Source organism: Pavona decussata, unplaced genomic scaffold (genome assembly GCF_977016875.1).
Source record: "Pavona decussata unplaced genomic scaffold, jaPavDecu1.1 SCAFFOLD_386, whole genome shotgun sequence".
Lineage (NCBI taxonomy): Eukaryota > Metazoa > Cnidaria > Anthozoa > Scleractinia > Agariciidae > Pavona > Pavona decussata.
This window is the reverse complement of record NW_028145758.1, coordinates 3,486,123-3,544,130: the sequence shown is the minus strand read 5'-3', so window position 1 is coordinate 3,544,130 and position 58,008 is coordinate 3,486,123. Positions and strand designations below refer to the sequence as shown.

General features: G+C 38.9%; 5 protein-coding genes across 5 annotated transcripts; 2 read left to right on the top strand and 3 right to left on the bottom strand.

Moving 5' to 3' along the window:
• The first annotated feature begins 7,538 nt into the window (after positions 1-7,538).
• On the top strand, positions 7,539-9,850 carry LOC146451725 (uncharacterized). The gene is made up of 2 exons (XM_085098945.1): positions 7,539-7,808; positions 8,322-9,850. Exons 1-2 carry the CDS (start codon positions 7,680-7,682, stop codon positions 8,748-8,750), a joined length of 558 nt encoding a protein of 185 aa, XP_084955071.1. The 5' UTR covers positions 7,539-7,679; the 3' UTR covers positions 8,751-9,850.
• Positions 9,851-17,434: 7,584 nt separating this feature from the next.
• Positions 17,435-19,265, top strand: LOC146451724 (uncharacterized). The gene is made up of 2 exons (XM_085098908.1): positions 17,435-17,751; positions 18,362-19,265. The coding sequence occupies exons 1-2, from the start codon at positions 17,728-17,730 to the stop codon at positions 18,773-18,775; spliced, it is 438 nt and encodes a 145-aa protein (XP_084955034.1). The 5' UTR covers positions 17,435-17,727; the 3' UTR covers positions 18,776-19,265.
• Positions 19,266-24,694: 5,429 nt separating this feature from the next.
• On the bottom strand, positions 24,695-25,873 carry LOC146451723 (uncharacterized). Its single transcript, XM_085098771.1, has one exon. The coding sequence runs from the start codon at positions 25,871-25,873 to the stop codon at positions 24,695-24,697; it is 1,179 nt and encodes a 392-aa protein (XP_084954897.1).
• Positions 25,874-33,520: 7,647 nt separating this feature from the next.
• Positions 33,521-39,139, bottom strand: LOC146451722 (uncharacterized). The gene is made up of 2 exons (XM_085098992.1): positions 39,011-39,139; positions 33,521-34,906 (listed from the first exon to the last, which is right to left on the bottom strand). The coding sequence occupies exon 2, from the start codon at positions 34,871-34,873 to the stop codon at positions 33,719-33,721; it is 1,155 nt and encodes a 384-aa protein (XP_084955118.1). The 5' UTR covers positions 34,874-34,906; positions 39,011-39,139; the 3' UTR covers positions 33,521-33,718.
• Positions 39,140-44,047: 4,908 nt separating this feature from the next.
• On the bottom strand, positions 44,048-49,665 carry LOC146451721 (uncharacterized). The gene is made up of 2 exons (XM_085098885.1): positions 49,579-49,665; positions 44,048-46,702 (listed from the first exon to the last, which is right to left on the bottom strand). The coding sequence occupies exon 2, from the start codon at positions 46,669-46,671 to the stop codon at positions 45,202-45,204; it is 1,470 nt and encodes a 489-aa protein (XP_084955011.1). The 5' UTR covers positions 46,672-46,702; positions 49,579-49,665; the 3' UTR covers positions 44,048-45,201.
• Positions 49,666-58,008: the final 8,343 nt, after the last annotated feature.

Sequence of the window (58,008 nt, the reverse complement as noted above, 5' to 3'; positions counted from 1 at the left end):
TTTGCCAGGAAAGTTCTGCTTGTCGGTATTTTCAAAACGAAAAATAAAAGCAGAAGAAGCTGAAAATGATGACAAAACAGGACAAAGGACAGTGGCAACGGAAATCGAACAAAATTGTGCTGTGAAATATCAAGAATAAAAACGAATCTTTTCTGAAAAGCAATTGCTGAAATGTGCTTTATTTCACGCAGAAGGAAAGAGCGGCCAGACTTTTTGTTCCGTAAGAATTACTAACTTAAGGAAGTGTTTCTTTTTTTTTCTGTTCTACAACTTTACTCTTGTTCTTTTCTTTTCAATGATACTGGTGAGATTGTTCAGCTTTTTCTTGAAGCGCTGCTTTCTTTTGGTGTAAAATTTGAGAAACTCGGCTTTACTTCAGTGGCTAAACTGCACTGAACCTATATCGAAACTTTGCCACAGTTGACATTTAAAGCAAACTGCACTCGAGGGACCCGCTGAATGTGATATGAAACCAGTAAACCTTAACGTTCAAGAATATCACGGGAAGGCTGAGCGGTTTGCTAATAGTGTTTACAAAGCGTGGAGGAGCCAATCAGCTTGGATGAATCCTAATTATAAATATGAAGGGTGATTTACATCAATCACTTAAAAAAGATACAATAAAATATTTAATTTGTCTCCACTTCACTACAAAAGTAAACACACAAAGCAAATGGACAAATAAGTTTATTTAGGGAGGGCCTGGCATTGAAGCACCACCCGGAACTACATTACATGATTAAGTCTATACAGTGACTGAATACATTTTTCCTGCTATAAATGCAAACAGTTAGATCCCACACCTATGACTGTGTCGTGATAACTGAATGTGCTATTTCTGAATCAGTTAACATACGTAATTAATCGCGAAAGCACGCAAGCTTTACGCCGACTGGGCTGGAGAGCAAACAGGTACCAACATACTACATGCCACTTAGGATAAAGACCAGTAGTAATCATGGCTAGCTTATTGAGTGTGTTCGAGTTTAGCAGTATGCGATATAGTTTGTTTTGGTTGAACTAGCAAACTAAGCAAATTTTCTGTAAGACTGCCAGCGCCGAGGCTAGGGAGTCCGCTTTGGACCAAAATCCCCCGAGTAAAAACAGATCATATGCTCGTCAGTTACTAGGCAATAAACTTACAAACCAAACAAACTTAGCGTCAAAATGCAAGTAATGTTGGGGAGCCCACATTGGACAAAAATCCCCAAGTACAAACGGATTACTAAAGCTTGCCAGGAAAAGTTTTCAAGACAGACAAACCGACTTAATGTCAAACTGCCGGCTGGGCTGGGAAGTCCCCGTTGGTCAAAAATTCTCAAGTACACAACACATCAGACAAACATATAGTTTAGCTGCAAATAAGGCTACAGAACAAAAGGTCACTAAGGCGATAGGAAGTCCTATATCCCAGCGGGATACTGCATAACTTGGGAAAGCATAACAATAGAAAACCCATTACCAAATATCCCCTTAACTGAGGAATGCAGATGCATAACCTTGAGCGATATAGGAGAACAGTAACTATGACCGAGCTGAGAAACCGCTCATAATGGCGGTGTGATTGAAACGAATGGCAGAAAATATCTGAAATAAACAAACAAAAAAACTAAACAAATAAAAAACCTCGTGGGGACAAAAGACATGGCAGGGTCTAGTTGGGGCCATGGCTCATGCTAGCCCATCCTCCGAAGGCTTTACAAATTAAGCAAAACTGGAGCCGATTGTAATATGAATATGATTTGACAAAACTAAAAGTAAAAAGAAAACGGATCACATGGTGAACTCTTTTTTTACTTATATACCCATAGCTTTCTGCCCAAAAATGCACCACCCTGAAACCCAGGCCGTGTTGTATCTCGTGCCAAACAAATATCTATTTCTACCTTCTTCACAAGCTTCATTCGTCAGAAAAAACATTTTGATTGTCTTTGCTGTAGTTCGTGTCTTTTCGACGGCCACTTTGAATAATTTGGGCTCGGTTCTCTGTCTGGAGGGATGAAATCAAGTTGTAAGTTCGGAAATCCTCGAAAATCTCAGACCACGCTCCGAGCATAATAAAACGCCGACGGAGCAGATTTTCGTCGTCATCAGACCACGGAAGGAGATTGATAACGTTAACCGGAAGTCATAGCACAGGTAAGTATTTTCCGTAGAGTATGATAATCAACTGTGGATACAACCAAGGTAACCGAGGTACTGTAGATATAACCAGTTATCATTTCACGCCACCTACAAGCAAAATAAAAATAAGATCTCGCTGACAGCCTCAAGGTTTAGTCTGACTCATCTTCTGACTCGATTTCACTCAATGGACGAAATTTGAAATCACTCTTTCATCAGTCCTTCAGTCATCCCGGGACCAGCTGCTGTTCCGATGGATCATACATTACTTGCTCGCAAAGCTGAACCGCCTAGTTTTGAGTCCTTTACGAAACCAAATAATTTTCTAAATACGAGCCTATACTTGTAGCCTCGTAAAGGTCACATATTCCGGGATTTCTCTAGCACGAAGCGACAAATTAATATAGCAAATTAAAAAGTCGCCTACGTGGACTCATTTTTTTTTTAGATTCTTCTTGATTAATTAGGAAGAGATTAAGATTGCGTCTAATCTCAAAAGTTACCCACATTTTCCGAGCATTTTGTAAGGTTGGCTTATTTACAAGAATCAACCAATGGATATGGTCAACCGTTTCTCCGTTAACTGACAGGAGGCGAACCAACCCATTACCATCAGATTAGTATACGAGCGCGGCTTGCATAAGAGAAGAAGTGTTCCTAAAAACTTTTTGCGGATTAAAGCTCAGAACCTTTTTCTTTAATTAAATATAAATTTAGTCGCCTCCTTCTAAGACGCCATCCGGCAACAATTCAGTATACGCCGAACTTCCGTCTCAATAAAGACCCATCTTTAATTAAAAGGCAATCCGCAGATCTTTAATTAGCAAGAGCTACAGAAGTCCAAAAAGAAAATTGGGGATAACCAGGCATTTTTAGAGATAATTAAACAACAATAATTTAAAAACTTTAAATTCAAAACATTGTATGGATTTTTTTTCCAAACACGATTGAAGCTTACTATCTCTGAAAAATGCGTAGTTACCTTCAATTTTCCTTCAGGATTCTTTTCCATTTTCTCCGTTCTTTCCTTTTCCTCCATAGTCACACATTCTGCAAAAACCCTTTGAATTAGTAATCAGCGTCCAAGAGAAACCCAAGTTTCTCAGACCATCCGAAGATGCGCAGGACGTATGCGCAGTAGCAAAAGAAGGCACGACGACACAAGACGGCCGAGGCAGGAATTCGAAAATCCATCGCGCTTTGTTTCAGATCACGTGTACGAACTACCGTTCCGTTTTGCTGGCCATTGCGCCCCTACATTACAACGTTTCTGTGCGAGCAACCGTTTTGGTTGAGTGGCTAACAAAAGTTTCCAATTTTCAGCTCAGACGTTATACAAGATTCGCGCCGGATAAGCTAGCGTGGTTTGCAGTTCAGAGGAAGTTACTGCATCTAAATTTGGCGTCATCGTGACAGTACTAACGCAATCTAGTCAGTAATGTTTTAGAAATGTTCGTTTCTCAGTTTAGAACTGACATGTAGTATTGCCTCTTTTAAAACATAAATTCTTCCTCTACTAGTCTTGAAGGAAGATTCAGCTCCAGAAAGGAGTGGGAGCGGACGTTTGTTGGATATCAGACCGATTAAGATGTATTGTTTTTCGCAACCTTTTTCAGACCTAGAATCCAGGTTCTATTTCCTAATCATGGTCGCTCAACCCTCATCGATCAGTAACTTAAATTTCAAACAGCTTAATCTACTCTACACTAATTTTAGACTTGTAGATGCAAAACCAGCAGATTCCAAAATCCTGGAGTCCTAATCCTCTCTTGATCCTTTTACTTAACAAACCGCCCGCTTCCTCCTTTCTTATCAAAAACAAACTTATCGAAATTCCTCGTTCAGATGTCGAGTAATCAGTTTAAAGGGGAAGTCTCGTCGGGTTTTTGGCTAAAAATGATGAAATAAGACGTTAATAGCTACAAAACAATTTTAGAACAACGAGAGGAAAGAGATTAACTCAATTCTTGAAAGGAACAAAATCAAACTGTTCTGGTGCATTTTGAAAACAAAAATGCGAGAACTTGAAAAACATTAGCCTAACATTTTTCGAGTTTCAATCCATTCCGACCTACTCTGTCGTCTGGCCAGAGGCACTAATGTCACTAATCGACAGTTTTATTGCACTGGGGTGATAATTTATAACAAAACTAGACAATTATTTTATGTTTCTGTTGATAAACAAACATTTTTGGGTTTTGAAATGACGTCAAATTCGCGTGATACTTCTCCTTTAAGTTCCAATGCTCGATTTAACTCAACGGTTCTCAAATAAGCACACCACTTTTTAATAACCTCAAAATCAACACCAATGAAAGGAAGTGCGTACGTTAAAGTTGCTTGGATTTGGCTTACAGCGTTTGTTGTAGCCTGCAAGAAGAGTGCCCTTCAATCTTCCTTGAATTTTTCTGGGAAGATTAAAGGGAACTCTACTCGAAGGGCACGTTTGCTACTAAGAAGGATAAATTTTCTAATATTAAACCAGATCATTATATTGACGTTGGAAAAGCAGAAATACGCAGAATTAAAGATAAGTATCCCGGGCGCTTCAAGGAAGCATGGTATTTCCAACCACTTCCGCCATTCCTCAATTTCAGACCAAACTTGAACAACTCAAAAACTACACAACTTTTGGAGGTATTCATATAACCTCTACAGTCTAGAGGACCTCTCAAACTCAAAAACTACACAACTTTTGGAGGCATTCATATAACCTCTACAGTCTAGAGGACCTCTCTTCTCAGGAATTTAGTCAACATTAAAATTTTACCAACCCGTAGAAATATTCTACTGCCTAAAGACTTATTTCGTGTTAGCGTTGTTTTCCGCTTGGAATAAATTTTACGAAAATGTTATTTTAAGTGACGGAAGATTTGTTTTCAAAGAAAACCTGATTGGATTTCCGAACCGCAAATCCTGTACAGTGTACAGTCATTTTGTTGTCCGACCGGTAATTAAAAGGTTTATGTTGCTGTGCACGGAAAAGGAGTGTAAACTTCCGGCTTTGCTATCCTTCGAAAATAAACAAGCTAGAAAAAGCAAAACCACAATGCATTTACATTCGATGATTGATCTTAAACATTACAAACGTAGCAGCTCTGTACTTGACCGTCGACCTACCTCAGCAGGAACAATTTGGCTTTTCTTCGCCACAATATTTTGAATAAATTCTATACATAAATAATAATAAACAGTCTTGTCAGATAGAGTAACCTGTTCAGATAGCTCCAATCCCAATCTTTAACCCACATGAATCTAGATTTCCCGAACTTTGTCTCGTAAGGAGTACTCAGTGGATCTTAGACTTTCAAAAAAGTCCTTCGTCCGACTTTCGTGACTTCGTCGCTCGCGGTCTAAAAAAGCTCCAGCTCATAAAAAGCTCGCTCCGCTCGCCGAACTCGCGAGTTCGACTTGTAACAAGTCTAAGTGGATCTGTATTTGTTGTCGGTTGTTACAGATGCTACTTAATAAATACGAAACACTGAAAGCCGGCAATACGATATTACTAACAAAAGCCATAGACAGTTAGATTCCCAGTGTGAAGAAAATGAGACTTTAATGTCTGTTGGACATGTTCTCGCGGCAGTCATTACCAATAAAACAAGTTCATTAATCAATAATTAATAAATCATTCACTTTGAGCCCGGCAGCAGTTCGTTCATTTTACATCAAGATAACATTTTTTGGGTTCTTTTACACATTTTGCAGTCTCAATTTCAACTCTGATAGAAGTCATAAGAAAATCAGGATCTTGACTCACACGGCGGAAGTTTAATCTTATATGAGCCTCTTTTCACCAGTTAGCTTGGAAAGGCGTGGAAGAAAACACCATTCCTTCAATTCTGCGCAATATAATGCTTAAAACGTAAGTCATATTTAAGCGTGAAATCGTTTTACGATGATCTTTTGGAGTTGCTATTTTTTGCAAGTACGTTTTCTCTCATATCCAGTCCCTCGCGTACCCATCAAAGCCCAGGCTCCCAAGTTAGCAAACTGACATCATGTTTAGCACAACGTGTAAAATAAACTGCGTCCTGAAGTAAACACTCTCGGTTGAGTATAAATTTAGTTTTAATTACGAAAGAGCGTTATAATGCGGTAAAGCAGGCAAAACTAGAGTGTGTTTGTTGATATTGATTTCGGGAGTACTTCAAATGGTGTGTCACAGCTTCGAGAGACATCCCAGCTTTAATTTATTACTTGTCAGAATCTCGACCAACAAGTCAGTGAAAAATAGCAACTGCACGGAGTTGTTAAATATCTTTTTGTTTGTTGTTGTTCTTAAGGTCTCTGTATGTTAATAACAGCTTAACGCTCAGGTTGTGCTAAATATTTATCCTGTTTAAAAATTATGTATCTACAACAAGAAACTGAAGAGTAAATAACATTTTCGGCACTTGTTAATTTGCGCAAATGTTAATATTGGGTACGTAACTATACAGAGTGTAATAAGCATGGCATCTGGGTACCTGGATGATTTACAGAGGCTATCAGTAAACCTAGTCAATAAGAAATTGAAATTACTGTCTTAGTTTTAAAAATATATATGCCGTAGAAGAACTATGAGAATATTTTCCCATTATTTTTAAATTTTTTACAACATTTCCCTTCAGGTGGTCTTGATATTGCATCAGTTCGACATACAGAAAATATTAAAAAGTGTTTTGAGTTTAAGTCTTCCTGTTGTTTCAAATATCTCCAGTCGGCTTTGAACAAAAGAGTTAGGAACTTGCCGAGCCACTTATTTGTTTTGCAAAGTCATTGAACACTTTGGCGTGAAAACGGCAATCACAAATACTATTGTTAAGAATGTTTAATCAGTTACAACAGTGTGCATCGTATGTCTGCAAATTAGCATTTATCATTGCTAAATTTAGCTACATTTCTTAAAGTAAATTCAGCTCCTCCCAAATTCAAACAACTTGCTAAAAATGATGAACAATGATAGGACGGAATAAAAAACTGCGAACAAAAGTGGGCTAAAAGTTGAACTTTTTAGCTCTAAGCGCGTTGTTTACGCACGAGGCTCGCTTTTCCACGCACCAATTCAGAGGCAATTGAGCAAATCCAACGGCAATTAGGTGCTCTAGGATGGAATTAACATTCACTCTTGACGCGAGTTCCCGCCACGCTTGACCGCAAAACCTCCGCAGTCATTCACGTGGCACGCATCCAACACGCGTCTCAATTCGGTGGGAAGCCGGTTCGTAAACTTTCGGAGACTTACGACGCGATTTCGTTGTAACGAGGTTTCAAAATCATCGCTTAAAATAAACCTGTCGTCAACTGCTGCAAGTGGATGAAAGCAAGCGGAAAAATAGGGCCAAGCCCAAACACGCGGGATTCCCCGAACAATGATTAATTGTAGCTATTTATTGTTTCCTTCAAACGTTTGCTACACACGGCGGGGCGGTTGTTATTTTAAGTGTAAGAAATTTTCCTCGTTGGAAATTAAATTCGCCAGAGAGCTTCTCCGATCTGACGTAACGCGACTGACAGAGGAAAATGGGACCAAGCTGGAGTATATATAGCAGGCCTGAGGCACAGAGTGCAGTATGCATTTTGCTGACTTCAGAGAGAGCAGACCTTTTAGCGGTGAAGCAAGAAGATCAAGAAGATTTACGTGGGTTATTCAAGTGGAAATCGGGGATCCTACTTCTAAAATGAAGATTTCAATTACCCATGTAAGTATATCTTATCTATTTATCCCATTTAAAAACGTTTTGGCAACCTGAACCCTTCCATCACGAGACGTTTTAGTGTCATTCGATTCTAAATTGTTATTTTAAATCACTAATTGATAACTCAGTAAGGAGTTTCAGATTTTTACTTAGATCTCGTCCCTTCAAGTTTTTCCCTTTCGAATCAAGTTTTTGACCGGTTTGTAAATTAGCGACAATTATTTTGTTACGCTTGAATAGAGCTCATTGTGTGCACAATCTTAAGGAAAGAGATTTGCATTTTATTTTTGACATGTGTTGAATGCGTTTCACGTTCTTTCGGAAGAGGTAACCTAAAATTTTCCTCTGTCAATTGATCAGGATAAAAGCGTTGCAGCAGATACTAGATGCGTTTTCCATCGAAACTTGATATATCTATTATTAAATTCTCGGTAATTGGCTTTTTTAGTAAGGTCTTGAGTCAGCATAATTCCATTGAGACTTGCAGCGTTAACACTTTTTTTTTCTATATCTTAGATTTGGTGGAAAGTTCTCGTTATTTTACACGTGATTCTGATGAGCCAATCAGCGCCCTGTGGGAGATCGTTAGTAACTCCCCGAGAAGTAGTGGAAAAAGTTTCAAGATCCGGCTGGATGCTTGTAAAGCAAAATACCTGGGAAAGATTGCAAGTGCATTCGGCAGATCGTCAAAGGAGAAGTGTGAGCCAGTATGGATCGCACCACTGCAACTGGACTATCGAGATCGACGACAACGTAGAACGAAACCCAAGATTTTTATCCAAGGCAGTTTGCAAAGATTGTCCATGGTACTGCAAGCCAGTGTATTTTCAACATCGCGTTCTGATGAGGGATTGCAATGCTGATATGAGAACTAAAAAAGAGGAAATCAACGTTTGGAAATGGCAAACCGTTACACTAAAAGTGGCGTTTGTCTACAGACCTTGATCCACGCTGGCACGTTCGTCAAGTTCAAGAAGAAAAACAGGAGAAGAATATTGAAGAACGACTGACTGAATATTGAACTATAATTAATAGCGTGACTGCAGGAGGAAAATACGAAAATAGAATTATAAATAATTGATAAGAAATTTCCATGAAGTCAGTATTCTAAGGCAATATAGAATAGGTTTTTAATAATTCATAAATTAGTCAGCGTCGCAGGGCCGTACCTAGGATTTTTTGTTTGAGGGGGCAAACTCCGCACACGCCCCTCACATGGGTCTCCCGTATACAGACAAGGTTTATAGTTGGACGGTTTTGTTTTCACCCCTACACAGAAAGTTGCCTTTAAGACCTTTAAAGCAAACAAAACACACTGATGCTTTTTGTCTGAAATTGCCATGATTTATTACGGCATAAACACCTTGTTTTGCTTGAAATTGCCCCCCGAGGTCTCTGCTACACAATAATGATTTATATACCATCTTAAATTCAAGTTATAAGTACTGTGAACAGAAGTTTAATACTTTGTATGGAAGGTTTTAAAAATGCGTTGAAAGCCTTCGTCAGTTTCAACTGAGACAGCGGCTTGACGTAACTGGAGCTAAAATTCCATGTTTCGGTATCAGAATACCAAGTCTCAAAAACGAGCCTATAAGGCTGTTCTATATTCTTCTCCAATTTGACTCCATGTCATAGTTCTGTGTTGGAGTGGGAGTGCAAACCGTTCCGCGATGAATTAATAGCATAGCAAGGCCACTTAATCGATCTTCTGTCATTGATGACAGAGTCCACAGGAAGCCAAAATTGCAAAATCATTATTTTCACAGGAAAACTCATACTGGCGTTTGCCTCGGAAGATTTTTCAAAATGATTATCGAATATAGCTACAAGAAATAGCTCAGCAAACCCAAATACTATGTACGCTATGTACGGCCCTGCGTCGACTTAGATTGAAATTTCAAAAGCTATTTATTACTATTTATGAACCAGGCATTAAAAATGCTAGAAATTCTTTCATATATTTAAAACCTTATATATGAGTTAGGTAGACATATTTTGTATTGACCGTTCAGTGTTAACTGAAAACCCAGGTATCCTTATTTTAATTTTACAAAAGTAAAATTTAGGAAATTCTGAGAACTTTTGTGCTGGGCACAGTAGAAACGTTAACTCAAAGAGTTAGAAGAATAAGTTGTCTCCAAGGGAAAACACGTTACTTTGTAGAATGTTAATTTGTATTACTCCCATTGTATGCTGTGTAAAATATCGAGGTTACACTAGTTAAAGTAGGTAGGAAATAAATGATAATAAAAAAAATGTTAAAATGGTTTTTTAACTACTAACTCTGACTGTTGGCTTTTCATGTCGGCATGCCGTCAATTAATAACCTTTTTCCAAACTATATGCAAAGCATTTTCTTCCTCCTTTCACCTGTCTTCCTTCCTCCTTTTCAAAACTGGCTCATTGCAAATTCCAACACATACAGTTGAGAGCAGTTTCGCTAGTGCCCCCAACTCGACTCGCCCAACTTCTTCCCAGGGTCTTTCCGGTGGTAAAATCCAAAATGGCGGCACGGCTTCTTTTGGCGCCGAAAGAGCGAGCGGCGTGGGACGAAATCGCGACACAACAGTGGACATCTTATGGCACCGAACTGAGAGAGAAGTCTGATCCGCTTTAGCTTAGGAGACGGCGGTCCGAATACGCGTGAGGCAGCTAAGGAGCAGTTCCGGCGATAATTTTGCAAGCAAAACACAGACGGTTATGTAATCCAACTTTTAATTAAAGCCAAAACTTGAAGCCTTTTCTAGAAACTTGAGCTTTCTACGTCGTGTGTTCGTTCAAAAGGGTAATTGTCAACAACCAGCAGTTTTCACAGCACGAGCTAAATTCTCTTTGTCGTGCGGTGAGTCCGTTTTAAACCGTCCGTTTCATGTTGTGATATTTACGTTTGTAAATTTGTACCGATACAAGCGCTGTATTGTGAATAAATATTTAGCTAAGTAAGTTATATTAGCAATAGGCCTCATCACGGTTTTGAAATAGCAGTGTTTGTATGGAAATCCGATGTCAAATAATTTTCATAAAACATCGCTTCTGAAAAATTCATGAAAACTTTAGGCACTATGCAAAGGATTTTACAGAACTTGAAATAACTGAGGAATGTAGCTGTGCTAGGAAGCATCAAGTTGCGTTTTGACATTTCCATACATTTATCTGTATAGCGAACCAGCCGTGAACTGCTACTAACAATGGTTCGCTTGACAGGGGAATATATGGAAAGTTCAAAACACGACTGGGCGCTTTTTTGCACAGCTACATCCCTTTAAATCCTTTTCCGAGTGCCAAAACATTTCAATTCATGACTTTTTCATAAGTGATGCTTTATGAAAATTGTTTGACATCGGATTTCCATACAAACAATCACTGTTGTTTCAAGACGAGTTTGCCTACTCGCCAAAATGGCATCGAAAACCGTGATAAGGCCTATTCTTAAATATTACGTTATTTTCACTTATATTACTGACTTAAGAATTTATTTATATTTTTATTGCATTGTAAATTAGTATTTTGGTTTGTAACATTAGTGCTCTAATAAATGTATGTTTTTCTCTATGTAACAGCGCTAAAAACCGGAACTAGCTGTTTTTCTCATTTTCATTTTTGCGTTTTTCTGCCGTGAACGTCTTACGATTCACCACAAGATGATCTTCATTGGTTTTCTCTTAGCTGCTTCCTGGTTCCAGCCTGTTCGCAACGAAAGGAAATAGGAAAAGTCTGCGCGCAAGGAAATATGGCGACCAGACGACGAGTGACGTCTGCACGCCGCACGCTGTGTAGTTCCGGACTTCCGGATGCTTTTGAGAAGAAACTGCTCAACAGAAGCTGTTTTCAATGGGCCTTATCACGGTTTTCGACGCCATATTGACGAGTAGGCAAACAGGCTTGAAATAACAGTGTTTTTATGGAAATCCGATGTCAAATAATTTTCATAAAACATCGCTTCTGAAAAATTTATGTATTGGAAACTTTTGGCACTACGAAAAGGATTTTAAGAAAAAGAAATTGAAGGGATGTAGCTGTGCTAGAAAGCGTTTTGTCGTGTTTTGAACTTTCCAAACATTTGTCTGTATAGCGAACCAGTCGTGGACTGCTACTAAAAATAGTTCGCGGGAAAAAAATACAGGGAAATGTATGGAAAGTTCAAAACACGACTGGACGGTTTCTAGCACAGTTACATCCCTCCAATTTTTTTTCTTAAAATCCTTTTCCTAGTGCCAAAAGTTTCCAATTCATGAATTTTGCAGAAGCGATGTTTTATGAAAATTATTTGACATCAGATTTCCATACAAACACGGTTATTTCAAGCCTGTTTGCCTACTCGTCAAAATGGAGTCGAAAACCGTGATAAGGCCTATTTCGACCACTCTAAAGCTATTTTTCTCTTACAATAGCAGGGAATGGGAATTTCATGTATATTGCAAGTAAAGCGCTGTTTACTTTCAATCCCACTGCATTTGAGTAACATTGACCTCACATTAGCCTGTTTGCAGACGTTTCCTATTTTTCTTCATTTGCTTCACGCGGAAAATGTCACGTATATATGCGGAACACTCTCAGTATCCTGCTGTTTCTGTGCGGGGGCCGCGCTTTAATTGGTTCCTTGGAAGCAGACATCTTTAGAATCAACTCTGATTGACTTTAATCGAGAAAATTGTGCTAGCATCATTTTTGACATAGTTGGAGCAAACGAAAGCAAACGAGAATAATTTTAAAAAGAGCACTGCTCGAGCATAATTGCAAGATTTTCGCACATTTTTTAAGTATTAAAGGCAATAACAGTTTCACTGTTCTTGTTTTTTTAGTGCTTTTGCTTGACGGAATTAGAATAATTCAAAACAATTTGTGTTTACTTTTTCAGTGGTTCTGGGAATTACCGGAAGTATTTTGACTTGCTCACTTTACTAGCCCTCTTTCTCTTCAGCAGCATGAGTCGGATTTAGAAGAAGTGTCGGTCTGTTGTCTTGATGCTTAGAGTGTCACAGTCTGCTATCTATACCGCTTATTTAGTACTCAATTCTTGTTGACTTTATACAAGTTACTACAAAAGTGTGATTTAAGAAGCCTTTTAGAGGACTTCATGCCTAGAGCCTTTTAAGAGTAGCTATTATGATTGCTGAATAGGCCAACCTGACTGTTGTAAATCAATTAAAATTAAAAAAAAAAAAATACTATATTCGAAAAACGTAACTTTGTAATTATTTACTTGTGAATTATATTTTCCGTGCTATATACACAAAAACGTCGTCATTTTTGTGGGCATAATTTTGCAATGTAGGAGTATAGTTTGTGATCCTTGTCATAATTTTTGGCATAATTCGGCGACAAACTGGGAGCAGTACTAGCATGAAGTATACATATGCCACTTTTAGGATCACAATATGCCAAGGGCGGCAACGAAAGCGCTATTTGAAGGGAGGAGGGTATTTATTTTTTCCCATATCATGGCCAGACTGCCATTCGCAATTGCAATGTTTATAAACATTTTCGTGTAAGTAACAATACGCATTAATGTACAAACGGCTTTTAACACATTTCTAATACAGTTGCATGGACACTTCGTACGTGCAAATGGACCTGGAAATTGTAAGATGCGCCTTGGAGTGGAATTAAAGCCGGAACTGGTTTGCTACTGATGCAGTCAGAACCAATTCAACTTTATATCTGAGTTACGGATGATTGTACAAAATGAAGAGTGAAGAACACGACTTACTCAGCCTTTGTTCAGACTCAGCACTCACCCGAAATAGAAACAGACGGGGAAGCTAGGGCGGAGCTGACACGAGGGGAACCCGCTTATTTGAAATTTAGGCCGAGGCAGGGGGTACTTATTCAAGGATTTACGGTACTGTAAACCGAGCCTTGAAGGGCTACTGAAGGGACAAGGACTGAATTATAACTTGTTAAAAACAATGCTAAAACCACCGCCCTAGACAGAGCCGATTTCGTGCTGGCAGCCGACAAGGCAAAACAAGCTAAAAAAGCTGGAAAGTTTGGTTTTAAAATGGAGGACTCTACAGATTTCTTTATTTTGCTTTACAAAATTATGGCTCAAACCGACTGAGCATGTCTCACGGGTTTTACAACTGCCAACGCGTTTCCCAACAGGAAGCAACTTCCCGTTGTTTGACGCGCAAAATGAACAAGATGTATATTTCTCTTACTAGATTTTTCACTTTGCATCGAATATGGCTAAGAGAAAATAGACATATATCGGTTTAAAACTATGAAGTTGGGTTTTCAAAAGAGAAAATGATAATCGTGATCTTTTAGTTTTTCAAAAGACAGAAAAGGAGACTGAGCTTTTCAGACCTTGATCAAGCGAATTATTCATAAAACTCCTTCGAAGTCATGACCTGCGTGTCTGGAATTCCAAACAAGTTTTTTCTCAGTTCTATTCCTGAGCGGTAGCCTCGCACGTAGTCGATTTTAGCGGCGCCGTATTGCCTTCCTTCCTCAGGCAGAAGGAGTGTAAAGCCTCGTCAGTAATTGCGTCTAAGAAACGTTAATTAAAGGTGCACTGCTGCCAGTGATTCAAAAACTTTTCAAGGGAAATCGAAAGTTTTCTTCATGTCAATCAAAAATCGTGACTGTATCCGGTTTTCTTCAGCATTGCGGCCAGTACACAGAATCATGTATTTCCCTGTCTTCTCTTGCCTGGGTGAAGTAAAGATATCATTTTTCTTTAATGGAAGGATTTGGCTCCAATAAATCCTTTATGGCATCGGGAAGATTCACACCCATCATCACTTTAACTCGTGACCTATCTTGGTGCGAGTGATTCAGGTTTTACTGCCAAATACTCAAGAAAATGTTTCAATATAACGGTTAACGAGACAGACGTTGTGAGCCACGGTCGGCAACCGGAAGTTGAATGTTTCCTTTTTTAGCGTGGTTTTGCTCCTTACCACGGACAGGAAAAAGTCCTGTTGATGACTGTGGCTTGACGTTACAAACGCGATGGCATAAAAACGCTCCTAAATAAAAAGAGACCCTGAATTCAATTTCCGTTAGCCGTCCGTGGATCAAAAACGTCTGTGCTTAAGTTCCCTAAAGAGTGTTCACTTTCTCATTCTCTCTCAGACTAACCAACCTGTGGCCCATGGATTCCGCATCGAATCGGAATTCGGAAATGCTTTATTTCTTTCTGTCACTGTTTATAGTTAATTTTCCTTGCTATCAGGAAGAGCTGCTGGCAAAGCAGTCTAAAAAGAGCAGCTGAAGGATTAACTTTTCAGCTTAATACTGATATCCGCCCGCTGAATTTTCCAGTTTAAAGTGTTCGTGGAAAACACTAATAGTGCTGATACCAATTCAACTGACTTAGTCGTCTCTCCGGTTTAACGCGAAATCTCTCTTGCTTCGTGTCACACGCAAAATTCTGTGTTATTATGCATCCGTTTTACTCTAGAGTCAACAGTCTCCGCATGATAGTGGACACCCTCATCATTTGGTGTCTGTAAAGTAATAGCGAGAGTTCCAGCAGCGGGGTACGATGAAATCGACCCGATTTAAAATGTTACTATGATGTTATAAGCCAAAGAAGGAGGAATATCAACAACAGAGTCTACACGAAGGCGCAGGTCAAGTTAAAATGACAAAACCAACTAAAATACCACGAAGGCTGTAAATACAGTCGAAAGTACTTTGAAGATTTGAACGGACACCTTCCAAGTAGACGCCGTTGAATATTCTTCTGTTGGTCATCATTTCTGTCGACAAACATATATGACAAACAGAAGAACATAAATATGGCTTACCATTCACCGGCTGATACGACCAAGGTGTCCTTTGAAACAAGGGTAAAACAATAACGTTAGTTTGGGACCGCATGAAGTGTCCGCAATTCCGTAATAACGAGAGTTATTTCCATTCATTTCTTAGTGTTGTAGTTTCGACCGAGGAATTAGCTCCTGTCCTTATTAAACCCTTTCTGAATCACTAATTCCACGATAAAGCAGCCAGATATGAAGGACGTATGAGCATTACTGATCTTCGTAAACTCGAGAAGGTCTTGATCAAGGTACGAAAAGCTGAATTGGGATCAGTTCAACTGAACTTCAAAAACAGAGAAATCTGACAAAGAACACAGTCCTCCCTTTTACTTCTAAGCAAACCATCAGGAATCGCTCTTCACTCAACCTCACCGCAGATCAAATGTGAAGCTCTCAAATTTGGTTTGACATATCGATTCGATCTACCCACCGACCATATTAACACACTGAGTGAGACTGATATCTTTGCTTGCTTCAGACCGGAGTGATCAGCCACACCATGAAAAGGCATCTTATTGACAGCTCGAACACCTTTATTGGATAGCCTGTTAATGCTTATTCTGTTTTGCTGATTTTTATCTTTTTTTATTACCTAATTAAGTATATTTGCACTCGTGATATTTTGTAATATAACACAGAGGCAAGGGAACCCTTGTCATTCAGCATAATTCAGTTTCGATACATGATTTTAGCGTGACATTATCTAATATTTTTCTTGCGGAACTTTCAATTAGCAAAAAAAGAAATAATTCGCTTTAACCAGGAAGAAATGTTATAGAGAATCATTCCAGTTTCACTGATTAGTCTTAGCTTCTAGGAGAACGTGTAAATTCGGGCCTAAAATGTTTCAGCGTCACGTCACTTCTTCTCTTGATGTAACGCAATAAGCGATGTATTTCCACTTCCTTGTTTTCTTTCCACGGAAGTGTTTATGCTTCAGTGATCGAACTGTTAATTTCAGTGAGTTGGCTGTGAAAACAAGGCAAATAACTTCGTCACCAATCGATTTTTGTTGTTTGTTCTTAATTTAAGAAACAAAAGTTTCCAAAGCAGGATCGAGAAGGAGGTTGCTTTATCTTAACATACAAAAATAAATCAGTTTTCGTTCCAAAAGCAGCAAAGTTGCTTAAATGACGATAGCGGGAAAACCCCAATGCTACGGGTCATGCTCATTCCAAAAGCTTTTACATGTTAAACGTAGCAGAGCTTGCCAAAATACCGGTTATTTGAGAAGCTAGGAATCGGATCTATCCCTGTATAGCAGAAAATGGTTATTTGGCTTGGACGCTGAGGCGACTAACATCTATTGCCATCGCTGTATTTCCATCGCTCTTCGCTGGAGGGAGAAGACATATAAAGAAACCTATCTCATGTTTACTGTTTGGGAATTTACCTGAAGAAAATTTACATAAGTGCGGTGAGTTAAGTTTTGCTTGGCGAGCTCGAATTTTGCAAGTATAATGCACACGGTTGAGTCCAACTGCAAGTACATCGACCTGAAACAAAGTTTAATTGAATGGTGTAGAATCCTAATACACGGCAAATCTGAAAGAAATCTGAATGTATCTGACGCGGAACACGAATTGAGGGCACTTTCGAAACTACATTAATTGATTTTCCCTTGTAAAATCGCTAAAGTGACTGTGCAGTTTTGCGTAACAATAATTTATGTAAACTTTTCAAAATTGAACAATGGCGTTTCATCCTCAAACAAAAGCGCTAAAACAGTGCTTAGACGAGACAAGTAATTCGCTGAGTATACTCTTAGGCGTACCACTAAAAAACATTTTAATAATGGTGAATCAAGCCGTAGAAGCAGAAAACACACAAATGGTATGAGTTTAAAACTTTTAGCCGTGTTCTAAGAATTAAAATAATAAGCCTTCAACTCCGGAAGCGGAAAAAATTGCTACTCCAAGCTTCCTCAGTCTCTCTCTATCTTTCACCACTCCATCACATGACTCCTTATTTTAGAAGTTTTGATCAACACGGGATTTCCCTGTAATGGGCACACCTTATCTTTTTAAAGAATTTATTTACTATAAATATGGAACGGTAAGTGAGACGATCAGTCAGTTATCATCAGACGACATTTGCTGTGGATTTCAAGAGCAGAATCAATCTCTCAGTCTTACCTGCCGAGTGACATGAACCTTAAAAAGCTATCCACGGTAGGTCCACAACGGTTTTTTTTCTTGTAAAGTTACAGGTTGACATTTACGTTATCAATTAAGTTAAGGAACACTCGTTTTTAAAAAGACGGCATCGGGAAAATCACAAAAGTTAACGATAAATTATCGTTTTGAAGAAAAGTCTGTTTATGCTTGCTGTCCGAACGAGGAAAAGGTAGAAAATATTGACTCGTTTATTGGCGTTTATGTTAAATTTTTACGTAAAACTGTTGTTTGAGGAGTTTTAGGGAACTTTTTTCCTTTGATCGACTGTGTCAGCATTTCACGGAGCCGAAAAGGCGAGGTGCCTAAGCCGTCTGACTGAGTAAGAACTGCTCACCGGAACGGTTCTTGTTCAGGATTTATGGAGAGCGCAAATTAAGCTGATCGATGAAAGAAAACATTGCAATTAGTGTCTAATAGTGCCCAGATTAGCGGCTAAAATCTATCATAATTACGGCTAGAGTTGTACAAAACGGAACTTAGTTAACCTAGTTATCGATGCAAAGTGTACTTATGCGTGAAATTCCTTCCTCATGATTAATTATCTCTAAAATTTAAATGGAAAGTCCCTTATACAGAATCATTCTCACATGTTTGTTTTCTACAGGTTTATATTTGGCTTGCTTCCTTCGTTGCCACAATCTTGGCATCACCAATTCAGCATCTATGCAAAACTCATATACAACCACAAAAAGCTCTGCAGCGTATAACGACAAAATTCATGATCGTGGACAACACTTTAGTTGAACAAATGAAGCCACGAAAACGACGCGGTGTATCTTCCAGTTCTGCGATACAAGGATCTTCCACATGCCCGTGGAAATGGAAGTTGTCTAAGTTTCGGCCACACGAAGTTCCCACGACGTTCTCACGGGCCGTTTGTCCAGGGTGCGGTCATTTCTGTCATCCTGTAAAGTACACGTTCAGGGTTCTGGTAAATGGTGGCTGCGATCCTAAAAGTGGAGTGAGTGTGTGGCGATGGAAACAACGGACAGTAACCGTCGCCTATGTTTACCGATGAATATCTTTGGAGGTGTGATCAAATGGATGAAGCCGTACTTCTTCAGCGAAGCCCAAGCTCAAAAAACCTCTCTTGCTCTGGCGAGCGCGAAACAATCTCGTTCCCTGGGCCACCTCTGTTTTTAAAATAAGTCGAATGCCGAGAGGACACTGGGGACAAGGCTGATATTTGGAAACGGATAACATTGAACGCGTAAGACTGGGTTTGTTTATTACACCTCGCACCTACTCAATCAGACTAAATTCAGATGTCATGTATAAAAATAAATAACGTATAAGGGTGTTAGTCTAAAGAAACTGTGGTGCTGCGTGAGTCCAGAGTGGAAACGAATGTTTGGTTTATCAACAGAGTTGGTAAAGTAATTTGGTCTCCCTAAAGAGATTCGAGTGCTGACGTTTCGAGCGTTGGCCCTTCGTCAAAGCGAATCAAGGAACAGTGGGTTGTATGTGGTTGTATGTAGCTACTCTATTGGAAAATCCTTAAATAACAAGGACTGGAACCAGGTTTGTGAGCCCGCGAGAATGGGCACCCCCACCAAACCTACGTTTTCGCGAAAACCGCTGAGGAAAAAAATCTTATTGTTCCAGTCCACTGGGCTCTGAAATCTGGTTTATGTCCTTCTTTTCTAAGGTCTTCCACTCTATTGGTGGCAGCATGGTAACATGGAGTTCGTAGCGTAGCTCCGCTGTTCACTATATAAACCATATAAAACCCAAGAATCCTTGATTCGAAGAACAAACGCTAGAAACCTCAGCGCTTGAATCTCTTTACGGTGGCTAAATTACCTCGTCAATTGTGTCGATAAAACCAAACATTCCTTGTTAATCAAAGGTCTGTTATATTCATTGTAACTAAACAGAGTGACTTAAAAAAGCAAACCTCGTGGACGTACCTGCGATTCTCTTGTAAAGCCAAGGATTAGCTTTATTATGTTAGGAACAGTTTTTTAAAAGGTTAGTGTGGCCAGCCATCTTGTGGTCCATCATATTTGATGGTTCCTCACTCGACCTGATGGACCACATCATGACCGCCTACATCGAGTACTTACCACTTTTCGTCGCTGATCTCGAAAAAGATCGTAACATTTAACTATAACTATTTATCACTTATATTTTAAAAAAAATTTAACTATAACTATTTATCACTTATATTTTTAAAAAAATATATATACATATCGATAGCGGCAGTACCAATTATTTATTACAAATTCAAATAGGTAATGGTAAATTTTCAGAGCGTATTTCTTGAAACGCAACAGATTGCGTGTAAATACTCTTAGTTTTTATAGGTAGTCACAATGTGACGTCAAAATAACGTAAGGATTATTCCTTTTTAAACATAATTTATTAGTGAAATCTATATCATAATAATAACGTTGTATTTTTCAAACATGCAGAATCATTACTATATTTAAGTATCTGAATCAGTGCCTGCTGGAATATCATCTATCAAACGGAGTTAAATTTTAGGTCATTCAGGCTCAGCAATGCGTTAAAATTTAGGCCATTTTATCAGATATAATTTTATTTTATGGGCTCCTATTTTCAGCTTTCAGAAAATTTTTTTTGGCCAGTCAAAGTTATAAGTAAAGCTCCATCGATCCAGATCCTTATATATGAATATTGTTAAGTGACGCGGGGTTGCGGGTGTTTTCCCGCGGTTTCCCGCGCGTGTTTTCCCACGGTTTGTTGACTGGTTACCGTATTTGGTCTCCAGTCACTGGGCATGGTCTGACGTTTGGCCAGGTGTAAGAGAAAATAATGGCGGGCGGGTCCCGTTACTTTATCTAGCATGGTGTCAATTTTTAATGCAAAATAATCTAAGAAAGAAAAATCAAAGAAATGCACCATATTTTATGAAAGTGGAATTTTTATAGTCTATATATGTTACAAATGTGGACATGATGAGTTATTTGTGTGTAAAATTATATTATTCATTCAATTATAGATTATTTCGAAGTTTATTATGCATAATAAAATTTATCAAAAAACGTTTGAATGCAGAACATACAACGCACACTCCCCTTGAATAGCCTGTTCTGAATGACTTTTCAGTTCTGGTGCAGGCTGTAGAGATGCGCGTACCGGACATCATTTGGATTGGATGGATTCTAAATAAACATCAAAAGGTGTCAGTGATGGTTGAAAAAACACAGATGTTTCGGGTATATAACCCTTCTTCAGTGTGGAAGAAAACCGTCACAAACATCACTTTACCGGCATGCAAATGTACCCAACTATTGCAAGGCTGAAACAACCGCAGAAGGACAATTTTAATTTACCAATATTTCAACTGGTACTGGGTTAGTCTTCCGGCCATTTACAGTTCCTTTCAGTGGTCAGCTAGTATACAGTTCACTAGTTGGGTTTACCCCCTACACCCTACTTCCTTACAGGAAAATATACGAATGGCCCCTAGGCCGACGCGTCCTCTGCAGCTACAACAATTTGCATCCTGAGAAGAAGGATCGATCAGAGAGGCCATCGAGATACAGTGCCAGGGCCCGATCTCAATCCAGGCTGCCTGCTCTCAATCGAAACAGCGGTTACGAACTACCAGCGGTCTTTTTCAACATTTTGTCACGTGACTCACATCACCTCAAGTCACGTGACAACAAATTAACATCTCACTACATGACAAAGGTTCCGCAAAGGAGTCGGAAGCCCGGGGGGGGGGGAGGGGGGTACTCAATAGATGGTTGGGTAGTGAGGTGCGGCCCGGGAGTTCAAACCCTGACCCTGTTTAAGACACAATTCTCTGATTTCCCTGTCCCGTTTAAGACAGACTTCAAAATTTTCAGACCCTATCTAAGACATTTAAACCCAAAACCATACCCTGTTTAAGACTAGAATGAAATGAGAATACACTAGTTTCTTACTGTATTTTAATGCATTGGCAATCACAATCTACTTGAAATCATTGAAATATGCTTCGTTCTTCAAAAGACCAACAAACAGACATCTAAGCTTATCCTGTTTAAGCCATTAGGTCATGTAGCGATACCTTGTTTAAGACAGAAATAGGTACCCCGTTCAAAACAAAACACCCTGAAAACCATACCCTTTCGGGCCGCACGTCCCCGTTAAGGTCACATAAGGGAGTACCCCCCCCCCCCCCCACCCAGGGTCGGAAGCTTGTACGCTTAAATTTATTTTTGAATCCTTAAAGCTAATTTTGTTTTTCTAAACTTCAAATGACAGGATGAGGATCGGAAGCAATTTATTTTCTCAAACTTATCCGAACTTAGAGAAAGAGGAAATACACACACCCCCATTTTCGAAATGAAATGTTCCTAGTTAAATCATTAATAAATAACTGGAACGCGAGAAGACGACGTTACCCATGATATAGGAGTCCATGTAGTTTCCGGCGAGCTTTGTACTCGTGTTTGAAATCCCCTGAAGAAACCGTCTTCGCGCTGGTGCATATTCTTATGCAGCGCCTTAAGGTGGCAGCACATAAAAGGTAAGTCAAATTTAATCATTATATTATTATTATACACTGGTCTACAGAACACGCACCTATTGTTCAGGGTTTGATTTTTTTATGTCATTCACTACCAATTTCCAGCCATGTGCAAATAAGCGGGAGAGTACTCAGCAAGCGCTAACAACGCCAAGCCTGACCACTTTGTGTTTAAATGTTCATTTTGGATTAGAAAAAGAAGAAGGGGAATTTATTAGTAATATATATAAGAGGCTAAAAGACACACTAACCTGAGAAGTGCCCGATCCGCAGGTTACCGGCTTGCAATCCAAGATGGCGGCCAAACACACATCCAAACCAAAATCTCATTAATGAAATTTTTGTTGTATTGTTCACTCTTTGGGGTCCTCTTTAGTAACCTTAATTATCAGGAGGAGCATTAATTTCCGCGACGTTAATTTCTATCATGTGATTTATACTCTATTAATTGAGTACAACCTCATCTCCGTCATAATTTTACCATACAATGTTTACGAAATCTCGATTTCATTCTCGCTTGCTGAAGTGCGTTTTAAACGTACACAACGTACAGTTCAGAGTGCAGTCGAACTTCCCTGTGCGACCTGCGACCACCTCTTAAGCGACCACTTTACCAAAATACGAAAATTTTTCCCGGTCAAATCACTATAGTTGGAACCTTGAGCGACCAACCTCGCGGCTGACAGTTTGCGGAAATTTTCTATCGTTTTTAACCTGCGCGGTAGGTGACAACTTGACACATGATCCGATCTCACGACGAGCGCCAAATGGCGCCGTACAATTGACCACAATTGGCCTGCAGAAAAGGCGTTATCGTTATTATTATTATTATTATTATTATTATTATTATTATTATTATTATTATGCGTTTTTCAGGTTAGCGGAGGCAAGCGCGAGTCACGTGCGTCCCTCCCGTCGTGCATGACTCGCGCTCCGCGTTCGCCTCGCGCTTGCCTCCGCTTGCCTGAAAAACGCAAAAAGAAAAATAAATGAAAATAATAATAATTACTTATAATAAATATATAAATAAATAACGCCTGTTCTGCTGGCTTCCGTACAACCTAATTTGTATAACTAAATATTTATAAATGCGCGCAATAATCATAACGTAAATGACATCTGCGGTGCCCTTATCTAGTGCACTGGACTGTCGAGTTCGGTTATGATCCCTGTGAGACTAAAATTCATATAGTAAACTCTTCTTCTTTAATGCAAACATCTCAATGACATAGTGTCAAGTTAGTGTCCGTATTAAAGAGGTTCGCCCTGTTTCATGAAACCTATCTTATACGCCATATTTATAGGTAAAATAAGGGAACTGTTTTCCTTTCGGCAAACATACTGGAAATTGTTTGGCTTAGCTGGCTAATGTTGGGATTTTTAAAATGTTTTTGGGACAGTTAAAATGATACTCTACTGAAGTCTGGGTTATTCCCAACATTATTCATGTATTTTGCCCCCTGAAACTGCCACAGGCTAATGAGTAAAAAAATAAAACCCCCTATGGTCTGACTTCTCGTAAGCGACCTTCTCTCCTCAGCAGAAGCTTCTTCATAAAAAAGGAGCGAAATGGAGAAAAGGGGGCACAGGGAACGACGGGAAGAGTGAGGAAAGCGGAGCTGAGGCCTCCTTTCTATCTTTTCCCTCCACATCGTCCCCAGCGCTCCTCTCTCCAGTCCCTTATTTGTCTCCGCTCGAGAACGAAAGAGGCCTTTGCGAAGGAGAGAACAAGCGACCACTTAGACTTGACATTTTGGGTGGTAGCTTACGGGAGTTTCAACTGTATTTGGAACTTGAATCATCAACGTTCTTTTTCAATAAAATCCCGGCGCTGTACCCCGTGCGATGCAAATGCCGGCGGTGAAATCGAAAGACGCAAAACACGCTTCAATTTTATTTTTTCGTAATTATTATAGAACTGACCTTTTATAATGTTCTAATATCCTTATAATGCTTAAAATAAATTTCACACTAAATAAGCTAGTGAATAACACGCCAAAGTGTTTGTAGGTTCATTGTCCAACAATTAGATTAGTGGTCCCGATCGAAAATGGCACTCTCCAAGATAATGCATCGAAACTATTTAACAATCTACCAGAATCTATTAGAAACTGTAAAGATTGCAGAACTTTTTTAAGACTCTCAAGGAATTTTTTAAGAAACAGAGTACAAAGCCATTAGTTAGTTTTTTACTGTAATTGTTTTCCGTCAATCCTGTTTCTGCTTTATAATTTGTAAATAACTTAATTTAATTTAATTTGATTTATTTTGTAATTGTAATTATTGTATTTTAACAGGGAAGAGCCACCCAGTAGATCTGTTAATAAACAATTATTATTATGTTATTATTATTATTATTATTATTATTATTCTTTCTATCTGTTCAAATGTTGCGCTATATAAGTATTAAATCTATTATTATTATTATTATTATTATTATTATTATTATTATTTCTACGCTTGATCAAGATTTCGTATTTCTTTTAGCGCGCTTCGTAGTGAGTTAAGACATGTCAAAAGTTCTCCTCTTCCTTTTGCTTTCAAAGTCAGACGCATTATACCGCGCAATGCGTGAATGAAGCGAGTTTTCAATAAAATATTGTTAGCCTGACTACTGGGTTCATTGTCTCTTCCCATACTGCTGTTCAGCCTTAACATTACCACTCGCGATGCTTCCTGGGAATCCTCTGCTGGCGAAGTTATACAAGTTGCGCAGGCGGACTCTGGAAGCTCCTTATTTTCCTCTACCCGCTCGTTTACTGCGCTTTCGACATGTAACGCAGGATAGAGAGATGAAAATTCCTTGAGGCCTTGGGTACTTTGAACTGCATTTTCTTGAAGGGTTTCCTGTGCTGCGAGAAGTGAAGTGGTCGTTTCCCGAGTGGCTGTTGTTAAGGAGCCGCCGTGTGATGTAGAAATAGGTTCCTTTTTAGCATGGACCAGTGTATCAGTTGCTTTTGTGAGTTTCTGACATCCGTGCTCTTTCAAAGTAGGGCGTGGTAACTTTACCAAGGAGGTTACTTTAGCTCTAGAAGGGCAGAGGGTTCTCGTTCTTTTCAATGCTCTCGGAAGATAACTGTCAGCACTGAGTTGAATAAATGGTGTTGATGATTCTTGAGCTGAAGCCGTCTGGTTTGACGCCAATCCCCTTTCTCGGCCCACAGGAACAGAACAATCAATCACAATTTTCTTCCTCTGTGTAGTTTTAGAAGGCGATGCGGAGAAGGGCATCCCCGTCCTAATACTGCTGATCTCGCTGTCTACAGCGAGGGTGTGACTCTCCTGCGATTTAGTTGTGGCAGCATCTGTTGCTTTACTCTGATCAACTTGCGATTCTAGGAACGTTTTTAGTTTTGTTTCCATGCAAAAAGGTACGCAACAGAAGTTATCCACACAAGATTCGGTATGCTTTGGAATCAGGCACGTGATCTGCTGGCAAAAGGAGCAATCTGTCTTGGAGCAGCGCTGTGTGTGTTTGAACATAAGCTTTGTGTTCACGCAGAGAGGAAGCAAGCAGTTCGGTTCTTGACAGTGCAAACCATGCAACAGGAACTGTTCGATATCTCTTATTTGTCTTTCCCGTGCTGTTGGAGGCATCTTTTCTTTTTCAGCAATTATTTCTTGATCTGTCATTGTCAGTCGGTGGATTGATTTAAATGTTACGATCCAAAAGCTAAGGAAAGTAAAATATAGGCGATTTATGTCATTAATCTCTACTCTGCAAAAGGCCCTTGGAAGAAAAATTGAAAGAACAATGAAAAAGGAGGAAGAAAAAGTAGGGAAAGCGTACAACAGAGGCTGGGTTAGCTGTGGTCCTTCTGCCTTCCCGGCGTTCCCCGCACTATTTGAGAATAATCAAAGATGGCTCGGAAAAGTTGCTCAAACAAGGGACGATTATCTAGAGTCCTCTCTTTTGAGTTTTCGCGGCTGTTATCCTATGGAATCGAGCTGAATCGCTTTGGTTGTTGGATCTTAAACTGAGAAGCAAATCAAATCTGTACTAACCAGTATATAAAACGGTGTATCAATGTGAAAGAACGAAAACTGCTGAGGTGTTTGCGATCATGGTTTGGTTACTTTAGAGAAAAAAAATGCAAATTGTAAAGGGTCTAACTTTTTGTTCACAACCAAAAGAAGAAAGGGAAGCGGAAAAACTTTCCAAATGTGACTAGTTTTGCTTCCTGGTGAATATAATTCAATACAGTCGAACCCGACCACCTCTCGTAAGCGACCACCTCTCATTAGCGACCACTTTTCCAAAATACCAAAAGTTTTCAAGGCAAATCACTATAGAATGAACCTCTCGTAGGCGACCACCTCTCGTAAGCGACCACGTTTAGAGATCATTGTTTAAATTTTTCAATCGTTTTTATTAACCTCCCGTAGGCGACCACTTGACACACAATCTGCTATTTCTCCCATGGGTGGAAATTGCAAAATGTGTCGCTGTAACATATTGGCCCGCATCATTACAGCGGACGCCGTATTAAAATCTCACAGCCGGAGCTACCGGAAGTGTCTCCCGAAATAGTCTAGTACTGTATTGGAACAATTGATAGCATACACATGCACTATAGTGTACACTGAAATAAACTTTAATCAGGTTGAATCCCTTGTAGGAAAGAAACTCTCTTATCTTGTAAATAGCATGCATGCATGTACATGATTGACCGGTGATGACTCTCTCAACCTTGTCTTATTCAACAGAAAAATTGTGGCGATAAAGAACGTCAATTGGATTGTGTAACAAACAAACAAACAAACAAACAACCACGAAAGTTGTAGATGTTTTACGCTTTAAATGTAACATTGCATAAATGCCGTTTACTGTTTGCTCCTAAATCAGGCAGTCTAAAGAAAAGTTATTACTTTGGGTTTCGATAAGCACTGACAAAAGGGTTAGGTCTCCGCAATTACCATATGTAAATTGCCCTAAATTTAGACCCCGGTGGTCTGGCCTCTGGTAAGCGACCACCTCCCGTAAGCGACCACATATCCTTGACATTATGGGTGGCCGCTTACGGGAGGTTCGACGGTAGTCAATTTCCAGCTGTCTGAAAAGCTGTGGGTTGCTTTGGTTGAAACAGGCCGGACGGAGCGGGGTTTCAAATCCATAGTTATTTTAATAGTTCCCTCCGAATATTCCCGTCAACTGTCCTCTGTTGCTTCCTTGATCATGCTCCTCTACCCAGCCACAGCTAATTCCGTTCCCAGAGGAATTATCAGGGGCACCCAACGAGAATATTAAAGCAAAATAGTTTTACTACATTCCTTCATCATTTTATGGCTTTTTGAAAGAAAAATTTGTGTAAGGTAACACGGCTTTATTTGTTCGGATTCTTTAGCTGAAAATTGGATATTGCCGACAATTCTAGGGAATACACTGCTATTCCTTGAATTTACGAGGTGCTGTTGGCTTATAGGTTTTCAGAGTTGCGAAAGTTTCAGGTGGTCTTTCACTAAAGTTAACGTAACGCTAGTTTTTCTTCATAATTTAACCCAAATTTCTGAGCCAGTTTATGTTTTTTACGATCAGATACGATATTCCACCGAAACGAATTCGTTGGGTGTCCTGAATTATAAAACGTTTATCGATCGGTTAGTTGCGCACATTACTTGGCGTTTCTGTTATTTGTAAACGCTTATAGGGCGATCTAATCCACCTCACTCCTGCAGAATTCATTGTTGACCAAGAGGAAAAAAATTAAGGAGGACATTATTTGGTACGGGGGAAATGTTAACTTGGTTAAATTTTCCGATTTTGTAGTACGATGCCTTTGATCTCAGCACTTAAAAGAAATATAAGAATCGAACTGTTTTTTGGTGGTGTGCCTAGAAATGCAAATATCAATTCATATGTTTTGCTTCTTAAAAAGAGCCGTAACGAAACTAGACATCAGTAGTATGTTAGTCAATAATAACAACTGTTAAGACCTTTACCATCTACCTGTCTCAAAAGTATGAAGTTTTATATCTGATCTATTCACTTTAATACCCTGTACATAGTCTTCTGATTTAGTATTTTTTAATTGCGAGTTTAAGACTCAGTGTCCTCAATGACCTTGTCCCTTGCTAAATACACTCGACACTAAACAAATATTAAATAGTATTTATTCTTAACTTTGTTCTATTATCTTCGTATTAACAGATGTATCAAGTGTACTGACATTCAAATCACACTGGTATTGAATGAAATCTTGTTTATCGTAATGCCAAGCCTAATTTTTCGATTTCAAAATCTCTAGAATTGAAATGGAAATATTTTTAAAGAAAATGTTCATTGTGTTCGAGGATTTTTTTACATGTTAATTTTATGGTGTATTTTTATAAGTTATAGCCGTTTGTTGTAAGAAAATATCTTTTGCACCGAACATGCGTCGTTATTTAGATACCTCCAAGTTAAAAAAGTTATGAGAACTTTTGCACAAGAAGCTTTTCTTACCTGTAAAATCCACTTGGTTACAACTTTCAGGCGCTCAAAAAATCCACTTTGGTTTGCTAGCTCAACTGGCTTTAATGTCTTCCAAGGCTCTTTTTATAATCATCATTATTGCAACCCGGAAAATTATCTTTAAAAAGGTCGGAAAATATTACCTTTCCGGGGTGTAAATCGCCGAGCCCTGGGCAAGTTCAACTTCCTCGAAGCTGACTGCCGTCATGCTTCTGTTGACATGAAGCTCGGTGACTTAGCGGTTTTCAATCTCAGGTATTTCCAGTGAGTAATACGAGTATCCAAGTGGATACTGTAGCTTAAAAGCAAGTTGAAATATTTCTCAACGTTGCGTTTTATTGTTCGATTTAACTTTACATAGAGAGCAGTGATTGCCTGATGTCGATTTCCGGGAAGAATGGCTTAAACTTCCATCTGAAGGAGCATGATAATGTCATCTTTGGAAAGAGTTGTTGTTTGTATGGGGTTTGTTCACAGCATGCACTGAACAAAGTTTTAAAACCTAAGCAGTTATTCTAATCAGTATTATAGTGATTATCTATATAATAAGACATGGAAAAAGCAAATGTCAGCGAAGAAAAACTGCGCGTATCAGAGTTGTCACACACGCACCTTGGTCACGTACTCTACCAAGTACGCGTGGGCGGAAACCACACACCACGTGGGTTGTCGAATAACTTAACCTTTATTCCTCAATTTGTGACATCTCCTTAAAAATTAACATTCCGAACAAAAGATACAGGAAATGACCTGAGAATGATGTTTTATTCAGAAATGACACAGGCAAACTCGGAAAAATAAATTCCGAGTGCTCCTATCAGGAGTGGAACCTAAGACCTTCCTATTACTAGTTCGGATGCTCAACCACTGAGCTACAGGAGACTCGTGGGAGCTAAGGCCATTAAACTAGGTTCATGGGATAAACATTCTGTCATCCGGAAATGACCTGTTTGTAGTTATCGTCAAACAAGTTCTATTCAATATCACGATAGCAATCGTAAGATTTATTTACGCGAATAGAGCCATGACTTAATAATCCGAATAATAACCTCTTACGCCTCAGTTGCGTTGGCGGAAAAGAAAACTCTATTCTCTAGCATTATATTCAGTATGCTTTAATCGAATAGAATATCGTTCTAACTTTCAGACTACCTGGAATATTAACTAAACACCTTGAATGTTTTCGTTCTAAGCCAATTCAGTTATCTCCGTCCAATCATCATTCGATTCTGCGATAATAACCTTGCTGGATCAGTCTGGGGCAAAGGTTCCTTTCGGTTGTGATGAAAGTCCTGAAGTCACCTAAAGTTTTCAGTTCGTATAACTGCAAAAACATCGTTTTGTTATCGTTTAGGCTCGATTACCAGCCGCTGTTCGGGAAAATGAGCCCGAATTTACCTGGACCCGAGGGAGCGGCGGAAATCGAGCATATTATCGTTTGGACAAAAAAAAGGATTAAAATTGCGAAAATAGGTCCGGCTAACATTTTTGGAAAGCCAAGAGCAGCTTGGGATTTCGGAGAATGAGATTCCGTTCCCTCAAAATTTCCGGCTTCATTCTGCTTCCGCTCTATATCAACCATTAAACTGTCCATAAAACGACCTGGGATCACAGAAAGACAACATTTTAAGTATTTTTCATTGATGTTGTTGCTCCATACTATCGGTCCCTTATCAGTGTTGCGCATATTCCAAGCGTGGCTCTAACAGTTTTTGTATTTGTATTTTTTATTTACTCCACATGATCATATTACATCAGGTTACAGTGCGTAAGAAAGGAGTGGAGATGGGCATAATATAGATAGCTAATTGTATGCCCTTAACATACCCATATAGTTAGCTAATTGTATGCCTTTAACAGTGATTCTTCACTGGCACTTGAAGAAAGGCGGATAGAAAAGGAAGAAGAGTGAGAAAGGCGTGTACCAATTAAGAAATATGTATTTTTTGTCTTTTTGACACACATTTCCAAGGTTTTTGATACACCCACAATTCACCGCCCGGCCTTAATCACTATAAGTGCTTCATATTTTGGGCAATGAATCGTGAAAATATAACTCGTGTCAAAGTAACTAATCTCATCTTTATGCGGAAAATTTTGCAATCTTTCTCAGTTTATTTTAAAGTGACCAAAACAAATGTGACAAGTCAAAAACTGTAACGGGCTCAGTAATTTTGTGCGCTTCGCGAACTCCATCCGCCCAATGACCAAACCCTCCCCCTGCCCTCCCCCACCCCAAAAAGAATTGAAGGAATAAAATGTTTTTTTTTTAGTCGATGTGTGAACACATTTCCTAAAGTGTTCAGTCGTTTGCTCAAATAAAAGCTATTCACAGGGTGCAAACAGACTGAACAACTTTGCAGCTAACTGCGGAATTAAATTCTAAGTGATAATTTTTCTAACCTTCCCGAGTTAACCGTTTTGAGTGTTGTTTGTGTTTCTGCAAAAGGAACAGTTTTGCGGCTTATAGATGAAACTCTATAGCATGGCTATTTAACCGGAAATCATCTCGACAAAGCTTCTCGCATCTGCACTTTTTGGCGTTCTTGGAAGGGAAATGGTAAAATGTTTCCGGCTTACGGTTTCAACGAACACGAATTAGTGTTTGAATCGTCCTGGTGAGGTCTGAAATATCTACGAGCTTATTTATCCAAAGACTTGGTAGAGTGTTTTCGTGCCACTTATGAAACTCATTTACATAACACAGTTGAATATTGATACAGCTCAAACTTCACAAACAAGCGCCGACGTTTTGGCATATTTCACGAGGCAGAACTGAATCAGAGCTAATATCAACCTATATTTTTTTCAGGAGCGTTCAGCCGTAACAAAAGGCTAAACATTCTTGATAGAAACAGGATGTAGAAACTGAATACTTATTTACCGTGGATAATTAACCTTTGGTTTCTCTCACCATTAATGATATTAAAGGTTTACACTTTACTATTCGAGCAAAAAAGTCACGACTCTCTTGTCTCGCAGTAATTGCACAAGAAGCCAATAATTTTCTTCGACAGAAAGAACACGCACTTACTTTTCAACATCAGTAAACTCGCTTGAAAATTCCGTGGCCGTAATCTTTGAGTAAATTAACTGAACGTTACCTTCTTCCGTGCACTGTTTACTATCTATTCTCATTGGGAGGGGTCCGTGGTATCATTTCAGGTTGACACCAAGGGGACCAGGGAAGGTGCTTTACCGGGGGTGTGTACTTAATCGAGGAAATAGCCGGGTATTTGTTGAATGTGTTAAATTCGGTAACTGAGTAAATGGCGTAGCTATGCATAAAAGTCAATATTAATATAGTATATTCATATAGTTAATATTGAGCTTTACTTTGCTAGGAAGAATAACAAACTATTGCATCATCTAAAGAAATGGGAATAAATAATCCACAGACCTCAATAACATTACGTGACGACCCTGGAATTCTACCTATGTAGTCACAGGTTTTGTGTTAGTCGCGGAATGGGCTCTTTGAAGCACGCGGTGACATGGTACAAAATCCCCCGTGCTGGAGAGCAGGCTACGCATTCGTTGGGACATCCAAATCAAAGAAAATTCAAGTTTGACTGGATGAACTCGCTTTGTTTTGGATGTCCCAATGCGCAACTTGCTCTCCAACATGGCGGATTCTGAACATGTAACCGTTAACTGCAAAGGGCCCATTCTATGTCGAATATGGCAAAAATCTCAACCCAAAATAAGATTGTCGTGAATTGGACAGTTTGGATTATAGTATTTTGATAATATTCTTTGCTAAAATATTATAATATTAGGCCTGGTGTTAGCGTTGAATTTGATCGGTTTGCAGGATTAGAATTTTTTTTTTTTAAAAAAGGAGCTTTCTTACGTTTTTCGATCTGGAGGCTATGTCTTACGAAATGTTATCTTCTTCGATTATAATTCATTTCAGATCGTGAGCAACAGAGAATGCAATTGCTTCTTATCGCGGCGGCGTCTGATAAAGGGAACCCTGCGTTTGGGCGTGGTGTAACTGAAAGAGGAGTAAGTAGAAATAGCATTCTAAACTGGGCGGAGGCCTTTATTAACGACCTACTAGAAGTTAATCGAAAATGATCGACTGTTAAAGTTTGTGTTTGGGTGGAAAGGAGGCGAATGTTTGATAACCAGGAAAGCGGGAAAAAGGGGAGAAGTACTGTGCAATAAAAATGACTGAAATGATTACTGACGGTGACGAAATAAAATTTGAATTAACACATCGAAAATAGAATAAAGACAGCAGCAACACACTGAACACGTGGAAACTAAGTAGAGTTAGGCTACCCAGGGTGCTTACCATTTACATGGAAAACCAGGAAATTCAAGTCGGAAAATCAAATGGTACGCATTATTCCATTTGGTGTACTTCTGAAATTATGGGTTTCTGGTCAAAGTGATGCATTTTTATTACTCCTTTTGGGATTTACAGCTAATGTTCATACATTTTGCATGTTATCCATCTTCTGTTAAGACAAGGTGAATCATTTCGTATTTATGCCGAAAATTTCCATCCGGGTAGTTTGTGTAAATGGTAAGCACACCTGTTTTCTTCAGTAAACTTTCTTTTTCCTCCATGCAACTAAAATTAAAAAGCCGAAATATTATTTGTCAATTTTAGTGACAACCTATAATTGTTCTTATGAAGGTTTTGCTATGAACTGAATTTAAAGTTTGTGTTGATAAGCACTTGTCCTTACATTTCGTAAGAATTACAAATTTGAAGTGTTAGTTACGGACTTGGGATGTGCATAGTAACAGGTACTGATGGGAATCACCTAAGTAATCACTGAACCAAATTTTCAATTTACTTTCGTTTATTCTGAAATTTTACCTGAATCTCAGACCGTCGGAATTCGTTTCCTTTCTCTCCCCAGAAGGGGAGGAAGCGGACAAGCTCACACCTTCTGACTTGAGCTCGAACTTTCTGAGAATCAGTTTATCTTAAATTCTGGACTATGAGAAATATCCCTTTAAGCAGTCATTTAATAAAAGAATCAGTAATGTTATTATTATTGAATTATTTGTCACATTTTCCTCACTACACACTGCTCAACTTTAGATTGGTCCAGTCTTTTGATTTCATCTAGCGCATTTCTCAGCCACTTATGACATACCAGGAGCTCTCCTCTCGTTTTTTTCTTCATAACAAGGCTTATAACACCAGATAACGCGTTCATGAGACGCGCTCTCAAACGAAGACGGCGCTGAGTATCGCCAGCCTTATTGACTGCTCCCATATTGCGGTCAACTGCGGGTGTTGCATTATGGGGTGCTCTCGTCGTCTGGGAAGAAACATAAGCACAAGCAGCATTCAACTGAACTGCCATCGACTTTTGGGTTTTTACGTTTTGGCTAAGTTGCTGGCGTGAAACATTCTGTTCAAGAGGAGAGGGAAGACCATCTGAACTTTTCTGCATTGCTGCTGCATGATTTTGCCGTTCAACAAACAAAGGACTCCTGGTGACCTGGGTGCTTGTCGCTAACGCACCCTGATTAGGTGCTAGATAAGGTTCCACAACATCTCCCTTTTGAGAATTGGCCATTTCAGTTGGCATGGTTACGGTTGACTGGCCTGTAATGGATTGGTCATGGCAAAGACGGGGAGGCTCTGAAAACGTAGAGGGGCTATGAAATGGAGGCGAATGAATGACTGATTCCATTGGAGGACAAGCGCTTATTTCTTTCTCTAATAATGTTGGGAACTTTTGCGTTATTTCCTTCTGGTTTGACGCTGCTTCCAGGCTTGGGGTATGACTCGGGGTTGCCTGTCTCAGTGGAGGGAACTTAGCTTGTAGAAATCTGCTCTTGGTGTTTGACTCTGGAGGGGCTCTTTCTTCTTCCGTATTGACACCCAAGGATTCATTTTCTTGCAATATAACCTCTAAGCAGTCGGTCAGATCGATTTGAGCCGCTTTTCCGATCATCTCGAGTTTTGCTTCCATGCAAAAGGGTACACGACAGTTGAAGTCGGCACAACTCTCGCTGTGTTTGGAAGCAAGAGACTTCATCTCCTGACAGATGGCGCAATTTAATTTCTTGCGGCAAGTTTGCGAGTGTTTCAGGTTAAGTTTCGTGTTGACGCAGAGCGGAAGTATGCAGTTTGGATCAAGACAATCTAACGCATGCTTCAGGAATTGCTGGAATTTGTTATGTCTTCCCTCTGGTTCTTGTTCCGCCATTTTGAAGCTGAGGATGAAGTCTACAGTAACTCACTGCAAAGCATTAACGAAAAGATGCAGCTTTAGGATTGATTGAAAGCTAAATACCAATAAAACGTTTTATTCTGATGATGATGATGATGATCATAACTATATAGGACAACTATGTATGCATTTTCTGTGTTTGTAAATTTTTAGAATCTCATTTGACCCATTCCTCCCTCCCCAAAATAAAAAAAAATTAAAAATAGGAGGGAGAGGCAGACAGACATAAAGAATTAAACTGAATCACTTTTATTTTAATAGGTAGTTCCATAAGTTATAACTTCTTTACATGAAAGCTCTATATAAGCGATAGAACAATATTTTATCACATCTCAAAGACATATAAAAATACGTTTACATGGATGAAACTTAAGAAATGACACAAACATCTACTGAATTAGGTGTCACTGAAGCGGCGGTCAGATGGCGTTTGATAGGTTCCTTTAAAAGATAATTTTAGCCTCTGCATTCAGAGGGAGAGAATTCCACATTTTTGCTCCCGGCGCTTTAGGGAAATGAAGCTTTGTAACATTCAGTTTTCGGAGTATGAGTCATTTCTACAGGCAGACAGAATAACAGACTAGAGAGAGAACAAAAGAGGAAAAGACTCAAATGAACAAGAAAACGAGGGACGGGCTATGGGTCAAAGTTAAGTTACAGCAAAGTAATGGGTCATTTCCAAAACACCTTGTTGAAAGTAAGGCCAGGCATGGTGAATATTTTTCATATGATAGACCCCGTGAAAGGAATATTCATTGACATCCTAATAATATTTACTCCTTTTCATGAGAAGCTCTTGCATTAACAAAGAGAGGTAAGGTTGTTCGGTCCACCTACACATGTGTTAATAACGGCAGACATCCGGTTTTGGGGCTAGAACCGGAAGCCAAAAATTAATTAAGGTGGGGGTAAACGTGAATTTGAATGGGATTTTTAGAGGTTTGAAGAAGAGATAAAAGAAAGAAAATGATTTTTAAAACACCAACAGACAGTCGATAACCACGCAAGAGCACCCCAGGTTGCTAGTGGACTAACTGGGTATCCGTCTATTAATTATTAACTACAAATTCTAATTTTAAAACCTCACTAAATCTTCAATATTTCTTATTTCTCTTAATTTTACCAATCCTTCAAGAAAAACTATCTCCTCCCAAATATACCCAAAATTCACCTAAAAATTCACAAAACACCCAATAACATTGGTTTCCGTTTTAAGCAGAGAGATTTTGGATTGCTTGAAGCGTGAACGAGATATTTCCATGAAACCGATTTTAATCGGCATGAAAACGGCTTTAAGGTTTACCCCCGCCTTAAAGGATGTCTACCAGTATATGTAGTTAGATACACAGATAAACTAATACACATGACAATTAATGGGCAAAGAGGTCGGAGGCGGAGTAAAAAAAAATATTTGGTTTTATCGACTGAGTTGAGAAGGACCGATGAAGGTAAATTGAGGTGATTGATCAAGAGCACTGCTAAGAAATGGAGATGACGTTTTAAGCGTTGTAGCTCGTCGTCAGACCGTATCTGACGTGGTTTATACTCAATGTTTGTCAAAACTTGTCATCACTAACTTCGTGTAATTTAGTTTCTGTCTTTTGGCAATGATAAGTCTTTCGTTTATTAATAATGTGAAATAACTCATGCCAAAATCATAACGCAATTTTGATAATTTTGTCTGTTGACAGTTTATTTATACAACAACATAGATTATGCGCGCGTTGCAATTGGCCCTCGCCATGTCCATTGTCCATCATCTATTATTAGCTGATGTCATCACGTCGTTACGTGGTGTGACTCGTGCCCGTTTCATGTAAACAAGATCCAAAGTCCAAAACCTGCAAAGTTTTGAAAAATGTTTTACTCTCTCGCGGACAAAAACAGCGGTAGTTCTTTCACTAAACTTGGCATTGTTGCTGAAAATCTGATGGAAACTATTCAAACTTTGTTGAAGAAAGCTGAAGTTTTCTTGTGCGGCCAAGAGGACTCGGATAATGTTTCTACAAGTCAGTGCCACCGACATAAATCGACATTGCTGAGAAAGAGTTCCATTCAATCGCGGTCAGGGAGGGCTCAAATGTATTAAAGGTTAGTTTCTTTAAACCTTTTGTAAATGTCAATTCTTTCCAAGTTGTTCCGGAATGTTCCATGTTCCAGATTTTTTCCACGACCAGTTTTAAGGCTATAATTTTAATATTCAAATTTGTACAAGTTTCTGGTTGACATGCTCAGTGTGAAAGAGATCTGAAAGATAACATAACGTCGCCCAAAAAAAAATATCCCTTTTGTTGTTATAAAAAATAGGTACTCTTTTTCCGTGGAGAGTTTACTCGTAGCACGAATCAAGTTTGAGTCAAGCTCAGATAATTATTTTTGTTGCCAAATGTTTCCACTTTTGTCAGTGTTTAATGAAGTTAAGAGCAGTTTCCATTTTAGCTCTGAGTCCCCTCAGTAGATCCTAGCAGTATCTAGAAACAAATAGCTCATTGGCCTTTGGTTTCGTCACGCATTCCTCCCCACGTGGGGGAGTAATGCGTGACGAGGCCAAAGAGCGGCCAAATTTCCGCAACATTTAATGAAGGAGGTAGTATCGAAATAATCGGCGAAGTAATATTTCGCGACCCTTTAGCAGCGATCTTGCCGCCGTCGCAAAAACACAGTTGCAACCGCATTGTACCACAACACGACATAACGTTTAGTCTTAACTTTGTGTGCTCTTGCATCGTATTTTCATGGAAAACGTTTTTGAAAAAAAAATTTAGCAGCGCTATTTTCATCTGTCAGGAAACTGGCAGCGGAAACAGTTACTAATAGCGAATTCTGGACGGGACTTGTAGACATTCATCACGAATACGAAAAAAAAAAACAAAAAAAAAAAAAACAGGAACGCACTCAAATTGAACGTGGCCGAAAAAGAAAAAAAAGGTGCAGCGTGGAACCCCGTTAGTTCGACCACCTTCGCGCCGTGAAGATGTGGTCGTATTAACAGGGTAGTCGGATTAACGAGGTTGTAAAGCTAAGGAAATGGCTGGAATTTCAATTTGGGGCCACAAAAATGTAGTCGTAATAACGATTTGGTCGTAAGGCGGGGTTCCACTTGAGCTCGACTCTTTATTAAACTTGATTTGAGACTTGAAATTGGACTCAAGCTTGGCTCGTGCTACGAGCAAACCCTTATTGTGGGTATTTTCAGTTTTGCACAATGACCAGTGTAAAAGTTGTGTTTTGATTGTTCTAGTAGAGTTTGTGATTAAAGTATACGCGCGAATATAGTGACGTCATGAGTTTGCAGAAAGTTCTCGTCCTTTTCCTTGGTAAAATTTTTGCAAGATTGTCAGTCTCACAAGCCTCGTTAGCCTTGCGTTAGTCAATGAAAGCCAAATTTGCCCTCTCAATATCGACCCAAATCATCACTGTGATGCGTTTTGAAAAGATTTCTAATTTTTTACAGGATAGCCGATATCAAAACAAAGTGTAGAACAAATTATAGTCTATTTTGCCGTGCGTGGGCACTTTGGTAAAAACATAGTAAATATACATCTTGCATGCTACTCGCCTATGGCTCGTTAGCACACTTCTTTGTTCTTACCATGTTTTTTGCTGTTATCTGTGAGTTATCAGACTACGCAAATTCGTCCAAATAGAAACTTTTTGTTGAGTGGAAGTTGCAAGGGACCTATAAAAGCTTCATTTTTCTATTAGTGAAAGACCTGAAACTGACAATATCAGCCATTCGGATAATGAGGCAGAATTTATTAGCACATTTCTAAAAGACTTAAACCACCACAATGGCTGGTTCACTGTCGGACCCCGCTATCTACCTAATATTTAGCGATTATTGTCCGGCAGCGATGCTAATAACCAACCATCCTCTTGAGATGAAATATTAAATGCAGCAAACTTTTTATAAGAAAATGCTGAACGGTACTGCTAGTTCAATTCAAAAAACGCCAGTGCAACATCAGAAACATTGGAAACATACGTTCAGTAAAGATCACAATTAATCGAAAGGATTTTAACGTTACGACCGATTCTGACGTACCAGTTGACGTGAAAGCATTGAAGCAAATAATTTTTAGTAGAAACTATAGAATTTTAAAATAGTCTCACCTTACGTCCTTCAGCAAAGCAGCGCTATTTCAAAGAGACGTTTCACTTTTAACAAAAAATTAACACTTTTCACTGACTTTTGTGCCTTTGATTTTCATCTGGTGCTTCGCGCGGGTTATTTACACTAGCTAGCGCTAGATAGAAGGTAATTCAAAGATCAGTTATTTTAAGCCAAAGTATCAAGTGGAACTTCCGGGGTGTATCAAAAGTTTTGCATGATTAATTCAGTTAAGAATTTTTAGTTCAGTGCAATGCGAAATTTGAGGATTTCTTTTTCTTGATTTTTGAAGTTTTTCCTAATGTTCCTTCCCTAAAGCTTTTTTTGTTGAAGCTATTTATCCCAGTGTTTGAACGCAAACACCACAATTACTGAATTATTTCCGGTTTTCAGCTTTTAATTTAAAATGGGCAATGTTGCATGGAAAGGTCGGCAACTGAAATAACAGCAGACACCGAGTTCGATAAAACCAGCACCTTCGTGAACACAGATAAACGGAAGGCTGAAATATGTCTAGAAGAAACACTTATAGGTTTTTTAAACCCGTCACTAAATAGACAAAAAAAAAACTAAATGAATAAATAAATTGCCGAGGCCCACTCAGACAACAAGTGGTTATTAAAAGAACAGATCAAAAGTTATCTGTCCGCAGAGGCGGATCCAGAAAATCCAGAAAGAGGAGGCCGAAGAAATTGTGGCGAGAGCGCAAGCCCGACCCCAATGAAAAATTTACGTTCGTGGAGATTTTGCTTTACAGCAGTTCAGACTTTAAGGCGATTTTTAAATAAACGAAATTGAGTGCATAAACGATTGAGTGCATAATACCACTCGAAAGACGCTGTTGCAAAAACTTTTTAAAAATACAAGAAAAAAGGGGGCCGCGGCCCTCTCGTTTCCCCTTCCTAAATCCGCCCCTGGCCTACAAGATTAGCACGGATATTTATCTACAGATTGTTTTTTTTTTTGTACTCTCTCAAGATGGTTCTGAGGATCTCTGGTTCAATTTTACAAACAGACCTTGACATCTAACCCAATCGCAACAATCAATACCGGACATTTATGGTTGTTAAAGTCAATATAAAAATAAATTTAATACGAAACTTTTGTATATGCATCTCGTACTGTTATATACGCTACGCCATGTACACTAGTTAACTGTTAACCGTTTATGTTTACGTTCAAATTTAAACTTTCAAGACCCGTTAGTTTTTCTCATTGCAACTCTGGCCCTGAAGAAGACTAGTTGTACTAGTTGAAATATTGGCCCAAATAAAAAAGCCCTTTTCCGTAGTGTCAGCCCTGCAATCTGTTTGATTCATTTAATACCATAGTCGACGACTGCTCGAAAACACAATTGATAACGAGGATGAAGAATGGTACGGGTCAAGTAATCTAAAACTATGTAATGTGTGTACAACTTATCCACTTGACCAGCAACAAGACTGGAGTTTTCAAGGGCCATTTTTCCACGTGTCGGAAAATAAAATAAACTCATATTGTTTGCTCGGTGAAGTAAAGCTTTGAGCGAAACAGGGAGAAAAAGAGCGAAAAGCCTGCTGCTGCTACAAGGCGTTTATAAAAAAAAAAAAAATAATAGTAATAATAATGCCGTGAATCTGCCCTAGATCTGCTTGTTATTATGAGAAAACTAACCTATGAAACTTATCGTAAGAGTACCTTGATAAATAACTCTTCTTGAGTTTTCGATCTTGCTTTCTGTGCGTTTCAGACTGGTGGGAATGTTGTGGCTATCAAGATAAGACTGCATATTTATATCAGACCAGAAAAACAGTTTTTTTTGTCTACATGCAGCGAGTCTCACTTTGATGTAATGAAAACCGGTCAATGACTTAGCACGTCAAGAATGTAGTGTTGTTCATTTACTTGTTGAATGGGTGTATTTAGATACACCCTCGCGGTAATGTTGGCATGTTTTAAAATCAATTCTCTTTAAAAATATCAATTATGGTAACAGATAAATTTGTAAGATTTTGTGGCAAGTAACTCGTAAAATCCAGCTCAAAAACTATATTCCTATCCCGGAAGCAAGCGATGAAAATGTTAAGTGGCTTGTATGGGGATTATCTCTCTCCTCTCTCCCCTGTCTCTACCCCTACCCCTCCCAGGTATTCCAAACGTGGGAGTCCAGGGGGCGGAAATTAGCATGTTGAGGTTTCTGAGTTGATGCTTGATCTTTTTATTTGCTTTGGTTTAGTTCTGGTCTATTTTTCTGTTTAAAGCGAGATTCGCCACGCTAGGGGCGCTTGCTGCACGTGCTGAATGTGTCCCGTATCTCTTTAGCTCTTTAGTGAATCTGTTATCTGTAGTCTTCGGTTACGCAGCCGTTTATTCGGGGGTCACGCAACACCTTACCCTACGTAGGCGACTGGCCAAGTGTGGAAAAAATATACTTAAGAGACTTAAGAAACAGGATGTATACGTATCCGTCTGCAGTTGCCCGTGAAGCTTATAACTTCCTACAGTGACAAATATTCATAGAGAAATCCATGATATTTGCATTCTTTAGGCGATAAGTCACAGGTAGTTTTGTACTTAGTCAACTTAATAGTGACCTTACGCAACAGGACGGCTGAGGGAAGAAGGAAGGTGAAATATCGTTGTGTGTCCAAGTGATAACATGCTTGTACCTTCACATTTTTAGGCGACTAAAACTAGTGTTCTCTCATCTGTGACAACCTGAAAACCACGAGCGGTAGGAATGTTACAATCTAGAGTCATGAATACTTAAGCCGTCGAGTTGGTCACACAAGTACAATTTGCCGTCCCACCACATCAGCGGTCCTGTTGCGTAAACTCGCTAATAACTTTGTAATATAATGCGCAATTTTCATGGCAAAATGATGAACTGGGTACTACATCATACAAGAACTAAGATCTTAGACTAGTAAACGTTCAAAAGGTATAAAAAAGAACTAAGTTACAAATTAAGAAAAATACGCTTTTTCAAAATGTAATGTGGTTTTAAAAGTTTCTTAAAACAATCAACAGTCTGAGCACCACTTATCCTTGTAGGCAACTCGTTCCATAATTTTGTTGCTGTGACTGAAAAGGCAATGTCTTAAATTGTGGTACACAAAGTTAAGTAGGTAAATAATCTTTATTTATACACGGTAGAAATTCACCAGGTCTAAAAAAATGTACAGGAGCTAAGTATAAAATGTTAATCTGATATCTAAGTCTAAAATACATCATATAAATAGTATGCTAATTACAATGTTAATACTTACTTATCCTAACAAAAACCTGTTTTCCATTATCTCTGCGGATCAGAGGTTATATTTATTAACATTAATTGGCTTATAATTCTGATGAGATTACAAAGATAAAAGTAGAATCAGTCTTGAAATTTATCCGAAATATGACCCCGGTCAGCCAGTGCAACAACGGAGTGATGTGACAAAATTTGTTTTGAATTAATTTGAATTGGAATGAAAATATCTTTTAACACTGTTTCAATAATCACGTCTACTGCTAATAAAAGAATGAGTGAGCGGTTTTTGTTAGGTAGGCGATGAAAAGCAGTAACATTTTCGTTACGTGTAAGGCCACGGAAGCACTGTTCCTTTTAAATCGAGTTTAGCTTGCAGTCGTGTCAGTAAAATGTCGTGGTCAAAAGTATCGAACGCAGCACTTTAATAAGTCTAATAAAACAAGAAGAGTGACATACTGCCTTCGTGTTCATAAGAATATCATCATGAATTTTTACTAGGGCTGTTTCCGTGCTGTGATGTTTTCTGTACACCTACTGAAGAACCGTATACATTAACTAATCACTTCATTCTCTTAGTATATTCTACTCCCTTATTTCTTTTAGTGTCTCTTTAAAATATTTTATATCTTCTTCTTGTCTTACTCTGCCTAGTCTGTGACGACCCTAATAACGGCAGCGAAGGAGACTATACTCTGCCCGCTTCAATTAGCTTTCGCTACCCGCGGTCCAGTGTATTTAGTAAAAGAAGTTGCATTTCTCTGTATTTATACATTTAATGTTTTTATAAATTTAATGTACACTTAATGTTGAAAATAAATAAATAAAGATACAAATTGTTATCGCGCAAGTGGGCGCTGATGAATCTGACGCGCAACGGCACTCTCCGTGAGTTTAGAAATAAATGATAAATTACTAACAGGGCGCAGATTCTTGAAGTTTGACCAATCCGTTCCACTTTTCTTCGGTAGAGGTATTAACACAGCTTCTTTCCATTCTACGAGGAAGCGTCCCGATTGCCACGATAAACTAATCAGTAAAGTAATTACAAGCGAAAGTTCGTCCAATCCCCCCCCCCCCTCCTGAGGGGTACTCCCTATAATGGGTACCGTTTTCAGGATGGAGGTATACAGCTGTTTCGACAAAGGTTGTCCAAAAAAAAAAAAAGCGTAAAAGCGTACGTGACAATGCCGAAAGGTAGTCTGGGAAATACCCAATAAATTTCAATAAAAGCTCAGAATCCATATTGCCCGCCATCTCAAGTCTTTGCTGTACGGTCGAGGCATTATGGATTCTGAGCTTTTATTGAAATTTATTGGGTATTTCCCAGACTACCTTGGCGTGGTTACCCTCATTTTTATCTTTGGATTGCAATAGCCCTTATTAAGATCTGCTTTTCCCGCATAGCCATAATTCGTGCAAAAATATTTCGATATTAGTAGGCACTGTCCTTAAGCAGGGAATCTTTTTAAAATATATTCCCGTCGAGAGCCACCATTGCAAGCTATTGTAGATCCAGTTCAATACAAAGAATGCGATCGTGCTCTGATGTATTGAAAACCGCTAATGCTGCCTAACTCAATGATCGAAATCAAACATCTACCAGCTAAGTGGGGGACTCATATTTTCCACCAACTGATTTGCAAATTTTTTTCGCGAGTTTCATTTCCGGCCGATATCGATCGTTAACTCCGCGCGAAAATAACAAAATTAAATCCCACACGAAAAATGAAAGGCAGTTATTTACGATATTGGAATGCGGCAAGTTTGGTTTAGCAAAGAAGTAAACTAAACCCACATAGACAGGGAGTCACTTTTTCATCACTCTTTTTATTTAAAACATGGAGAAAAATAAATGTTCCGAATTTAAAACTTAATATATATACAGCTACTTCAATAAACGTTGTTGGATCAAGGCTTCAATCCTTCGCGACAAGACTGCGGATACTTTAACTCGCTCGTACGGAAAATAAAACAGTCTTCTCAGGACTTCTCGCATTCTTGAACTGATTTACAATTGGCCATTATATCTTTCAACCTTTTCGCCACTAATCCAACAATGTCAATTAAAGTAGCTGTATACATTAAAGTGCTTTATGCACCAACAAATATGGGCGTACAATTTTTCTTTTATAAAAAGAACGCTTATCAACCTTAAATAACACACTCTGCAATGTGACAATTGATCATAAACCTGTAAGGCCATAATACGTCTATTGCCGTCTCAAGCTTCTGGTTTACCAGAAGAAAACACACTTTACTAGTTTGAGCAAGAAAAGCTAAGAATAACCGCGCTTTAAGAAATGAAATCTTTGTCATATAGAAAATATACCCCCTACCAACTTTTTCCCTTGGCAATATGTTTCTCGCTTTCAAAATGCAAAATCAAATTATCCCAACAAACTTTGTTAAATTGAAACACTCGCACGCAGAATGCATAAAGTAATAAGCATCTTAAAACTTTTTCACAGACGAGCAACCCTCTGTTTCCTTAAAATTCTCAGCATGTTTTATCAACATAGCGGAACAGAGGATTAGACGAGTGGATCTGCACACTGAGTAAGCGAGACCAGACAAAATTCTTAAGGGAAGTGTCACGGGGATTTTGACCAATTTGTGCAACAAGACCTTATAATTCCAGAATTATAAGAGACAGAAATAAACTGAATCATTGAAAGAAACAACTCATGATCTGATGTAGCGTACTTTGTCCAGAGACCAAACTGCAACGACATCAAAAAGAAACTAGCCTAACCTTTTTCAATTTTCAAACAAATCCTATGCAGTCCATCTATGTCCAGAGACAATCAGGACAGCTTGATGGTATTTTATAGCAAAACTGTCCAGATCATTATTTTTAGGTTTTTGTTAATACAAAAACGTTTTGGGTTTTTGAAATGACATCAAATCTCAGTGACACTTCCCCTGTTAAATTGCTAAACCATACATTGTCATCAGTCTTTGTCATTGTTTCTTTGCCATTTCAGTTTTCATTACACGAAGTGTACGCTCCAACAAATCGACGAAAATAGCTTCCTGTTGTTTTGTTTTTGGCTGAGTCACAACGCCAAGTAACTGAAAGAGAGTGTCTAAGAGGACAGATTTTAAGAAACTGTCATTGGTTTTTACTGGCTCAACAAACGACATCTCAAATGCTGGAGACGGTGGAGGAGTCGGGAACACCGCATCGATGTAACGATCCATAGAATCATCAGCGACCTGATTCGACGCCTGAGACTCCACTTGGAAGTTCATTCCTAAAGAGTCATACGTGCCATTCCAAGTTGCAGGTTTTGTAGGGCTTTTGGTGGCATAAGAGGCTGGCTTGGAACTCGGCTTGGGGTTTTTCGAAACGGACCTTCTCTTGCCAGAGTGGACTGGACGTAATAGCTGCGGACTCTCTCGCTTTTGTTCAGAGGCAATATGATTTGAGGGCGTCTTCTTCGACAAGTCTTCAAGGCTTAACTTTCTTTTGTGTGGAATTTTGGCATCTTTTTCAATTGCCGCACCCGTTACTTTAAACGTTAAACCTCCACGAGATTTGCTGTCTATGATTTCGATCTCAGGACAATCATCTTCGTCAGCACCTTTTACATCAGAGGCAGAGCGAGAAACCTTGGACGCTGGAAAGGACATGTTGTTTGTGGAGATAAAACTCTGCAACTTTCTCTTCGTCCCTGGCTGACAGTGGGTCTTTGGAGGATCTTGTATTGGGTTTGAAGATGGAGTTGATTGGCTTTTACTTTCATTTGATGGGGCACTATGGTTTCTGAGTTTCTGAGCGGTTGGATGAGAACTCTTGGGCGACCCCACTCTTAAGAAGGACTGCTCCGTCCACTCTGGTTGTATGGTTTTGCCGATTGAGAAGGCAGGAACGATTTTGGTGATTTTGGAACTGGGTGGAGGTTGGTTTGTCAGAGTCCACACCCCATCTTCACCTGAAGTTGGCACATTCTCAGCACATTGTTTTCCGCCCACCTTCGTTAGCTCGTCTGGTGTTGTTGCGTTTCCTGTTTCAGCCAGGTGCGTGGAAGGAGAGGCCACGAAGACGTTTCTGGTGATGTCATCGTTTGTATATTTTTTATCTGTTTCTTTCACATGGAGATCGTTGTTTTCCTTCCCGTGTAAATCTCCATCAGGACTCGTTTTTACCAGCTCGTCCATGAGTATCTGTTGCTGCGTAGTAACCTTGGATTCCATGCAAAATGGCACACGGCAATAATAATCTCTGCATGAGTTGGAGTGATTGACAGCAAGAGACCTCATTCCTTGGCAGATGGTACACTGGTCTGACTTTTGGCAGTGCTGTATGTGTCTTAAGGTGAGCTTCAAGTTGACACAAAGAGGATGCAGACAGTTTGGATCCACGCAGTCCAATGCGTGTGGTAGAAAACTCTGTAGTTCATCTTGCCATCCTTGCCCTGACATGGCCATTGTCTCTTAATAAGCCAGCTGAGTTGGGAGTCTATAGAAACATAGTAACAATGAGTTAAAACCAAATTCTACTAAAATAATGGATCGTCTCTTTGATATCACAACAAATTGCCGAACGTACAAGGACAGTAATGAAGGAGATCTTTCACACTAATATGAATACTTTTTAAATTATATAAAACGATAATTTTCAATTTAACAGGCATATTGTTTCGGTAGAAACTTCTCCCTTCTTCAGTGCAAATGTTGCAGAAGATGCAAATTTGAACATAAATAATAAGTAAATGCTAAAGAATACGTATGTAAATAATAGAAAGAAAAACGGGCCTGCGGATTACAAAGATAAGCTGCTTAAATTAACCTGTTGAAGTTGATGATTAAGTGGGAGGGGGGAGTCCCACAGGATGGGAAAATTAAGCTTCTTTAATCTTGAGCTGGAATGTAATGCTTGCTTGATCAATTAAATGAAAGCAATTGCTGGAACGTAAGGCACGGCAATGCTCAGAATTCTGTAGATTTTTTTCCGATGTGTGCTTATGAATTCCTATCCATAGGTGGGTGTTCACGGACACGTGTTCATCAACATAGCAAGCATTACAGTCTGCACAAGAAAATTTATACACGACGCCTGAACAAAGACCACTAGGGATAGGATCTTTCACACTTGACAAGGAGCCTATTTTGAATGATCATAACTGAAGAGAAAAGTGATTTGACATCATATGTTTCTACAATAACGTCTCACTATACCCCTCACACGTTTCTGCATGATGCTGGAAAACTTGCCTATGTAAAGGAGCTTAAAGTAAAATGTTGGTGTGTTATTAACTTCGTTTTTAAGAAACATCTTGACTTTGCGTTTTTGTGAGGTAGTTATTTTTTTAGCTCAAAGATCTCTTTACAAGCGCAACCGCAGGAACTCACTTCCTCAACCGGCATTTATTGGGTACTGTCATGGATATTCAGATTTATTTTGGTTTGAAGCAGTGCACGATCAATGTTTGTTCCAATATATTACTCTAATTCATAAATTATTGTCAGTTTTCATGCCTCACTGGTCAGTTATGGTCAATTCTTTTAAAGAGCAGATAGTTCAACAAACAATCAAACTAATATACAAATAGACGAATAGCTAGACTGAAACAAACAGATGCCTTCCAAGAGATGACAACTGGATTTCAGCTTTAAGTTTTCTACTCGGATCCCAAAGGATAACTCGCGAGAATCATATCAGCCGTTTCTCAAAATGCCGTGCAAGTTGGTTCTAACTCGTGCGCTGAGCAGTATTTTCATACGTGATGTTATTCCTTTTCATTTTACTATTTCAAGAGAAATTATGAGCTGAAAAATTATGTTGCTGAATTCTTCTTTCTCGCTATAAAAGAGATCCTTATATATGATTCATTGTCTGCCATTGACCAAGACTGAACTGCAGATCCATAAAATACTCCAATATGGATTCAGAAAAAGTTGCTTCAGCAAACGCGGAGCTTTAGATTAGATGCTTTTTCATGTAGTGAAACCTAGTGCATTCAGACGACAAGATGAGGCATCGAAGCCAGGGATTAAACTTAAAGGCCTTAGCGCAGCCGGTTTTAAAATATGCAACAGCCTGGATTGATGGTCTTTTATACTTTTTTACATTCGACGCAAAGAACTCAGTTTTTAATGATGAATCACCAATTGAAAGCTCAATTTTTTTTGTGCGCTCATTTCGCTCTGGGAAATTCCCGAGGAAGGTTTGCCTCATTATTTTCTTGAAAAAGAAAAAGCAAATTAAACGATCATGTGCTTTTTGTTTTATTAATGTCTTTAATCAGCAGTCTGAGTTAACTTCCTTCCTCACGACGAAAGAAATGCGGAAAATCAACTCGGCAAAGTAATCCTATCCAAGGAGTAGAAAGAGACGGTACTAATCTTCTGAGGTATTTGTGAAATGCACCGGTTAGCTTCACAGCTGTTTGGAAGACTAACTGACTTATTACACTGGGCGAAAATGAAACCGCACCGGCGTCACCGGACGAATTGCAGCAGAGGGCCTTTAGCTTGAAACCACACCGAGTGATCATGAATGCTTGACTACTGACTTCAGCTTGTGCTGCCGTTTTACATGTACAAAACCTTTCCCGCAAGTCTTACTGTTTACACATTAAATATTTGGCCTGGAATAAGGTCTCATCCATATTTGACACCGACACGATTCCGTAGACGTCCTAATCAAGCGCTATGTGGATAAATCCAACCGCTAAAGTTTTGAAACAATTTATTTTTGGTAATTACCGTGGCAATATCGATCCCTAGTAGGCAGTGACATTTTCAATATTTTCCAATTCTACTTTTCGTGACTTTGGGTTGTTTTTTTTTTTTTTTAAACAAGCAAACAAAGTGAGATTTTTATCAGCAATACTGGTTATCTTAGTTGAACTATCTATTATATTGAGCACGTAATGGACTGATCACGGATGGATTTGCCTGGGAACGTAATATATCCTTGTGGCACTGTGCAGTGGTACAGCGAGTTAAGACATCAAGCTTTAGCGATGCAAAGTTTTTTTTCAATGCAAGAAATAGGTGATCGTTAACTAGCTTATTTGTTTCCTTTTAACAAACTGCACTGAAAATTAATTTTTTAACCTTAGGCTAGAGATGATTGCGCAAGTTGTTCCGCAACAATTGAACCGATCCATGAAGTTCGAACGACTGAATTCAAAATATATTGTAGTCGCCGGCATCCGCGTTTGTATAAATCATACAAGAACGAAGGAAAACTTGATTTTTTGTGGTGAAGTGTGAGGTAGCCAATAATGAACAAATTATCTACGGCAAAGTCATGTCCTGGCCGGCAAAAGTGAGGAAAATACTAACCAAGAGGCATTAATTGATGTTGGAATATTTGCTTTTCCTTACCTCGTATCTCGAGTGGTCACAGACTTGACAAGGTAAAATCCTGCCGAAGCATTTGTTAGTCAGCTGAGCTCTGTCAGTGAATGCAGTGACAATGAAGGAAATAAAATTTGCTCCTTTCTTTAAACCACTTATTAACATACTGGCATATTTTTGAGGTGCGTGGGCGATTGGGAATGTGAGGGAGTGTTTGGTCACTTAAACCGGCAATTTGTGACAGCTCAGTTGGAAAGTTTTCACTGCAAAGGTTAAGAAGAATGAACAATTGACAAAACTCTTGAATAACTTCCATAACTTTTGGAGGATAGACGAGGAAAATTCTTATTTTATGTTTCTCATTGAGGTACGGCCTATTTCAGCTTCTCTGGTTAGCGTGACAACCGATTATACATTCCTTTTTAATTGCGGACTTAAATGATGCATAGCAATAGGCATTTCCGGACACGCCGTCATTTTACACGTCAAATTAAAAGCGGAAGATTTCAACAGAATTGAAAACAAAATGATGTTCTATATTATGTAAGATAAGAAATCAATTTGTAGTTAGGAGTGTCAATTTGAGGGAGACGACAGAATCACTTGAAAAGTTTGTTGTCTAGAGATAATAATCGGCGTCAATTGGGAAACGTGTTGCGCGTGTCTGGCCACTTATCACTTAATTACCTCGCGTGATGTTCACGCAAGATTGACAACTTCCTGTACAGAGCTATAATCATTTGATTTCAAGCTGTTAAAAACACGATGACGGGGTAAAACCCAGCTGAGCTTAGAAAGTGTAAAATAGCATAGACTTCCCGACGGAAAAGTTGAAACAAGTAACAAAAAGTAGGCAGTTATATATTCACACGTCTTTATTCCTATTCATCGTTTTAGACGCACACAGGACTCGCGTACAGGATGAACTGAATGAGAGAAATATACGATGCAACAACCAACGAGATAATAATTCAGCCTTGCAGCAGTGAGAGCTTGCTTCTGCCAAGGCAAAACGAGAAAAAAAAGTCGCTAAACCGGGATGATGCAGTGACAGGATAAACTTTGCTGCGATCATGAAAGGAGCAATCTCGGCGTAGTTAAGGTAACTGTTAGCGTGAACCTATCTATTGCGAACGGCGCCGGGGCGCGCGGCTTGTTAACTCATACATATCAGTCGATAATCTGGAGTGATGATTGACTGAATGATTGAAGAGAAACGGACGTACGTGACCGCAGTTCTCCGGCTTTCATGGAGCCAGTGAGCTTCGGGATGAAACATGGAAGAAATCGCAAACTTTCAGCTCGCAAAATGTTGACTAAAAACATCTAGCTTTGACAGGGAAGATCAGTGAGCCTGCAAAAATTCAAAACATCTTAAGAACCTCACCACATTTTATTTCTGGAATGAAGGGCCGGGTAAAGGAAAAAAATTGTTCAACTTTTTTTTTAATGATCTGTATTCGGTAGCAAATGTTTCTTCTTTTTAATCTTTTCTTTCATCTTATGAGTAGCAGGTTCCCATTGCTGATATGCAACCTAGTCGACCATTGATTAATAAAATGCATGTTGAAATGATACAAGGCAGTGAAAGAAGAATTTGCCAGTTTGCGTGATGTTAGACTCCAAAGTTTTTTTTAATCGTATCTTTAATACGTCTTGTCAGAGATATAAAACCTCGGTAATTTGCTCATCAAGATTAAAGATAGCAGAAATTCATAGATACTAAAAGAACGAGGCATTTGGAAAAATTCAGGTTCGTTTAGACCTTTTGCACGATTAGCTGTGTTTACACCAGAACGATGCCTCACAAAGGCTCACACATGGAAGGAAGAAAGTCTTATGAAAGACTAAATTGTAGGTATAGGGTTCAAGGGCACCTACAACAAAAGACAACATACTAGTTTACTCAAGATATTGGAAATGAAGAAAGGCAAAGATATATCTTGAAAAGGAAACACGGGGTCAACCCTATAACGTTCCATTCATAAAATAAAAAAAAAAAAGGTGTACATACCATGAGTTTGCTCAAATGGCCTATTCTTCCACGAGGGCAGTAGAGGGAAGTAGTAATGAACAGTGAAAGGAAAGTTTCTTAGAGATGCGTGACACTTGAAAATGTTGTCGGATAGGATTGATAAAATCGCATAAAAATAAATATCAAAAAGTGTCAAAAATGGTTTTGAAAGAAACACAGACGTTTCGGGTATATAACCCTTCTTCAGTGTGGAGAAAACCGTTGAAGAAGCGTTATATACTCAAAACGTCTGTGTTTCTTTCAAAACCTTTTTTGACAACTTTTTTGATATTTATTTCTATATCAATCCCATCTGAGGGAAGTAGTAACCTCTTTCCCAGGGTCTTTTCCCGCCCCTCCCAATTTACAAGGGAAAAGCCCTGAACGAGGTTAGGGAAGTAGAGATGGGGGATCTGTTTTCTTTCTTTTTTTTTTTTATTCTTCAATGTTATATTAACGGTTTAAAACGCGTGTTAAAGTATTCTTTATAGACCATTCTCACTTGGCGGCCATGTTGAGTCTCAGGGGAATAAAAAGCTTTGTTTTTGCGCGGGAACCCTCGTCCAGACGCAAATTCAGTGCGAGGCTAGCCGTGCAAAAACAAAGCTTTTTATTCTACTGAGACTCAACATGGCCCCCGAGTGAGAAAGGTCTATTGAAATAATTGCCACTAGTAAGCTAATCCTGGAATGATTTGTCAGCACAACACGGGTGTGGAACCCGCGTGAGCGAAATGGCACAAAGCGATAATGAGCACAGCCACACACAACACAGTTTCTTCATGCTGTTTAATTGTTACAGGTAAAATGTGATGCCATTATCGGGTTAAGACTCCCCAACACTTCATTACCACGCGGGTCGATTCTTAGAACTACTGTTACCTAGTCAGAGCATAGTTAATTGAGGGACTGGTTATAAAACCTGGCCTGAAAACTTATGTTGGAAGGACCGCTACCGTGCACAATCCTTAGTTTAAATGTTCACACTACAGTTGAATATCTTAACAGGAACGTTTCGGTTGCTCGGTTGCTCCGACACATTTCAAAATCTATTGTAGTTTCTGCACCGTCAAGGCAAAAAATACTGACAAAAACTTATATCAAAGAAATTTGTCGGGTTTCATAACCGTTGCCTCTTATTAACTATGGTCAGAGACATAAACGAGAATTGTTTTCATGATGTACGGCTTTTTAGTGTTAATCAGAATTATACTAGTAATAACACTAATCATCACCATCATGATCCTCATCATCATCATTATCAATTTGTTATTTTAAGGACGGTGCCTCCAAAAACCAAAAAGCGTTGAAGCACACAACAATGCCTGGCATTTTTGGACAATTTACTTGTAAAATAGGGTTAACTACTTGGAGTGCGTTGCTATAGCATGGGTGTTCCTGTGAATAATATGTCCGTATGACAAGCGATTATCAGATCATATGGCTTTCATCAAAAGAGAACATTGCGTTACAATCTCTGCGATAAAGTGCTCTTTTATTTAAATGCAAAGTGGACAACATACCTGTTTGAATGTAGCCTTGTAAACACCGGTCGGCTTTGTTGCTAGTTTGTAATTGACAAGCATTGCACACGCTGCACTGTGTTGTAAGCCGTTTTCTCAGTACACGTTATTCTGTACTTTCTCCGGCCTCGCCGTACCCTATTTCAATAAAGCTAGACTATTGGGGTGAGTGCACACCTGCGGCCTTGCATTGCACGTAGCAGGTTGGGTGGGGCCCTTTACTCCACCGTTACCACCTCAGATGTGCGCCACACTTTGCAGGCTCACTTTCAGCCACATTTCGGAAGGGGTGTCGCTGCCACCCCTTCACTGTCATTATTGTTCATTTTCTGCCAAAGGTTGTGTAGTGGCGTTGCAGAGATAATTAAGCTTCAATTTCGAATTAACAACTTCATCGCTCTTATATATTATGTAAGAAGACAAGACAACGCCACTACACAACCTTTGGCAGTAAATGAGACTACGGTTATTGGGCGCACCCCAGCACAAGGAAGGGTGGCAGCAACACACCCCGTAATTATCATTATCATTAATAATTATCATTATCATTATCATTATAATTAAGTAATTATCATTATCATTAAGACAACCAATGAGGGTGGCAGCGACACACCCTGAACAATAATGACAGTGAAGTAAGGGATGCAATGCGAGAAATGAGCGGTTACCTCAAATTTTCTTTTCGGGTTTCAATAACACTTCAGTAAGATCTTCTTTTCCCACGTAGTCAAAAACTAAACAAAAATGTTTTTGAATTAGTGGATATTAATCTTAAGAAATTAGAGACATTAGAGGTTCTCGGACCACTTCGATATACACAGCACTTATGCGCAGTATCAACGTCCTAAAGAATAGCGATCGGAAGCATCCCTACACGGAGACCAATAATGCCGATGTTTTTAATAATGATAATAACGAATTCTTATAACCACAATATTTAGTTTACCACGATGAAACAGCCAACTAAACTATATCTTCCGTAACACGCTTACCTTGGGATACTCCAGGTGAAGAGTTTACGTATGAATGACATTACTCCTATCAACAGTTTGAGAAATAATTAGATGCCAATGATTACGTTTTGTTATAAACACAGATGAAATTCTTGTCGTGTTGTGCAGTGTTAAGGAAAACTGAGCCAACTAGGGCCAAGCAACACAGGCCCGTAGCAAGGCTAAAACAACTGAGGGGGCTTAGCAAAATGGTGAAACAAAAAACTAGACCCCCCCCCCCTCCCCCCGTCACTCAAATACAGAGTGATTTGGGAGTTAAAGATGCAACGAGAACATCAAAAAACCCGGTAGATTTAGTAAGTAAAAAAATAACTTTGCACCTGGATCACACTCTTGGGTACATGTTTTTGCCTTTTCTTTAACGTGAACTACTACGTGAAGTTTCCTAATTTCACGTTTGAAGGAGGACGTAGACAAACGACGACAAATTTTTCCTCCTCTTTTTAAATTTAGAATCGGGCAGGACATATTCGTGTGGCTTTTTTGTGTGACAACGCGGGGACACTAAATTGTTATAAACTAAGGACATTCTTGTATTGCTTAAAATGAGCGGATGTCTTAAAAAACAAGTAGTTTATTTCGACAGCTTTCACGGCTTCCGATTGGTTGATTTAAATCCATTTTAATTCTTAATTCCGATTCACAAGATAGGAGTGCCTGTTAGCGAAGGTAGTAAACAGACTATTAAAGGTTGTGAAAAGGCACTTGCAGCGTCAGAATTCAACATTAATTTGTTTTAATTATATATTTTTGGGCATAATGCTTTTTAACTTCCAAAAATTCTGGGTGGGCTCAAGCCCCCCCCTGCCCCTCCCCCCGCTACGGGCCTGCAACAGGAACAGTGGTCAGTAGTAGTAGTAGTAGTAGTCCCAGCTACTATTACTACCACTGCTGCTGCTGCTGCTGCTGCATCTGTAGACTTGCCTCAAGTCGTCTTGAGTCGTCTTGAGTTCTTATGCGCCTAAAGAGTGACCGACCAGCGACGAAAACGGACTTTGAGAAAGTCTACTGCAACTGCTACTGATACGCTACTATCACTACCGCTTCCTGAGTTCCACTTCCACTTGACAACCAACCGTACTTTGTATCGCTAGTGTTTGGGCTATCTGACGCCAGACCTTATACACAACAAAGGCAGATCTTGAAAGAAGGCAAACCTTGCTAGTATCCAATTTCTTATAACAACAATTGAGAAGGTAACAAAGCCCTGTGATATGTACAATAGCGTCTCGGTAAAGTTAAATTTTAGGTTAAATATGAGAATATTTCAAATCCGCGGGAAAAGAAACTCTCTGTGGCTTAGCGATATCTCGATCATTTGAGAACTCAAATTGTAATTCCTTGGCTAGCATTTTGAAAATTATTCGACGGTCATTTTGTGTTTTTGCATAAGGACGTCAACGTTCAAAATTTTCATAGTTATTTTTCTCCTTTCATTGAACTGAAATAACATTGGAAATTTCCGTGGACTTCTCCCATTTGACTGAAGTTCAAAATGTCACGTCGTCTTACACCAAATGTGACGTTTCGGTCAGACGACAGAAAAATATTATTCCTGGTACATTGCCCGACGACAGCAACGACAATTTCAAATCATATTTTCGAAGAGCAAAGAAGAATGTTCTACTGAAGGAGTTACGTCTGCCCAATTTTTACTAATTAGGAAGCCAATACCACTTTTCGTAGTTCATTGTACGGTTTATGTCATTTCAGCTTTAGTGCTCTGTAGGGGTAGAATAACTGAAGTTGTTGTTGTTGTTGAGAAACTGTTTTTATTTTAAATTGGTGTATGCAGATTGTACTTTTACAGATGTATGTAAATTGCACCTTTAGTATTTTAAGTTCTTATAAGTACCTGTGCTTGTATTTTTAAAGGGGCAGTATCATGTGAGATATCATGATTTTGAGCAATTCAAAAATTCACTAAATTTAAACTTTGAACACTGAGCTAATTAATTTTAAATCGCTAATGTAAAGAAATATTGATATTGATTCTACTGAGACGAAAGGTTAAACCAAAATATAGTACAACCGATTTTTAGTGCGTTACGACGGCGAAAATTGAAAACGTCGGCCCGACGTTTTCAAATTTGAACCCATATTTATTTTAGTCATCTGCTGGCGAAAATATCCGTGGATAGTTTCTTTGCATTATGATAGTCTTTTAATGGAATTTTGGACATTATATCTTGGCTGCTTCAACCGAATAGCGTCTTTTCGATTTTCAATGTGTTACTAATAGCGTGATACTGTCCCTTTAAGTAATTTTAGTTGATATGAGGTATACACGACCCCTCAAGTATTATGTTATCATTTAATTGTTAATCATGTATAAATAAAGGATGATTGATTGATTGATTGATTGATTGATTGATTAGGGTTGGTAGGTTGAAAAATATAGTTTTTCAGCGCCGAATATCTTTCAAAATCAACGAAATGTTAGCGAAATCTGTTAATATGTTTGGTCTGAATTCAGTCACATTTTCTTGTTTTAATCTAAATTTTCTTTCTCCTCAAACAAGGAGCCAAGGCTTTGGAATTTTGTTTAAATTTTTTTGCTTCCACAACAAACAAGACGTGCGCGCGTGCGCAAAAGATGAAAAGAAAATTTGAAGAACAATGTATCCTCGCAATTGTTTCGTCGTTTGCGTAGGCCCTTCAGAAAAACGAGATTGAAAATATCGAGGAATGAATGATAGTCACGAAAACTAATGTCGGTTGTAGTGACCTAACCGTGTTATTATTTTTGGCTTACTTTAAAGCGATAATGCCACCTTTTTTAGGATCCGTTCGATAAGTCCAAAAGACAATTATATCCATGGAAACCTTAAAATAAAGTCCACTTTTATTAAAAAATTATTCTTATAGGACTCAGGAACTATTTTAATTACCATTAGGTGTAAATGGCTAGGATGCAAATGGATTATAACTTGATAAAAGGGGGTCAATCTTTTTAATTTCTTCCCCTTGTGGGAAAAGTCGCTAAAAACTGATTATGGTTTCAACCTCTCCTCTGAGAAATCACTCGATATTTTCTTCTTGGTACTCAAAGAGCAATTTCACTCCTAAGAAAAGGTGCTTTGAGAAAAATTCGTGCAGTTATGACCAAACCCAGTACAAAAATCCTGTGACAGTGTCCTTTAAACCGCTATTTATAGGGATATTTAGCTTTTTATAGCAAACAAATTTGGGGCCAGATAGTCTCTTAACTAGGATGACGTTACGGTAGAAAGAATATTTTGTAACTGGGAAAAAAAAGCCGGCGTCGCATCCTACGGCGATGGTCGATCGATTAAGGCCGGTTGGCCGACTTTGCATTATAAAACATGTTTTTTCTTTGTAAACGGTTACCAGCGGTTACCAGTTGTGGTTATGGTTTCGTTGAGGTGTTTTGACGTTACTCCACGTTACTTGAACGTACCTTTGTGAAGTGTATACAAATCTGGCAGGCCCCAGTTGTTCAAAGAGCGGATAACTTTATCCACCGGATGAGTCGCTATCCAGCGGAGCAACTGTACTCCAACTAACGCTTTTGGCAAGTTTTCCACACAATCCGATTCTTAACTTCTACTCTTTTCACAAATTTTAGGACTATCGAGAAAATCTTACACACATTTTATCTGCCGGAAAACGAACTATCCGGTGAATAAAATTATCCGCTCTTTGAACAACTGGAGCCAGGTTACCAATTATTTTGTAGATAATAAACGGCTGGTAAGAGCGCAATTGTCTAAACTCTTGGCTAGTAATAAACAGTGTTTTTGACGAACACGAAAGCGGCACGAAAACAGAAAATCATGATCGCATGCCGTCCACAGTCCGTGCACGTCTGCCGTCAATGCGATCCTTAACTTTTCTGTTGAGAAAAATTAAACAAGAAGTGATGTTTTCGTAATAATTTCCGGAAA

Coding starts and splice junctions, on each gene's coding strand:
- LOC146451725 (XM_085098945.1), top strand. CDS start 7,680: ATGCATTTTGCTGACTTCAGAGAGAGCAGACCTTTTAGCGGTGAAGCA. Junction 7,809..8,321: donor TGAAGATTTCAATTACCCAT/GTAAGTATATCT, acceptor TCTATATCTTAG/ATTTGGTGGAAAGTTCTCGT.
- LOC146451724 (XM_085098908.1), top strand. CDS start 17,728: ATGAACCTTAAAAAGCTATCCACG. Junction 17,752..18,361: donor ACCTTAAAAAGCTATCCACG/GTAGGTCCACAA, acceptor TGTTTTCTACAG/GTTTATATTTGGCTTGCTTC.
- LOC146451723 (XM_085098771.1), bottom strand. CDS start 25,873: ATGACAGATCAAGAAATAATTGCTGAAAAAGAAAAGATGCCTCCAACA.
- LOC146451722 (XM_085098992.1), bottom strand. CDS start 34,873: ATGGCGGAACAAGAACCAGAGGGAAGACATAACAAATTCCAGCAATTC.
- LOC146451721 (XM_085098885.1), bottom strand. CDS start 46,671: ATGGCCATGTCAGGGCAAGGATGGCAAGATGAACTACAGAGTTTTCTA.